This window comes from Triticum aestivum, chromosome 7D (genome assembly GCF_018294505.1).
Source record: "Triticum aestivum cultivar Chinese Spring chromosome 7D, IWGSC CS RefSeq v2.1, whole genome shotgun sequence".
Classification (NCBI taxonomy): domain Eukaryota; kingdom Viridiplantae; phylum Streptophyta; class Magnoliopsida; order Poales; family Poaceae; genus Triticum; species Triticum aestivum.
This window is the reverse complement of record NC_057814.1, coordinates 78,865,123-78,937,211: the sequence shown is the minus strand read 5'-3', so window position 1 is coordinate 78,937,211 and position 72,089 is coordinate 78,865,123. Positions and strand designations below refer to the sequence as shown.

At 43.2% G+C, this 72,089-nt stretch overlaps 1 protein-coding gene and 1 long non-coding RNA gene across 3 annotated transcripts; one reads left to right on the top strand and one right to left on the bottom strand.

Moving 5' to 3' along the window:
* Nucleotides 1-39,483: 39,483 nt before the first annotated feature.
* LOC123169879 (uncharacterized) lies at nt 39,484-47,536 on the bottom strand. Of its 2 annotated transcripts, none has more exons than XR_006484972.1 (3): nt 47,439-47,536; nt 47,270-47,370; nt 39,484-39,891 (listed from the first exon to the last, which is right to left on the bottom strand). It is a non-coding gene; the product is annotated as an uncharacterized lncRNA (long non-coding RNA). The 2 variants fall into 2 exon arrangements; XR_006484971.1 differs by having other exon boundaries at nt 47,298-47,370.
* Nucleotides 47,537-52,439: 4,903 nt separating this feature from the next.
* Nucleotides 52,440-53,134, top strand: LOC123164041 (uncharacterized). Its single transcript, XM_044581460.1, has 2 exons — nt 52,440-52,573; nt 52,704-53,134. Exons 1-2 carry the CDS (start codon nt 52,513-52,515, stop codon nt 53,018-53,020), a joined length of 378 nt encoding a protein of 125 aa, XP_044437395.1. The 5' UTR covers nt 52,440-52,512; the 3' UTR covers nt 53,021-53,134.
* The last annotated feature ends 18,955 nt before the right edge of the window (nt 53,135-72,089 follow it).

The window sequence follows — 72,089 nt, the reverse complement described above, 5'->3', positions numbered from 1 at the left end:
GACTTTACCAATACCAACAACAATGATTTTATTAGCACTCCGATTGCTCCTATTACCGATGCTTAATCTTGTGAAATTAATACTGCTTTGCTGAATCTTGTCATGAAAGATCAATTCACTGGCCTTCCTAGTGAAGATGCCGCTACCCATCTAAACAGCTTTGTTGATTTATGTGATATGCAAAAGAAGAAAGATGTGGATAATGATATTGTTAAATTGAAGCTATTTCCGTTTTCATGCTAAAACTTGGTTCTCTTCTTTGCCTAAAAATAGTATTGATTCATGGAATAAGTGCAAAGATGCTTTTATCTCTAAGTATTTTCCTCCCGCTAATATCATCTAACTTAGAAACGATATTATGAATTTTAAGCAACTTGATCATGAGCATGTTGCACAAGCTTGGGAGAGGATGAAATTAATGATACGTAATTGGCCTACACATGGTTTGAATTTATGGATGATTATACAAAATTTTATGCTGGATTGAATTTTGCTTCTAGAAATCTTTTAGATTCGGCCGCGGGAGGCACTTTTATGGAAATCACTTTAGGAGAAGCTACTAAACTCCTAGATAATACTATGGTTAATTATTCTCAATGGCACACCGAAAGATCTACTAGTAAAAAGGTTCATGCGATAGAAGAGATTAATGTCTTGAGTGGAAAGATGGATGAACTTATGAAATTGTTTGCTAATAAGAGTGTTTCTTCTGATCCTAATGATATGCCTTTGTCTACTTTGATTGAGAATAATAATGAATCTATGGATGTGAATTTTGTTGGTAGGAACAACTTTGGTAACAACGCGTATAGAGGAAACTTTAATTCTAGGCCGTTCCCTAGTAATTCCTCTAATAATTATGGTAATTCCTACAACAACTCTTATGGAAATTTTAATAAGATGCCCTCTGATTTTGAGACTAGTGTTAAAGAATTTATGAATTCGCAAAAGAATTTCAATGCTTTGCTTGAAGAAAAATTGCTTAAGATTGATGAGTTGGCTAGGAACGTGGATAGAATTTCTCTTGATGTTGATTCTTTGAAACTTAGATCTATTCCACCTAAGCATGATATCAATGAGTCTCTCAAAGCCATGAGAATTTCCATTGATGAGTGCAAAGAAAGAACCGCTAGGATGCGTGCTAAGAAAGATTGCTTTGTAAAAGCGTGTTCTTCTAGTTTTCATGATAATAATGATGAAGATCTAAAAGTGATTGGTGTGTCTCCTATTAAATCTTTGTTTTCCAATATGAATCTTGATAAAGATGGGACTGGAGATCAGTCAACTTTAGTTAGAAGGCGTCTCAACGATTCGGAGTTTTTAGATCTTGATGCAAAAATTGGTAAAAGTGGGATTGAAGAGGTCAAAACTTTACATAGCAATGGACCCACTATTTTGGATTTCAAGGAATTTAATTATGATAATTTCTCTTTGATAGATTGTATTTCCTTGTTGCAATCCGTGTTAAATTCTCCTCATGCTTATGATCAAAACAAAGCTTTCACTAAACATATCGTTGATGCTTTAATGCAATCTTATGAAGAAAAACTTGAATTAGAAGTTTCTATCCCTAGAAAACTTTATGATGAGTGGGAACCTACTATTAAAATTAAGATTAAAGATCATGAATGCTATGCTTTATGTGATTTAGGTGCTAGTGTTTCCACGATTCCAAAAACTTTGTGTGACATGCTAGGTTTCCGTGAATTTGATGATTGTTCTTTAAATTTGCATCTTGCGGATTCCAGCATTAAGAAACCTATGGGAAGAATTAATGATGTTATTATTATTGAAAATAGGAATTATGTGCCCGTAGATTTTATTGTTCTTGATATAGATTGCAATCCTACTTGTCCTATTATTCTTGGTAGACCTTTCCTTAGAAAGATTGGTGCAATTATTGATATGAAAGAAGGAAATATCATATTCCAATTTCCATTAAGGAAAGGCATGGAACACTTTCCTAGGAAGAAAATTAAATTACCTTATGAATCTATTATGAGAGCCACTTATGGATTGCCTACCAAAGATGATAATACCTAGATATATTCTTATTTTTATGCCTAGCTTGGGGCGTTAAACGATAGCGCTTGTTGGGAGGCAACCCAATTTTATTTTTGTTCCTTGCTTTTTATTCCTGTTTAGTAATAAATAAATCATCTATCCTCTGTTATGATTGTGTTTTTTGTGCTTTAATTACTATTTTTACCAAGTAAAGCCTTTAGGATCTTCTTGGATGCTTGTTGTTTGATCTTGCTGAAAAAAATAGAAAGTATGCGCTCACGAGAATAATTTTCATTTTTTTCCAGAGAGCTATAAAATACCAATTCCAACTGCAGTAGATCAATATACAAATTATTTAAGTCGTCCTAATTTGGTATAATTTTTGGAGGTACAGAAGTATTCGGAACCTACAGATTACTACAGACTATTTTGTTTTTGACAGATTCTGTTTTTCGTGTGTCGTTTGCTTATTTTGATGAATCTATGGCTAGTATCGGGGGGTATGAACCATAGAGAAGTTGGAATACAGTAGGTTTAACACCAATATAAATAAATAATGAGTTCATTATAGTACCTTAAAGTGGTGATTTGTTTTCTTATACTAATGGAACTCATGAGATTTTCTGTTGAGTTTTGTGTTGTGAAGTTTTCAAGTTTTTGGGTAAAGATTTGATGGATTTTGGAACAAGGAATGGCAAGAGCCTAAGCTTGGGGATGCCCAAGGAACCCCAAGGTAAAATCCAAGGACAACCAAAAGCCTAAGCTTGGGGATGCCCCGGAAGGCATCCCCTCTTTCGTCTTCGTCTATCGGTAACTTTACTTGAGGCTATATTTTTATTCACCACATGATATGTGTTTTGCTTGGAGCGTCTTGTATGTTTTGAGTATTTGCTTTTTGTTTACCACAATCATCCTTTATGTACACACCTTTTGGGAGAGACACACATGAATTGGAATTTATTAGAATACTCTATGTGCTTCACTTATATCTTTTGAGCTAGATAATTTTGCTCTAGTGCTTCACTTATAATTTTTAGAGCACGGTGGTGGTTTTATTTTGTAGAAATTATTGATCTCTCATGCTTCACTTATATTATTTTGTGAGACTTTTAGAACAGCATGGTAATTTGCTTTGGCTATAAAACTAGTCCTAATATGATAGGCATTCAAGATGGGTATGATAAAAACTTTCATATAGAGTGCATTGAATACTATGATTCTTGATAGATGTTTTGAGATATAAAGTTGGTAATGTTAGAGTCATGCTAGTTGGGAATTTGAAATTGAGAAATACTTGTGTTAAAGTTGGCAAGTCCCGTAGCATGCACGTATGGTAAACGTTGTGTGACAAATTTGAAGCATGGGGTGTTCTTTGAGTGCTTTCCTTATGAGTGGCGGCCGGGGACGAGCGATGGTCTTTTCCTGCCAATATATCCCTCTAGGGGCATGTGTAGTAGTACTTTGCTTCGAGGGTAAATAAACTTTTGCAATAAGTATATAAGTTCTTTATGACTAATGTGAGTCCACGGATCATACGCACTCTTGCCTTTCCGCAATTTGCTAGCCTCTACGGTACAGTGCATTGCCCTTTCTCACCTCGAGAGTTGGTGCAAACTTCGCCGGTGCATCCAAACCCCGTGATACGATACGCTCTATCACACATAAGCCTCCTTATATCTTCCTCAAAACAGCCACCATACCTACCTATTATGGCATTTCCATAGCCATTCCGAGATATATTGCCATGCAACTTTCCACCGTTCCGTTTATTATGACACACTCCATCATTGTCATATTGCTTTGCATGATCATTTAGTTGACATCGTATTTGTGGCAAAGCCACTTTCATAATTCTTTCATACATGTCGCTCTTGATTCATTGCATATTCCGGTACACCGCCGGAGGCATTCACATAGAGTCATATTTTTGCTCTAGTATCGAGTTGTAACATTGAGTTATGAGTAAATAAAAGTGTGATGATCATCATAACTAGAGCATTGTCCCATGTGAGGAAAAGAAAAAGAGGTCAAAGAATCCCAAATAAAAAAAGAGGCCAAAGAAGCCGAAACAAAAAATGAGAGAAAAAGAGAGAAGGGACAATGTTACTTGCATATACTAGTGGGAATTTTTCATTATACAACTTGGCTTGTATATTCCAATGATGGGCTTTCTCAAAATGCCCTAGGTCTTCGTGAGCAAGCAAGTTGGATGCACACCCACTTAGTTTCTTTTGATGAGCTTTCGTACACTTATAGCTCTAGTGCATCCGTTGCATGGCAATCCCTACTCCTCTAATTGACATCAATTGATGGGCATCTCCATAGCCCGTTGATTAGACACGTCAATGTGAGACTTTCTCCTTTTTTGTCTTCTCACATAACCCCCATCATCATATACTATTCCACCTATAGTGCTATATCCATGGCTTGCGCTCATGTATTGCGTAAGGGTTGAAAAGGCTGAAGCGCGTTAAAAAGTATGAACCAATTGCTCGGCTTGTCATCGGGGTTATGCATGAGGGGAACATTTTGTGTGACGAAAATGAAGCATGGACAAACTATATGATTTTGTAGGGATGAGCTTTCTTTGGCTATGTTATTTTGATAAGACATAATTGCTTGGTTGGCATGCTTGAAGTATTACTATTTTTATGTCAATATTAAACTTTTATCTTGAATCTTTTGGATCTGAACATTCATGCCACAATAAAGAGAATTACATTGAAAATTATGTTAGGGAGCATTCCACATCAAAAATTCTGTTTTTATCATTTACCTACTCGAGGACAAGCAGGAATTAAGCTTGGGGATGCTTGATACGTGTCCAACGTGTCTATAATTTTTGATTGTGACATGCTATTATATTATCTGTTTTGGATGTTTAATGGGCTTTATTATACCTTTTATATTATTTTTGGGACTAACATATTAACCGAAAGCCCATTGCAAATTGCTGTTTTTTGCCTATTTCAGTGTTTCGCAGAAAAAGGTATATCAAACGGAATCCAAACGGAATGAAACCTTCGCGAGGATCATTTTTGGAACAAAAGCAATCCAGGAGACTTGGAGTGGACGTCAAGGAAGCAGCGAGGCGGCCACGAGGTAGGAGGGTGCACCCGGGGGGGCCAGGCACGCCCCCCACCCTCATGGGCCCATCGCAGCTCCACCGACCTACTTCTTTCGCCTATATATACTCTTATACCCTGAAACCTTCAGGGAGAGCCACGAAACACCTTTTCCACCGCTGCAACCTTCTGTACCCGTGAGATCCCATCTTGGGGCCTTTTCCGATGATCTGCCGGAGGGGGATTCGATCACGGAGGGCTTCTACATCAACACCATAGCCTCTCCGATGATGTGTGAGTAGTTTACCACAGACCTTCGGGTCCATAGTTATTAGCTAGATGGCTTCCTCCCTCTCTTTGGATCTCAATACAAAGTTCTCCTCGATCTTCTTGGAGATCTATTCAATGTAACTCTTTTTGCAGTGTGTTTGGCGTTATCCGATGAATTGTGGGTTTATGAACTTGATTATCTATGAATATTATTTGATTCTTCTCTGAATTCTTATATGCATGATTTGATATCTTTGCAAGTCTCTTCGAATTATCAGTTTAGTTTGGCCTACTAGATTGATCTTTCTTGCAATGGGAGAAGTGCTTAGCTTTGGGTTCAATCTTGCGGTGTCCTTTCCCAGTGACAGCAGGGGCAGCAAGGCACATATTGTATTGTTGCCATCGAGGATAAAAAGATGGGGTTTATATCATATTGCTTGAGTTTATGCCTCTACATCATGTCATCTTGCCTAATGCGTTACACCGTTCTTATGAACTTAATACTCTAGATGCATGTTGGATAGCGGTCGATGTGTGGAGTAATAGTAGTAGATGCAGAATCGTTTCGGTCTACTTGACACGGACGTGATGCCTATATTCATGATCATTGCCTTAGATATCATCATAACTATGCGCTTTTCTATCAATTGCTCGGCAGTAATTTGTTCACCCACCGTAATACATGCTATCTTGAGAAAAGCCACTAGTGAAACCCTATGGCCCCCGGGTCTACTTTACATCATATAAGTTTCCAATCTACAATTCTAGTTTACTATCTATTGTGCAATCTTTATTTTCCAATCTATATCAAAATACCAAAAATATTTATCTTATTATCTCTATCAGATCTCACTTTCGTAAGTGACCGTGAAGGGATTAACAACCCCTTTGTCATGTTGGTTGCGAGGTTCTTGTTTGTTTGTGCAGGTACTAGGCGACTTGTGTGTAGTCTCCTACTGGATTGATACCTTGGTTTTCAAAAACTGAGGGAAATACTTACGCTACTTTGCTGCATCACCCTTTCCTCTTCAAGGGAAAACCAACGCATGCTCAAGAGGTAGCACCAACGACGGAGGTGGCTCGGCTCGCGAAGCTCAAGCGGTAGCAAGACAGGGAGGCACGGTAGTTGAAAGGGCTCATCATCCTCTCTGACACCTCCTCCTCCGACAAAGACCATGGCTCCTCGTCCGACGACTGGGACGATCCGCCACCAGCCGTCGACGCCTACAGCTGTGCCGGCGACCAGAAGGGCAAAGGGCCAATGAGGACGTGGTGAAGCTCCGCCATCTCCGTCTTTAATTTCGAGTTTTTAATAATCTAGTTTAACACAGCCCCAATTCCCTCTCTCCCTTAGTCCTCATTCCTCACGAGCTTGGAAAGGCTCACTTCTAGGTACTCCCAGAAGGGGCCCAGGGGATCTGCAGGCTTCTTTCTGAATATGTTTTGGGGAGGAAGAGGTGGGAGGAAGACGGTCCAGAGAGGTTTGGGAGGCACCGGAGAGGTCAATGGTAAGGGAGAGAGTGATATGGCGTCAAATATATAATTTACATCGCTAGAATTTTTCAAATCTCTCATGGAATGATTTATACAATGATCTCAAACAAGCACTTGCAGTGTCGCGGCCCTGGCAATCAACTGATGCAATCACCACGAAAACAACACACACACACCTTAAAGAAGAAGTACATGGACGATCCTCCAAGAATCACCATCAAATTAGAGACGGCGTCTCAAATGTGTCGCCAAAATCAAAAAGCAATTGTTAAAGCTTCTCGGCAAGAACACACAAATAACTTGATGCCAACGGATGATACCTCGGCTTCTAGTCTCTGTTTCACAAGCAAAAAAGTATAATTTGTCCCGTTACATCAGGCACAACCTCCTTTTATTGTGGTGCACGCAAGCACACGTAAAGTAGCTAAGACCAATTGGCACTAGTAGAAAACAGGGCTTTGGTTCGGGCCTGGCCAACCCATTAGTCCCGGTTCTTCACGAACCGGGACCCATGGGGGGCATTAGTCCCGGTTCATGAGCCTAGGGTGCCGGCCGGGGCCTCGTGGGCATTGGTCCCGGTTCGTCTGGATCCATTTGTCCCGGTTCTAGGCACGAACCGGGACCAATGGGCCGCACTCCTGGCCCACAGCCATTGGTACCGGTTCGTGCCTAGAACCGGTACAGAAGGGGGGGATTTAGTTCCGGTTCCTGCCACGAACCGGGACAAATAAGTTGCCTACATATACCCCATCGCCACAGCAGAGCACTCCACTGTGCTCTGTTTTTTTGCTGGCCGGCGAGGGGGAGGGCATTGGGTGCTCTAGCTCACCTCCTATGCACATGAGGTGTTCGATGAAATGCCCGAGCCACACTAGTTAAGCTTTCTCCTCTCGAAGCTCGACCTCGGAGCTCCATTTTTCCCAAGATTTGTCTAGGTTTAGCGGTCCGTCACGCCCCGTCCCTGTTTTCACCGCCGTCGATCACCCGCGCCTATCTCGTCGCCGGCACCACTGTGGTGAGCCTCTTGTTCTTATCTTCTTTCTGATTTTCCTACTTTAGATAGATACTTGTCTGATTTTCTTACTTTAGATAGATACTTGTCTGATTTTCTTACTTTTGACACACATAATTATATATAATGCACGCAGATGAACCGTCAATGGATGTACGGTGACAGACACACCTCCGAGTACATTAAGGGCGTGCATAATTTTCTCGAAGTGGCTGAGGCAAACAAGCAGAATGGTTTTATGTGTTGTCCATGCCCTAAATGTGGGAATACGAAGTCTTACTCTGACCGGAAAATCCTTCACACCCACCTGCTTTACAAGGGTTTCATGCCACACTATAATGTTTGGACGAGGCACGGAGAAATAGGGGTTATGATGGAAGACGGCAAAGAAGAAGAGGACGATGACAACTATGTGCCCCCTGAATACGGTGATGCTGCAACAGGGGGAGCCGCTGAAGATCAAGAGGAACCAGACGATGTGCCCGATGATGCTGCAACGGGGGAAGCTGCTGAAGATCAAGAGGAACCAGACGATGTGCCCGATGATGATGATCTTCACCGGGTCATTGTTGATGCAAGGACGCAATGCGAAAGTCAAAAGGAGAAGCAGAAGTTCGATCACATGTTAGAGGATCACAAAAAAGGGTTGTACCCCAATTGCGAAGATGGCAACACAAAGCTCGGTACCGTACTGGAATTGCTGCAGTGGAAGGCAGAGAATGCTGTGCCTGACAAAGGATTTGAGAAGCTACTGAAAATATTGATGAAGAAGCTTCCAAAGGATAACGAATTGCCCGGCAGTACGTACGTAGCAAAGAAGGTCATATGCCCTCTAGGATTGGAGGTGCAGAAGATACATGCATGCCCTAGTGACTGCATCCTCTACCGTGGTGCGTACGAGGATTTGAATGCATGCCCGGTATGCGGTGCATTGCGGTATAAGATCAGACGAGATGACCCTGGTGATGTTGACGGTGAGCCCCGCAGGAAGAGGGTTCCTGCGAAGGTGATGCGGTATGCTCCTATAATACCACGGTTGAAATGACTGTTCATAAACAAAGAGCATGCCAAGTTGATGCGATGGCACAGTGAGGACCGTAAGAAAGACGGGAAGTTGAGAGCACCCGCTGACGGGTTGCGGTGGAGAAAAATCGAGAGAGAGTACTGGGCTGAGTTTGCACGTGACCCAAGGAACGTATGGTTTGGTTTAAGCGTGGATGGCATTAATCCTTTTGGGGAGCAGAGCAGCAATCACAGCACCTGGCCCGTGACTCTATGTATGTATAACCTTCCTCCTTGGATGTGCATGAAGCGGAAGTTCATTATGATGCCAGTTCTCATCCAAGGCCCTAAGCAACCCGGCAACAACATTGATGTGTACCTAAGGCCATTAGTTGAAGAACTTTTACAGCTGTGTAATGGAAACGGTGTATGTACATGGGATGAGCACAAACAGGAGGAATTTAACATGCATGCGTTGTTGTTTGTAACCATCAACGATTGGCCCGCTCTCAGTAACCTTTCAGGATAGACAAACAAGGGATACCACGCATGCACGCACTGTTTAGCTGACACCGAAAGTATATACCTGGACAAATGCAGGAAGAATGTGTACCTGGTCCATCGTCGATTTCTTCCGACCAACCATCAATGTTGAAAGAAAGGCAAGCATTTCAAAGGCGAGGCAGATCATCGGAAGAAGCCCGCCATGCATACCGGTGATCACGTACTTGCTATGGTCAATGATTTACACGTAATCTTTGGAAAGGGTCCCGGCGGACTAGCTGTTCTGAATGACGCTGAGGGACGCGCACCCATGACGCAACTGCTTTCGGTTGCATTGAGGGGGCTTCTACCGATAAACGTCTGATTAGCCACTGTGAAGCTATGTGCATTGCTCAATGCAATCTCTCAAAAGGTGATCGATCCAGAAATCATACCAAGGCTAAGGAGTGATGTGGTGCAATGTCTTGTCAGTTTCGAGCTGGTGTTCCCACCATCCTTCTTCAATATCATGACGCACGTCCTAGTTCATCTAGTTGATGAGATTGTCATTCTGGGCCCCGTATTTCTATACAATATGTACCCCTTTGAGAGGTTCATGGGAGTCCTAAAGAAATATGTCCGTAACCGCGCTAGGCCAGAAGGAAGCATCTCCATGGGCCATCAAACAGAGGATGTCATTGGGTTTTGTGTTGACTTCATTCCTGGCCTTAAGAAGATAGGTCTCCCTAAAACGCGGTATGAGGGGAGACTAACTGGAAAAGGCACGCTTGGAGGGGACTCAATAATATGCAGGGATGGATATTCTTGGTCTCAAGCACACTACACAGTTCTACAGAACTCTACCATGGTGACCCCGTATGTCGATGAACACAAGAACAGTCTGCGCTCCAAACACCCGGAGCAGTGCGACGACTGGAATACATGTGAACACATCAGGACTTTCAGCAGTTGGTTGGAAACACGTCTCAGAGGTGACAACACTGTTTGTGATGAGCTGTACTCGTTGTCCAGGGGACCATCTAGGACTGTATTGACTTACAAAGGATACGAGATAAATGGGAATACATTTTACACGATCGCCCAAGATCAAAAGAGCACCAACCAAAACAGCGGTGTGCGCTTTGATGCAACAACCGAGACGGGAAAGGACACATATTATGGTTACATAGTGGACATATGGGAACTTGACTACGGACATGATTTTAAGGTCCCTTTGTTTAAGTGCCAATGGGTCAATCCGTCAGGAGGCGGGGTACAGGTAGACCCACAGTACGGAATGACAACAGTGGATCTGAACAATCTTGGGTACACTGACGAACCGTTCGTCCTAGACAATGATGTGGCACAGGTTATCTATGTGAAGGACATGTCTACCAAACCGAGAAAAATAAAAGATAAGGAAGCGAATACATCATACGATGAGCCAAAGCGCCACATAGTTCTTTCAGGAAAAAGGGACATCGTGGGAGTGGAGGGCAAGACAGACATGTCCGAAGATTATGAAAAGTTTCATGAAATTCCTCCCTTCAAAGTCAAGGCTGACCCAAGCATCCTGATAAATGATGAAGATTATACATGGTTACGGCGCAATAAGGAAAGGACACAAGCGAAGAAAAAGTGAAGACTTTCTCTCCACAACTATTATGATGATACCATGCCAACTTTCAACCTTTTCGTAGTTCATTTGAAATGCGTGTTGTAAAAGACAAGTTTCCGTATGAAATCCTGATACTTCGAAAGAGATTGTCCGTTTTGTACACAAAGTGCATCCAGTTTTTGCCGTAACCCTCTCAACTTTCTTGCACATGCTATGTGGATGAAATGATGATACCATGCCAACTTTCAACCTTTTCAGAGTTCATTTGAAATGCTTTTCAATTTCAGGGTCTTATAGCTCAAAATAATCAGTAAATGCATGAAAAATAACAAATGAAGTCAGAAAGGGTTGAAATTGAAGATGTGGCTTTTAATGGTGCATTTTGAACACACAAAAAGTCAGGAGCTCAAATAAATTTAAAAAATGAAATCCCTTTGTAACAGACGAGTTTCTGTATGAAATCCTGATACTTCGAAAGAGATTGTCCGTTTTGTGCACGAAGTGCATCCAGTTATTGCCGTAACCCTCTCAACTTTCTTGCACATGCTTTGTGGATGAAATGATGATACCATGCCAACTTTCAACCTTTTAAGAGTTCATTTGAAATGCTTTTCAGTTTCAGGGTCTTATAGCTCAAAATAATCAGTAAAAGCATGAAAAATAACAAATGAAGTCAGAAATGGTTGAAAATTGATGATGTGGATTTTAATGGTGCATTCTGAACACACAAAAGTCAGGAGTTCAAATAAGTTAAAAAATGAAATCCCTTTGTTACAGACGAGTTTCCGTATGAAATGCTGATACTTCGAAAGAGATTGTCCGTTTTGTACACGAAGTGCATCCAGTTTTTGCCGTAACCCTCTCAACTTTCTTGCACATGCTATGTGGATGAAATGATGATACCATGCCAACTTTCAACCTTTTCAGAGTTCATTTGAAATGCTTTTCAATTTCAGGGTTTTATAGCTCCAAAAAATCAGTAAATGCATGAAAAATAACAAATGAAGTCAGAAAGGGTTGAAAATTGATAATATGGCTTTGAATGGTGCATTTTGAACACTGAAGATAAACCTCTAGTATTATATAAAATTGATGCAACTAAAATTATCATAGTATTTTCTGTTCAAAATCATTAAAAGCAAAAAGAATTTTCATAAAGAACTTTTTTGTTACGAACTTTAATAGCAAAAAGAATTATCATAAAATATAATAAATAAGTAATTAGAAACAAAATAATATAAACTTTAATAAAATATATAAGTAGAAACAAAATAAAATAAAATAAAATAAACTTTAATAACATAAATAAAATTTATGAAACTAAAATTATCAAAGTATTTTCTGTTCAAAACATTATAAGCAACCTCTAGTATTATTGAAACTAAATTATATAAAATTGATGCAACTAAAATTATCAAAGTATTTTCTGTTCAAAATCATTAAAAGCAAAAGGAATTTTCATAAAGAACTTTTTTGTTAGAAACTTTAATAGCAAAAAGAATTATCATAAAGTAAAATAAATAAGTAATTAGAAACAAAATAAAATAAAATAAATAAGTTTTTTGTTGTAAGTAGAAACAAAACAAAATAAATAAAGCAAAAAAGAAAAAAAACAGGGAAAAAATATGCCACCTACTGGGCCACCACAGCCTGAATACGACTATAAACCCATCCATGGGCCAGGATTCAGGCCCGCAGAAGGCCCAGTAGGCCCATCAGGCATAAAAGTGACAATTAGGCCCGTAAGCCTCCAATGGAGAGGAGCTCGAGAGGGGTGCGGCAGTGGGGCTTATAAACCACTGCGCGCCCTTCTCAACTAGCGAGGTGGGACTAAACTCCCACCACACGCCGCTGTGCAAGGCCTTTGGTCCCGGTTGGTGGTACCAACCGAGACTAAAGGGGCCCATTGGTACCGGTTCGTGGCACCAACCGGTACCAATGCACCCCCTTTAGTCCCGGTTGGTGCTACCAACCGGTACCAAAGGCCTCTGCTTCCCGCCCTTTGGGCTGCTGAAAAGAGGCCTTTGGTCTCGGTTGGTGGCACCAACCGGTGCTAAAGGTTGCATTCGTCCCGGTTGCTGTCACGAACCGGGACCAATGCTTCGTCTATATAACTAGCACTTGTAAAAAATTTCATTCAGTTCGTCTTCCCCGCCCCGACGACGCCGGGCTGCCCCTTTGCACCTCGCCATCGCCGTCGTTGCCCCTGCCTCCGACGCCGTCCCGCGCCGCCCCGACGCCGTCTCGCGCCGCCCAGACGCCGTCGCCGCCCCGCGCCCCTGCCCCAACGCCGCCGGCCCTGCCTCCTCGTCGCCCGTCGCCGCGCCCCACACCGCTGCCGTCGCCGCGCCCTGCTTCCTCGTCGCCCATCGCCGCGCCCCTCACCGTCGCCCCCATGCCCTGCCTCCTCGTCGATCGCCGCCCCCTTGCGCAGTGAGCGCATATGAATTTTCCTAATTTAGATGTGTAGTTAATTTAGATGTGTAGTTTAGATGTGTAGTTAATTGAGTTGTTGTAATTTGTTCATAAATGAATATGCAAAAGTTAGAATTTTTTTCTGTTCATAGATTTTTTTTGGTGATATTATTGTTGAATATGCAAATGTTTGTATGTTCATATATATGCAAAGAATATGTCAATTTTTTTCATAGAATTTTTATGATTTTTTTCTCTTGTAATTTTGTTCATATAATTTTAATGATTTTTTTGTTCATAGAATTTTCTTTGTCAATTTATGTATATGTTCATATTGTGTATGTATAGGAAAATTGTGTATGATCGAAGTCATTTATGTATATGTTCATATTTAGAAGAAAAAGCAGGAGAGGAAAAAGGAAAATAAGAAGAGAAAGTGTTAATATAATTAGTTAGAAAAATAATAGAACTAGTTTATTTTTAATTATTAAGTACTACTTTATTTTATTTATAGTAAGTGCTTAGTATAGTTGAACTAGTTGATTTAATAAAACTACTTTATTTTACTATATATAGAAGTAGTTTATTTTTAGTAAGTACTACTTTATTTTATTTATAATAAGTGCTAAGTAGTTGAACTAGTTGATTTAGTAAAACTACTTTATTTTACTATAGAAGTAGTTTATTTTTAGTAAGTACTACTTTATTTTATTTATAGTAAGTGCTTAGTAGTTGAACTAGTTGATTTAATAAAACTACTTTATTTTACTATACAAGTAGTTTATTTTTAGCAAGAAAATTAATAGAACTAGTTTATTTTTTTACTTCAAGCAATTATTCCCGCATCGGCGTGGACAATGCCTATCCCGCATCCTCGTCGTCGACTCGACGGAGGAGGCCGACTTGATCAGAGGGGCCATGTCCGGGACTGGGCTCCGCCGGGCTGGTATTCGGAGGTGCTACCTTCCGGGGGCGTAGGTTGGTGAGGAGCCAGCCCGTTGTTGACCCGATCCTTGTTTGGTGGCGGTCGCGTGGGCCAGTGACGGTGCCGAGGCGTCCGGACACCGCGGAGGTGGTACATCACCGTGTCAGCGAGGAGGACGAGCACGTTCGTCGCTACAGGGTTGCGTTGGAGGGCAGGTTCAACAATACCTGGCAGGTTCTTCAGGGATCTCACTGGAGCTATGATCCTGTGATGGTTCCTTCTCTTTGGGTGTCCACCGCCCGCGCCGATACCCGTCGGGCGCTACGGTTCTAGCTGTATTAGGGATGCTATATGTATGATAGGATTCGAGGAGTATTAGTGATAATATTCGACGATGTACGGACACAAGAGATTTGGTTTTACGATTTGAATACTACTTTATTTTACGATTTGGTTTTGCTTATTGAATGCTCAAATTGGAAAAGTACTCCTACTTTGAATGCTAAAATTGGAGAGCACTATGCAAGGCGTATGCATTTGATTACTTGATAGCTTATAGGGTTTTTGTTTTTACAGAAATCTAGGAGCCCCCTCCATCATCCGCGCCGTCGTCCCCGTCACCGACCCCCCTCCGACCTCGAGGTGAGACCAGCCAAATCTCCATGTCAATATGAGTCCTATAATATGAGTCCTCGGGTTGACTTTAAGTCTGTCGAGTCTCCACCATATATGAGAGGACGAAGAATCCCAACTGTTGTCGTGGGGGTAGCTTCTCCTTCGTTCCCATGTGCTAGACAATTTGGTGTAATGCACTCGGGAACGAAAGGAGGAGCTACCATCACCGACGGTCGCAAATGTTAGAGAGAAATCAGTGAGGGAGAGTCTCCAACCATATATATATGAGAGGACAAAGAATCCTGACTGTTGTCGTGGGGGTAGCTTCTCCTTCATTCCCGTGTGCTAGACAACTTGGTGTAATGCACTCGAGGATGAAAGGAGGAGCTACCATCACCGACGGTCGAATATGTACACCATGTGAGATGAGTGTTTTCAACAAAAGACTCGACAGACCGATAGTCAACCCATGATGAATAATAATGATCTAACTTAGGTTTTTTAGTACATATATTTAATTGTAGACGTTTAATATTTGAATTATGAACATAGGAAATGTCGTACTCGGACGACGAAAGTCTCCCGGGGGAGTGCGACTGGTGCCACGACGACCGAGGTCTGTGCGACAGGCCTCACCTGGACGGAGATCGGCGCTTCAGCATTAAGCTGGAGGAGACCTTCGATGTTGAAACGGTACGCAACGACAACAAGTGTTATTTTTTCATAATTAAGCACGACTTCAACTATTTCAACGTGTACTTTTCATCTTTTACAATTCGACTAGCTTATCCCATGCCATGCAAGACGCTACGTCTTGGAGAGGATGGGTTTTGAAGACCATGAAAGTATGGAAACAAAGAAGATTCACCTAAGGACCCATCATGATATGGATTTTGAAGTAAATCTGTATAATTCTGAGAGCGTAACCCACTTTGGTTGCAAAAATTGGGAAGCATTTTGTAAGATGTATGGTTTTGATGAGGCTATGCTTGTCACCATGGATCTTGGTGATCCTGACATCGAGCAAGACAATATGGACATTTGGGTCCTTGTTGATACGCCTCCAATTCTATCGCTATGTGAGTTTCTCAAACATAGTTATTAGCTAATTTATATTATTCATTTCAAAATAGTTGACAACTTATTTTGATTGTTCAAACAATGTGCGGAACATGGTAGATAGAACCTACTACACCAATGGCTCTGAGTTAACTTATAAGGAGAAAACTCATCTGGTCGGATTTTGTACTGATCTTGAGAATTACAATATCTATTGTAAAACTCCTCCACATTATGGTCAATATGTGCCACTAGTGCACGTGTTTAACTACGGTAACTACTATGGAGATACCCTGGTAAGATTTTTTTACTATTACGACATCCGTGCATCTTTTGCATACTTCTAAAACTAGTACATCATTGCTAACTATGAAGTTATTACTATGTTTTTCAACAGATAATCCCAGAGGATTGTGTGCCTCATCTGATGTATCAGAGTGGTCGCCTTGATGTTTTGAACATACGTCCAGGTCATCGTACGAATCTGAACTGTCCATACCGGATTTATAAAAGAAGTGGAGACATGAAAATCAAGGAATGGAAAAAATGTATGGACAGTCGTAAGGAGGTTCTTGGAAGCAAAAGGAAGCGAAGCGCAAGAATTGGAGACATGATGATTTCCATTCTTCATAATGGAGAGTCAGAGTCTATATTGTTTTATGCTATTTTACCTTAAAGAGGGTATTTAGGTCCTACCTAATACTGATGATCATGTGCCTAGAACAATTAAGTAGGGTTGGTTCGATGACTATGAGGATGATGATCGTATGACTTGTTATTAATAAAGAGTAGAAGTTGTATGATGATGATTAGTAGGACTTATTATGATGATGATGCATGATGTGGGCATGAAGAGTTATTATATTTCAGTGGGTGAAATGAACATGGATTGGATTGAAGTGAAGGCAACAAGCATGTGGTGCATGTTGAAAGTAGTACTAATCCAAACTTGATCAAGTTAGGATTAATATTACTTTCGACATGCACCACATGTTGCCTTCACTTCAATCTAAGCCATGTTTAGGCATAGCAGTAGCATTGGTAAACCAAGTACGAAAATAAGAGAGGACACTTCTCTCTGTTAGTTAGCTTACACACCCTAAATTACCCCCTAAACCACCCCCTTTCAGAAAAAAAAACAAAAACCTTAGCTCCTGCCACATGCTGACGCGCGGATGCCTATTGGTCCCGGTTAGTGCCATCAACCGGGACTAAAGGCCCTCCTTCCTGGGCTCGCTGCACCGGCCACGTGGAGGCCCATCTGTCCCGGTTTGTGTAAGAACCGGGACTAAAGGCCTAGGGCATTAGTAACGACCCTTTAGTCCCGGTTCAAAAACCGGGATCGAAGGGCCTTACGAACCGGGACAATAGGCCCTTTTTCTACTAGTGTGGTTACGTAAGTTGGTCGCCAAACAATTGGGACATATGTGGGGAGAAGGTTACAAAGGTGGTTCTGAGAATTGTCCGGGGAGAGGAGAGCCCAGAATGCATCAATGGCACAATATTGTTCCTAATCCCGAAGGTAACGAATCCCACAATCTTATCTCAGATTGCAAATGGACTGAAGCTTATTGCCTGATATAATATGTGAGGAGCAGTCAACATTTGTCCCCGGTAGGGTGAGTGCAGACAACATAATTTGTGCATATGAATGTCTGCATTTTATGAAAGGGATAATTAGATTTATGCCCCTAGGTGTGTCCCACTCGTCTGTTTTACCCCTAATTCCCAAAAGTCACCGGTTCTGTCCAAATCACTTTGCTCCTCTTATGCTTTTGCCCTTTGACCGTTTGACCGTCAGTTTGAAAACTTCATAACTAATTAATACTAAATCAGAAAAATGCAAATAAGATACCAAAATGTTCAGAAAAACATCACCTATATGTTAGTGTCATTTGCATTCATGAAAAAAGTGTTGGAAAGTGCCCATCCGAGTTTTAGCTCTTATGCTACCACCATGAATAGTAAAATCTAAAAAAGTTCAAAAAAATTCAAAAATAATTTGGTGGCAAAGAATGACAAATGTTTTAAGTGCCTGCCAAGTTTCATTAGGGAAGAACATTCGTGGGAGCCGCGGCAAAAAAACAATCAGCACTCCAAAATAGATTATTTTTTTGCCACGACTTCCATGAATGTCGTTCCCTAATGAAACTTGGCAAGCACTTACAACCCTTGTCGTTCTTTGCCACCATATTTTTTTGAATTTTTTTGAATTTTTTAGAGTTTACTATTCATGGTCGTATCAAAAGAGCTAAAACTCGGATGTGCTCTTTCCAACACTTTTTTCATGAATGCAAATGACACTGACATATAGGTGATGTTTTTCTGAACATTTTGGTATCTTATTTGCATTTTTTTGATTTTGTATGAATTAGTTATGAAGTTTTCAAACTGACGGTCAAACGGTCAAAGGGCAAAAGCATAAGAGGATCAAAGTGACTTGGACGGAACCGGTGACTTTTGGGAATTAGGGGTAAAACAGACGAGTGGGACACAACTAGGGGCATAAATCTAATTATCCCTTTATGAAACGGCCAAGGTCAAAAACAACTATTGTGTATTGCATTTGGATATGATGAAAGCATATGATAGATTAGAGTGGGCATATTTGAAAGCTATTATGGCTAAGCTTGGCTTTGCTCAATAGTAGATTGACACAGTTATGAGCATGGTTTCTTCAGTCTCCTTTTCCATTCTTTTAAATGGAGAGAAGCTTGACTCTTTCAAACGAACAAGAGGAATCCGGTAGGAGATCCAATTTCTCCTTACCTATTCTTGATTGCAGTAGAGGGCCTATCGTGCCTCCTGAAATCCCGTTCCCAGTCATCGTTAATGGAAGGTATCAAGGTGGCCCCCACGGCTCCCACCATTAACCACCTTTTATTTGCAGATGACTACATGTTGCTGTTGGAGAACGTAGTAATTTCAAAAAAAATCCTACGCACACGCAAGATCATGGTGATGCATAGCAACGAGAGGGGAGAGTGTTGTCCACGTACCCTCGTAGACCGAAAGCGGAAGCGTTAACACAACGCGGTTGATGTAGTCGTCCGTCTTCACGATCCGACCGATCAAGTACCGAACGCACGGCACCTCCGAGTTCAGCACACGTTCAGCTCGATGACGTCCCTCGAACTCCGATCCAGCCGAGTGTTGAGGGAGAGTTTTGTCCGCACGACGGCGTGGTGACGATGATGATGTTCTACCGACGCAGGGCTTCGCCTAAGCACCGCTACGATATTATCGAGGTGTAATATGGTGAAGGGGGGCACCACACACGGCTAAAAGATCGTTGATCAATTGTGTGTCTATGGGGTGCCCCCCTGCCCCCGTATATAAAGGAGCAAGGGGGAGGCGGCCGGCCTAGGAGGAGGGCGCGCCAAGGGGGGAGTCCTACTCCCACCGGGAGTAGGACTCCTCCTTTCCTTGTTGGAGCAGGAAAAGGGAAGGGAGAAGGAGAAAGAAGGAAGGGGGCGCCCCCCCCCCCTCCCTAGTCCAATTCGGACTAGTCCATGGGTTGGGGTGCGGCCACCCTTTGGGGCCTTTCTCTCCTTTTCCGTATGGCCATTAAGGCCCAATACGAATTCCCGTAACTCTCCGGTACTCTGAAAAATACCCGAATCACTCGGAACCTTTCCGATGTCCGAATATAGTCGTCCAATATATCGATCTTTACGTCTCGACCATTTCGAGACTCCTCGTCAAGTCCCTGATCTCATCCGGGACTCCGAACTCCTTCGGTGCATTAAAACATATAAACTCATAATATAACTGTCATCATAACGTTAAGCGTGCGGACCCTTCGGGTTCGAGAACTATTTAGACATGACCGAGACACCTCTCCGGTCAATAACCAATAGCGGAACCTGGATGCTCATATTGGCTCCCACATATTCTACGAAGATCTTTATCGGTCAAACCACATAACGACATACGGTGTTCCCTTTGTCATCGGTATGTTACTTGCCCGAGATTCGATCGTCGGTATCTCAATACCTAGTTCAATCTCGTTACTGGCAAGTCTCTTTACTCGTTCCGTAATACATCATCCCGCAACTAACTCATTAGTTATAATGCTTGCAAGGCTTATAGTGATGTGCATTACCGATTGGGCCCAGAGATACCTCTCCGACAATCGGAGTGACAAATCCTAATCTCGAAATACGCCAACCCAACAAGTACCTTTGGAGACACCTGTAGAGCACCTTTATAATCACCCAGTTCCGTTGTGACGTTTGGTAGCACACAAAGTGTTCCTCCGGTAAACGGGAGTTGCATAATCTCATAGTCATAGGAACATGTATAAGTCATGAAGAAAGCACTAGCAACATACTAAACGATCGAGTGCTAAGCTAACGGAATGGGTCAAGTCAATCACATCATTCTCCTAATGATGTGATCCCGTTAATCAAATGACAACTCATGTCTATGGCTAGGAAACATAACCATCTTTGATCAACGAGCTAGTCAAGTAGAGGCATACTAGTGACACTATGTTTGTCTATGTATTCACACATGTATCAAGTTTCCGGTTAATACAATTCTAGCATGAATAATAAACATTTACCATGATATAAGGAAATAAATAATAACTTTATTATTGCCTCTAGGGCATATTTCCTTCAGTCTCCCACTTGCACTAGAGTCAATAATCTAGTTCACATCGCCATGTGATTTAACATCAATAGTTCACATCACCATGTGATTAACACCCATAGTTCACATCGTCATGTGACCATCACCCAAAGGGTTTACTAGAGTCAGTAATCTAGTTCACATCGCAATGTGAATAACACCCAAAGAGTACTAAGGTGTGATCATGTTTTGATTGTGAGATAATTTTAGTCAACGGGTCTGTCACATTCAGATCCGTAAGTATTTTGCAAATTTCTATGTCTACAATGCTCTGCACGGAGCTACTCTAGCTAATTGCTCCCACTTTAAATATGTATCTAGACCAAGACTTAGGGTCATCTAGATTAGTGTCAAAACTTGCATCGACATAACCCTTTACGACGAACCTTTTGTCACTTCCATAATCGAGAAACATATCCTTATTCCACTAAGGATAATTTTGACCGCTGTCCAGTGATCTACTCCTAGATCACTATTGTACTCCCTTGCCAAAATCAGTGTAGGGTATACAATAGATCTGGTACACAGCATGGCATACTTTATAGAACCTATGGCCAAGGCATAGGGAATTACTTTCATTCTCTTTCTATCTTCTGCCGTGGTCGGGCTTTGAGTCTTACTCAATTTCACACCTTGTAACACAGGCAAGAACTCTTTCTTTGACTGTTCTATTTTGAACTACTTCAAAATCTTGTTAAGGTATGTACTCATTGAAAAAACTTATCAAGCGTCTTGATCTATCTCTATAGATCTTGATGCTCAATATGTAAGCAGCTTCACCGAGGTCTTTCTTTGAAAAAACTCCTTTCAAACACTCCTTTATGCTTTGCAGAATAATTCTACATTATTTCCGATCAACAATATGTCATTCACATATGTTGTAGTGCTCCCACTCACTTTCTTGTAAATACAGGCTTCACCGCAAGTCTGTATAAAACTATATCCTTTGATCAACTTATCAAAGCGTATATTCCAACTCCGAGATGCTTGCACCAGTCCATAGATGGATCGCTGGAGCTTGCATATTTTGTTAGAACTTTTAGGATTGACAAAACCTCCTGGTTGCATCATATACAACTCTTCTTTAATAAATCCATTAAGGAATGCAGTTTTATTTATCCATTTGCCATATTTCATAAAATGCGGCAATTGCTAACATAATTCAGACAGACTTAAGCATAGATACGAGTGAGAAACTCTCATCGTAGTCAACACCTTGAACTTGTCGAAAACCTTTTTGCGACAATTCTAGCTTTGTAGACAGTAACACTACTATCACTGTCTGTCTTCCTCTTGAAGATCCATTTAATCTCAATGGCTTGCCGATCATTGGGCAAGTCAATCAAAGTCCATACTTTGTTCTCATATATGGATCTCATCTCAGATTTCATGGCCTCAAGCCATTTCGCGGAATCTGGGCTCATCATCGCTTCCTCATAGTTCGTAGGTTCGTCATGGTCAAATAACATGACCTGCAGAACAGGATTACCGTACCACTCTGGTGTGGATCTCACTCTGGTTTACCTACGAGGCTTGGTAGTAACTTGATCTGAAGTTACATGATCATCATCATTAACTTCCTCACTAATTGGTGTAGGAGTCACATGAACAGATTTCTGTGATGAACTACTTTCCAATAAGGGAGCAGGTACAGTTAACTCATCAAGTTCTACTTTCCTCCCACTCACTTCTTTTGAGAGAAACTCCTTCTCTAGAAAGGATCCATTCTTAGCAACGAATGTCTTGCCTTCGGATCTGTGATAGAAGGTGTACCCAACCGTCTCCTTTGGGTATCCTATGAAGACACATTTCTCCGATTTGGGTTTGAGCTTATCAGGATGAAACCTTTTCACATAAGCATCGCAACCCCAAATTTTAAGAAACGACAACTTTGGTTTCTTGCCAAACCACAGTTCATAAGATGTCGTCTCAACGGATTTAGATGGTACCATATTTAACGTGAATGCGGCTGTCTCTAATGCATAACCCCAAAACGATAGTGGTAGATCAGTAAGAGACATCATATATCGCACCAGATCTAATAAAGTACGGTTACAATGTTCGGACACACCATTACACCGTGGTGTTCCAGGTGGCGTGAGTGTTGGAAATATGCCCTAGAGGCAATAATAAATTGTTATTATTGTATTTCTTTGTTCATGATAATTGTCTATTGTTCATGCTATAATTGTATTATCCGGAAATCGTAATACATGTGTGAATACATAGACCACAACGTGTCCCTAGTAAGCCTCTAGTTGACTAGCTCGTTGATCAACAGATAGTCACGGTTTCCTGACTATGGACATTGGATGTCATTGATAACGGGATCACATAATTAGGAGAATGATGTGATGGACAGGACCCAATCCTAAGCATAGCATAAAAGATCGTGTAGTTTTGTTTGCTAGAGCTTTTCCAATGTCAAGTATTTTTCCTTAGACCATGAGATCGTGCAACTCCCGGATACCGTAGGAGTGCTTTGGGTGTGCCAAACGTCACAACGTAACTGGGTGACTATAAAGGTGCACTACGGGTATCTCCGAAAGTGTCTGTTGGGTTGGCACGGATCGAGACTGGGATTTGTCACTCCATGTGACGGAGAGGTATCTCTGGGCCCACTCGGTAATGCATCATCATAATGAGCTCGATGTGACTAAGGCGTTGGTCATGGGATCATGCATTGCGGTACGAGTAAAGAGACTTGCCGGTAACGAGATTGAACAAGGTATTGGGATACCGACGATCGAATCTCGGGCAAGTAACATACCGATTGACAAAGGGAATTGCATACGGGATTGATTTAATCCTCGACACCGTGGTTCATCCGATGAGATCATCGTGGAACATGTGGGAGCCAACATGGGTATCCAGATCCCGCTATTGGTTATTGACCGGAGAGGCGTCTCGGTCATGTCTGCATGTCTCCCGAACCCGTAGGGTCTACACACTTAAGGTTCGGTGACGCTAGGGTTGTAGAGATATGTGTATGCGGAAACCCGAAAGTTGTTCGGAGTCCCGGATGAGATCCCGGACGTCACGAGAGGTTCCAGAATGGTCCGGAGGTGAAGAATTATATATAGGAAGTCAAGTTTCGGCCACCGGGAAAGTTTCGGGGGTTACCAGTATTGTACCGGGACCACCGGAAGGGTCCCGGGGGTCCACCGGGTGGGGCCACCTATCCCGAAGGGCCCCATGGGCTGAAGTGGGAAGGGAACCAGCCCCTAGTGGCCTGGGCGCCCCCCATGGGCCTTTTCCCCATGCGCCTAGGGTTGGGAACCCTAGGGTGGGGGGCTTCCCACTTGGCTTTGGGGGCAAGGCACCCCCTTGGCCGCCGCCCCCCACCCTAGATGGGTTTGGCCGGCGCCCCCCCCCCCTCCCAAGGGGGCCTATATAAAGGGGGGGAGGGAGGGCAGGACATCACAGCCTTGGGCGCCTCCCTCCTCCCCTGCAACACCTCTCTCTCTCGTATAAGCTCGGCGAAGCCCTGCCGACATCCCGCTGCATCCACCACCACGCCGTCGTGCTGCTGGATCTCCATCAACCTCTCCTTCCCCCTTGCTGGATCAAGAAGGAGGAGACGTCGCTGCACCGTACGTGTGTTGAACGCGGAGGTGCCGTCCGTTCGGCACTTGGTCATCGGTGATTTGGATCACGGCGAGTACGACTCCGTCATCCACGTTCATTGGAACGCTTCCGCTCACGATCTACAAGGGTATGTAGATGCACTCCTTTCCCCTCATTGCTAGTATACTCCATAGATGCATCTTGGTGAGCGTAGGAAAATTTTAAAATTATGCTACGATTCCCAACAGTGGGATCAGAGCCAGGCCTATGCGTAGTTACTATGCACGAGTAGAACACAAAGCAGTTGTGGGCGTTGAGTTTGCCAATTCTTCTTGCCGCTACTAGTCTTTTCTTGTTTCGGCGGCATTGTAGGATGAAGCGGCCCAGACCGACCTTACACGTACGCTTACGTGAGACAGGTTCCACCGATTGACATGCACTAGTTGCATAAGGTGGCTAGCGGGTGTCTGTCTCTCCTACTTTAGTCGGAACGGATTCGATGAAAAGGGTCCTTATGAAGGGTAAATAGAAATTGGCAAATCACGTTGTGGTCTTACGTAGGTAAGAAACATTCTTGCTAGAAACCTAGAAACCACGTAAAAAACTTGCAACAACAATTAGAGGATGTCTAACTTGTTTTTGCAGCAAGTGCTATGTGATGTGATATGGCCAGAAGATGTGATGAATGATATATGTGATGTATGAGATTGATCATATTCTTGTAATAGGAATCACGACTTGCATGTCGATGAGTATGACAACCGGCAGGAGCCATAGGAGTTGTCTTTATTATTTTGTATGACCTGCGTGTCATTGAATAACGCCATGTAATTTACTTTACTTTGTTGCTAAACGCGTTAGCCATAGAAGTAGAAGTAATCGTTGGCGTGACGACTTCATGAAGACACAATGATGGAGATCATGATGATGGAGATCACGGTGTCATGCCAGTGACGAAGATGATCATGGTGCCCCGAAGATGGAGATCAAAGGAGCATAATGATATTGGCCATATCATGTCACTATTTGATTGCATGTGATGTTTATCATGTTTTTGCGTCTTATTTGCTTAGAACGATGGTAGTAAGTAAGATGATCCCTTATGATAATTTCAAGAAAAGTGTTCCCCCTAACTGTGCACCGGTGCGAAGGTTCGTTGTTTCGAAACACCACGTGATGATCGGGTGTGATAGATTCTAACGTTCGAATACAACGGGTGTTGACGAGCCTAGCATGTACAGACATGGCCTCGGAACACACGCAATACACTTAGGTTGACTTTTGACGAGCCTACCATGTACAGACATGGCCTCGCAAACACGGAGGACCGAAAGGTCGAGCATGAGTCGTATAGAAGATACGATCAACATGGAGATGTTCACCGATCTTGACTAGTCCGTCTCACGTGATGATCGGACACGGCCTAGTTGACTCGGATCATGTTTCACTTAGATGACTAGAGGGATGTCTATCTGAGTGGGAGTTCATTAAATAATTCGATTATATGAACTTAATTATCATGAACTTAGTCTAAAATCTTTACACTATGTCTTGTAGATCAAATGGCCAACGTTGTCCTCAATTCAACGCGTTCCTAGAGAAAACCAAGCTGAAAGATGATGGCAGCAACTATACGGACTGGGTCCGGAACCTGAGGATCATCCTCATAGTAGCCAAGAAAGATTATGTCTTAGAAGCACCGCTAGGTGAAGCACCAATCCCTGAGAACCAAGACGTTATGAACGCTTGGCAGCAGCGTGCTGATGATTACTCCCTCGTTCAGTGCAGCATGCTTTACAGCTTAGAACCGGGTCTCCAAAAGCGTTTTGAGAAACATGGAGCATATGAGATGTTCGAGGAGCTGAAATTGGTTTTCCAAGCTCATGCCCGGGTCGAGAGATATGATGTCTCCGACAAGTTCTTCAGCTGTAAAATGGAGGAGAATAGTTTTGTTAGTGAGCACATACTCAGAATGTCTGGGTTGCACAACCGCTTGTCTCAGCTGGGAGTTAATCTCCTGGATGACGCGGTCATTGACAGAATCCTTCAGTCGCTTCCACCAAGCTACAAGAGCTTTGTGCTGAACTTCAATATGCAAGGGATGGAAAAGAACATTCCTGAGGTATATTCGATGCTGAAATCAGCGGAGGTGGAGATCAGAAAAGAACATCAAGTGTTGATGGTGAATAAAACCACTAAGTTCAAGAAGGGCAAGGGTAAGAAAAACTTCAAGAAGGACGGCAAGGGAGTTGCCACGCCCGGTAAACCAGTTACTGGGAAGAAGTCAAAGAATGGACCCAAGCCCGAGACTGAGTGCTTTTATTGCAAGGGAAGTGGTCACTGGAAGCGGAACTACCCCAAATACTTAGCGCACAAGAAGAAGGCCGGCAACACCAAAGGTCTGTGTGATATACATGTAATTGATGTGTACCTTACCAGTACTCATAGTAGCTCCTGGGTATTTGATACCGGTGCGGTTGCTCATATTTGTAACTCAAAACAGGAACTACGGAATAAATGGAGACTGGCGAAGGACGAGGTGACGATGCGCGTCGGGAATGGTTCCAAGGTCGATGTGATCGCCGTCGGCACGCTACCTCTGCATCTACCCACGGGATTAGTTTTACACCTCAATAATTGTTATTTAGTGCCAGCTTTGAGCATGAACATTGTATCTGGATCTCGTTTAATTCGAGATGGCTACTCATTTAAATCCGAGAATAATGGTTGTTCTATTTATTTGAGAGATATGTTTTATGGTCATGCCCCGCTGGTCAATGGTTTATTTTTGATGAATCTCGAACGTGATGTTACACATGTTCATAGTGTGAATACCAAAAGATGTAAAGTTGATAACGATAGTCCCACATACTTGTGGCACTGCCGCCTTGGTCACATTGGTGTCAAGCGCATGAAGAAGCTCCATGCAGATGGACTTTTGGAGTCTCTTGATTACGAATCATTTGACACGTGCGAACCATGCCTCATGGGTAAGATGACCAAGACTCCGTTCTCCAGAACAATGGAGCGAGCAACCAACTTATTGGAAATCATACATACCGATGTGCGTGGTCCAATGAGTGTTGAGGCTCGCGGAGGATATCGTTATGTTCTCACTCTCACTGATGATTTAAGTAGATATGGGTATGTCTACCTAATGAAACACAAGTCTGAAACCTTTGAAAAGTTCAAGGAATTTCAGAGTGAAGTTGAGAATCAACATGACAGGAAAATAAAATTCTTACGATCAGATCGTGGTGGAGAATATTTAAGTCGCGAATTTGGTACACACTTAAGGAAATGTGGAATAGTTTCACAACTCACGCCGCCTGGAACACCTTAGAGAAATGGTGTGTCCGAACGTCATAATCACACTCTATTGGATATGGTGCGATCTATGATGTCTCTTACCGATTTACCGCTTTCATTTTGGGGCTATGCTTTAGAGACTGTCACATTCACTTTAAATAGGGCTCCGTCGAAATCCGTTGAGACGACACCGTATGAATTGTGGTTTGGGAAGAAACCTAAGCTGTCGTTTCTGAAAGTTTGGGGATGCGATGCTTATGTCAAGAAACTTCAACCTGAAAAGCTCGAACCCAAGTCGGAAAAATGCGTCTTCATAGGATACCCTAAGGAAACTGTTGGGTATACCTTCTACCTCAGATCCGAAGGCAAGATCTTCGTTGCCAAGAACGGGTCCTTTCTGGAGAAGGAGTTTCTCTCGAAAGAATTGAGTGGGAGGAAAGTGGAACTTGATGAGGTGATAGTCACCCCTTCCGTACCGGAAAGTAGCGCAGCGCGGGAAAATGTTCCTGTGGTGCCTACACCGACTGGGGAGGAAGTTAATGATGATGATCATGAAACTTCGGATCAAGTTACTGAACTTCGTAGGTCCACAAGGACACGTTCCGCACCAGAGTGGTACGGCAACCCTGTCCTGGAAATCATGTTGTTAGACAACGGTGAACCTTCGAACTATGAAAAAGCGATGGCGGGCCCGGGTTCCGACAAATGGCTAGAAGCCATGAAATCCGAGATAGGATCCATGTATGAAAACGAAGTATGGACTTTGACTGACTTGCCCGATGATCGGCGAGCCATAGAAAACAAATGGATCTTTAAGAAGAAGACAGACGCGGATGGTAATGTGACCATCTATAAGGCTCGATTTGTCGCTAAGGGTTATCGACAAGTTCAAGGGGTTGACTACGATGAGACTTTCTCACCCGTAGCGAAGCTGAAGTCCGTCCGAATCATGTTAGCAATTGCCGCATACTATGATTATGAGATATGGCAGATGGACGTCAAAACGGCATTCCTTAACGGCTTCCTTAAGGAAGAGTTGTATATGATGCAGCCGGAAGGTTTTGTCGATCCTAAGAATGCTAACAAATTATGCAAGCTCCAGCGCTCAATCTATGGGCTGGTGCAAGCATCTCGGAGTTGGAACATTCGCTTTGATGAGATGATCAAAGCGTTTGGGTTTACACAGACTTATGGAGAAGCCTGTGTTTACAAGAAAGTGAGTGGGAGCTCTGTAGCATTTCTCATATTATATGTGGATGACATATTATTGATGGGAAATGATATAGAATTCTTGGAAAGTATAAAGGCCTATTTGAATAAGTGTTTTTCAATGAAGGACCTTGGAGAAGCTGCTTATATATTAGGCATCAAGATCTATAGAGATAGATCAAGACGCCTCATTGGTCTTTCACAGAGTACATACCTTGACAAGATATTGAAGAAGTTCAATATGGATCAGTCCAAGAAGGGGTTCTTGCCTGTATTGCAAGGTGTGCAATTGAGCACGGCTCAATGCCCGACCACGGCAGAAGATATAGAAAAGATGAGTGTCATCCCCTATGCCTCGGCCATAGGGTCTATTATGTATGCCATGCTGTGTACCAGACCTGATGTAAACCTTGCCGTAAGTTTGGTAGGAAGGTACCAAAGTAATCCCGGCATGGAACACTGGACAGCGGTCAAGAATATCCTGAAGTACCTGAAGAGGACTAAGGATATGTTTCTCGTTTATGGAGGTGACGAAGAGCTTGTCGTAAAGGGTTACGTCGACGCTAGCTTCGACACAGATCTGGATGACTCGAAGTCACAAAGCGGATACGTGTATATTTTGAATGGAGGAGCAGTAAGCTGGTGCAGTTGCAAGCAAAGCGTCGTGGCGGGATCTACATGTGAAGCGGAGTACATGGCAGCCTCGGAGGCAGCACAGGAAGCAGTCTGGATGAAGGAGTTCATTACCGACCTAGGGGTGATTCCCAATGCGTCGGGCCCGATGACTCTCTTCTGTGACAACACTGGAGCTATTGCCCTGGCGAAGGAGCCCAGGTTTCACAGGAAGACCAGGCATATCAAGCGTCGCTTCAACTCCATTCGTGAAAGTGTTCAAAATGGAGACATAGATATTTGTAAAGTACATACGGACCTGAAGGTAGCAGATCCGTTGACTAAACCTCTCCCTAGGGCAAAACATGATCAACACCAGGACGCAATGGGTGTTCGATTCATCACAATGTAACTAGATTATTGACTCTAGTGCAAGTGGGAGACTGTTGGAAATATGCCCTAGAGGCAATAATAAATGGTTATTATTATATTTCTTTGTTCATGATAATTGTCTATTGTTCATGCTATAATTGTATTATCCGGAAATCGTAATACATGTGTGAATACATAGACCACAACGTGTCCCTAGTAAGCCTCTAGTTGACTAGCTCGTTGATCAACAGATAGTCATGGTTTCCTGACTATGGACATTGGATGTCATTGATAATGGGATCACATCATTAGGAGAATGATGTGATGGACAGGACCCAATCCTAAGCATAGCATAAAAGATCGTGAAGTTTTGTTTGCTAGAGCTTTTCCAATGTCAAGTATTTTTTCCTTAGACCATGAGATCGTGCAACTTCCGGATACCGTAGGAGTGCTTTGGGTGTGCCAAACGTCACAACGTAACTGGGTGACTATAAAGGTGCACTACGGGTATCTCCGAAAGTGTCTGTTGGGTTGGCACGGATCGAGACTGGGATTTGTCACTCCGTGTGACGGAGAGGTATCTCTGGGCCCACTCGGTAATGCATCATCATAATGAGCTCAATGTGACTAAGGCGTTGGTCACGGGATCATGCATTGCGGTACGAGTAAAGAGACTTGCCGGTAACGAGATTGAACAAGGTATTGGGATACCGACGATCGAATCTCGGGCAAGTAACATACCGGTTGACAAAGGGAATTGCATACGGGATTGATTGAATCCTCGACACCGTGGTTCATCCGATGAGATCATCGTGGAACATGTGGGAGCCAACATGGCTATCCAGATCCCGCTGTTGGTTATTGACCGGAGAGGCGTCTCGGTCATGTCTGCATGTCTCCCGAACCCGTAGGGTCTACACACTTAAGGTTCGGTGACGCTAGGGTTGTAGAGATATGTGTATGCGGAAACCCGAAAGTTGTTCGGAGTCCCGGATGAGATCCCGGACGTCACGAGAGGTTCCAGAATGGTCCGGAGGTGAAGAATTATATATAGGAAGTCAAGTTTCGGCCACCGGGAAAGTTTCGGGGGTTACCGGTATTGTACCGGGACCACCGGAAGGGTCCCGGGGGTCCACCGGGTGGGGCCACCTATCCCGGAGGGCCCCATGGGCTGAAGTGGGAAGGGAACCAGCCCCTAGTGAGCTGGGCGCCCCCCATGGGCCTTTTCCCCATGCGCCGAGGGTTGGGAACCCTAGGGTGGGGGGCTTCCCACTTGCCTTTGGGGGCAAGGCACCCCCTTGGCCGCCGCCCCCCACCCTAGATGGGTTTGGCCGGCGCCCCCCCTCCCAAGGGGGCCTATATAAAGGGGGGGAGGGAGGGCAGGACATCACAGCCTTGGGCGCTTCCCTCCTCCCCTGCAACACCTCTCTCTCTCGTATAAGCTCGGCGAAGCCCTGCCGACATCCCGCTGCATCCACCACCACGCCGTCGTGCTGCTGGATCTCCATCAACCTCTCCTTCCCCCTTGCTGGATCAAGAAGGAGGAGACGTCGCTGCACCATACGTGTGTTGAACGCGGAGGTGCCGTCCGTTCGGCACTTGGTCATCGGTGATTTGGATCACGGCGAGTACGACTCCGTCATCCACGTTCATTGGAACGCTTCCGCTCGCGATCTACAAGGGTATGTAGATGCACTCCTTTCCCCTCGTTGCTAGTAAACTCCATAGATGCATCTTGGTGAGCGTAGGAAAATTTTAAAATTATGCTACGATTCCCAACAGTGAGTAGTGAAACTATTTCACATTGTTTTAACTGAAGGCCAAACTCGTAACTCAAATACTCTTCTCCACGATCAGATCGTAGAAACTTTATTTTCTTGTTACGATGATTTTCCGCTTCACTCTGAAATTACATGAACTTTTCAAATGTTTCAGACTTCTGTTTCATTAAGTAGATATACCCATATCTGCTCAAATCATCTGTGAAGGTCAGAAAATAATGATACCTGCTACGAGCCTCAATATTCATCGGACCACATACATCTGTATGTATGATTTCCAACAAATCTGTTGCTCTCTCCATAGTTCCGGAGAACGGCGTTTTAGTCATCTTGCCCATGAGGCACGGTTCGCAAGCATCAAGTGATTCATAATCAAGTGATTCCAAAATCCCATCAGTATGGAGTTTCTTCATGCGCTTTACACCAATATGACCTAAACGGTAGTGCCACAAATAAGTTGCACTATCATTATTAACTTTGCATCTTTTGGCTTCATTATTATGAATATGTGTATCACTATGATCGAGATCCAACAAACCATTTTATTGGGTGTATGACCATAGAAGGTTTTATTCATGTAAACAGAACAACAATTATTCTTTAATTTAAATGAATAACGTATTGCAACAAACATGATCAAATCATATTCATGCTCAACGCAAACACCAAATAACACTTATTTAGTTTCAACACTAATCCCGAAAGTATTGGGAGTGTGCGATGATGATCGTATCAATCTTGGAACTACTTCCAACACACATCGTCACCTCGCCTTTTACTAGTCTCTATTTATTCTGCAACTCCCGTTTCGAGTTACTACTCTTAGCAACTGAACCAGTATCAAATACCAAGGGGTTGCTATAAACACTAGTAAAGTACACATCAATAACATGTATATCCAATATACCTTTGTTCACTTTGCCATCCTTCTTATCCACCAAATAGTTGGGATAGTTCCGCTTCCAGTGACCAGTCCCTTTGTAGTAGAAGCACTTAGTCTCAGGCTTAGGACCAGACTTAGCCTTCTTCACTTGAGCAGCAACTTGCTTGCCGTTCTTCCCTTTGCCCTTTTCTTGAAACTAGTGGTCTTGTCAACCACCAACACTTGATGTTTTTCTTGATTTCTACCTTCGTCGATTTCAGCATCACGAAGAGCTCGGGAATTACTTTCGTCATCCCTTGCATACTATAGTTCATCACGAAGTTCTACTAACTTGGTGATGGTGACTAGAGAATTCTGTCAATCACTATTTTATCTGGAAGATTAACTCCCACTTGATTCAAGCGATTGTAGTACCCAGACAATCTGAGCACATGCTCACTGCTTGAGCTATTCTCCTCCATTTTTCAGCTATAGAACTTGTTGGAGACTTCATATCTCTCAACTCGGGTATTTTCTTGAAATATTAACTTCAACTCCTGGAACATCTCATATGGTCCATGACGTTCAAAACGTTTTTGAAGTCCCGATTCTAAGCCGTTAAGCATGGTGCACTAAACTATCAAGTAGTCATCATATTGAGCTAGCCAAACGTTCATAACGTCTGCATCTGCTCCTGTAATAGGTCTGTCACCTAGCAGTGCATCAAGGACATAATTCTTCTGTGCAGCAATGAGGATAATCCTCAGATCACGGATCCAATCCGCATCTTTGCTACTAACATCTTGCAACATAATTTTTCTCTAGGAACATATAAAAAATAAACACAGGGAAGCAACAACGCGAGCTATTGATCTACAACATAATTTGCAAAATACTATCAGGACTAAGTTCATGATAAATTCAAGTTCAATTAATCATATTACTTAAGAACTCCCACTTAGATAGACATCCCTCTAATCCTCTAAGTGATCACGTGATCCATATCAACTAAACCATGTCCGATCATCACGTGAGATGGAGTAGTTTTAATGGTGAACATCACTATGTTGATCATATCTACTATATGATTCACGCTCGACCTTTCGGTCTCCGTGTTCCGAGGCCATATCTGCATATGCTAGGCTCGTCAAGTTTAACCTGAGTATTCCGCGTGTGCAACTGTTTTGCACCCGTTGTATTTGAACGTAGAGCCTATCACACCCGATCATCACGTGGTGTCTCAGCACGAAGAACTTTCGCAACGGTGCATACTCAGGGAGAACACTTTTATCTTGAAATTTTAGTGAGAGATCATCTTATAATGCTACCGTCAATCAAAGCAAGATAAGATGCATAAAAGATAAACATCACATGCAATCAATATAAGTGATATGATATGGCCATCATCATCTTGTGCTTGTGATCTCCATCTTCGAAGCACCGTCATGATCACCATCGTCACCGGCGCGACACCTTGATCTCCATCATAGCATCGTTGTCGTCTCGCCAACTATTGCTTTTACGACTATCGCTACCGCTTAGTGATAAAGTAAAACAATTACATGGCGATTGCATTTCATACAATAAAGCGACAACCATATGGCTCCTGCCAGTTGCCAATAACTCGGTTACAAAACATGATCATCTCATACAATAAAATATAGCATCATGTCTTGACCATATCACATCACAACATACCCTGCAAAAACAAGTTAGACGTCCTCTACTTTGTTGTTGCAAGTTTTACGTGGCTGCTACGGGCTTAGCAAGAACCGTTCTTACCTACGCATCAAAACCACAACGATAGTTTGTCAAGTTGGTGTTGTTTTAACCTTCGCAAGGACCGGGCGTAGCCACACTCAGTTCAACTAAAGTGAGAGAGACAGACATCCGCCAGTCACCTTTAAGCAACGAGTGCTCGCAACGGTGAAACCAGTCTCGCGTAAGCGTACGCGTAATGTCGGTCCAGGCCGCTTCATCTCACAATACCGCTGAACCAAAGTATGACATGCTGGTAAGCAGTATGACTTATATCGCCCACAACTCACTTGTGTTCAACTCGTGCATAACATCAACGCATAAAACCAGGCTCGGATGCCACTGTTGGAGAACGTAGTAATTTCAAAAAAATTCCTACGCACACGCAAGATCATGGTGATGCATAGCAACGAGAGGGGAGAGTGTTGTCCACGTACCCTCATAGACCGAAAGCGGAAGCGTTAACACAACGCGGTTGATGTAGTCGTACGTCTTCACGATCCGACCGATCAGGTACCGAACGCACGGCACCTCCGAGTTCAGCACACGTTCAGCTCGATGACATCCCTCGAACTCCGATCCAGCCGAGTGTTGAGGGAGAGTTTTGTCAGCACGACGGCGTGGTGACGATGATGATGTTCTACCGACGCAGGGCTTCACCTAAGCACCGCTACGATATTATCGAGGTGTAATATGATGGAGGGGGGCACCGCACACGGCTAAAAGATCGTTGATCAATTGTGTGTCTATGGGGTGCCCCCCTGCCCCCGTATATAAAGGAGCAAGGGGGGAGGCGGCCGACCTAGGAGGAGGGCGCGCCAAGGGGGGAGTCCTACTCCCACCGGGAGTAGGACTCCTCCTTTCCTTGTTGGAGTAGGAAAAGGGAAGGGAGAAGGAGAAAGAAGGAAGGGGGCGCCCCCCCTCCCTAGTCCAATTCGGACTAGTCCATGGGGAGGGGTGCGGCCACCCTTTGGGGCCTTTCTCTCCTTTCCCGTATGGCCCATTAAGGCCCAATACGAATTCCCGTAACTCTCCGGTACTCCGAAAAATACCCGAATCACTTGGAACCTTTCCGATGTCCGAATATAGTCGTCCAATATATCGATCTTTACGTCTCGATCATTTCAAGACTCCTCGTCAAGTCCCTGATCTCATCCGGGACTCCGAACTCCTTCGGTACATCAAAACATATAAACTCATAATATAACTGTCATCGTAACGTTAAGCGTGCGGACCCTTCGGGTTCGAGAACTATGTAGACATGACCGAGACACCTCTCCGGTCAATAACCAATAGCGGAACCTGGATGCTCATATTGGCTCCCACATATTCTACGAAGATCTTTATCGGTCAAACCGCATAACAACATACGTTGTTCCCTTTGTCATCGGTATGTTACTTGCCCGAGATTCGATCGTCGGTATCTCAATACCTAGTTCAATCTCGTTACCGGCAAGTCTTTTTACTCGTTCCGTAATACATCATCCCGCAACTAACTCATTAGTTATAATGCTTGCAAGGCTTATAGTGATGTGCATTACCGAGTGGGCCCAGAGATACCTCTCCGACAATCGGAGTGACAAATCCTAATCTCGAAATACGCCAACCCAACAAGTACCTTTGGAGACACCTGTAGAGCACCTTTATAATCACCCAGTTACGTTGTGACGTTTGGTAGCACACAAAGTGTTTCTCCGGTAAACGGGAGTTGCATAATCTCATAGTCATAGGAACATGTATAAGTCATGAAGAAAGCAATAGCAACATACTAAACGATCGAGTGCTAAGCTAACGGAATGGGTCAAGTCAATCACATCATTCTCCTAATGATGTGATCCCGTTAATCAAATGACAACTCATGTCTATGGCTAGGAAACATAACCATCTTTGATCAACGAGCTAGTCAAGTAGAGGCATACTAGTGACACTCTGTTTGTCTATGTATTCACACATGTATCAAGTTTCCGGTTAATACAATTCTAGCATGAATAATAAACATTTATCATGATATAAGGAAATAAATAATAACTTTATTATTGCCTCTAGGGCATATTTCCTTCAGTTGCTATTCAAGGCCAATGGTGAGTGGGCAGTTGCAGTGTCAAACACGCCAGATACTTATTTCAATGCATCAGGACAGAGAATAAACCATGATAAATCTTCTATATTTTTCAGCAAGGGTTGTTCGGGTATGGTTAGTGATGTTGTCAAGAATTCTTTGCAGGTCCATAGTGAATCTTTGAGCGGCCGTTATTTGGGGATGCCCACATATTTGGGCCACTCGAAGAATGGGGCGTTTATTGAGAGACCGAGTGTGGGAAAAGATAAGATGATGGATGGAGAAGTTATTGTCGGCATCTGGGAAAGCGGTGTTGATCAAATCAGTGGCGCATGCCATCCCAGTTTATTCCATGATTTGTTTCAGACTACCAAGAGGTCTTTGTGAGAATGCCACACAATTATTAGGCAATTTTGGTGGGGTAGCAAGCAAGGTAGAAACAAAACGAGTTGGGTGGCTTGGGATATCATGATTAGACCAAAACATATGGGAGGTTTGGGATTTCGTGATTTGGAAAATCTTTAACTTGGCACTTATGTCTAGACAATCATGGCGAACAATGACCGAGCCTACATCCCTAAGTGCTAGAATCCTCAAGGCAGCATATTTCCTGGGATGTTCATTATTGGAGGCTGAACTAGGGTCGCACCCTTCTCAAATATTGCGTGCGGTGCTTGAAGGCCGTGACATATTGGCTCGGGGACTAGTTTGAAGAGTGGGGGATGGGGAGACTACCGACATATGGATGCACAACTGGATACCCAGAGACAATTTCAAATGACTGATTATGTCCCAAGTGCCGAACCCACTAGGCAAAGTAGCGCATCTCATCGGTGCTACCACAGCTACATGGAATGAGGTGCTAGTTCGACCACTTTTCACACCGTTTGATGCAGCAGAAATCTTAAGGATACTATTGTGTACGAGGAGAATAGAGGAGTTCTGGGCATGACATGAGAGCCACGGCAACTTCACTATGCGATCAGCTTAGTGCATGATCATGAGAACTAAGTTGAGTAGAGAGGATTGGCTTCATGAGAGTGGAGGTACATCGAACATTGGTGCGGAGAGCAAACTATGGAATTCTATATGGCATATCCAAGTACCCTCTAAGCTTCGAGTTTCTGTCTGGCGCCTTGCAAGATAATCTATACCCACTAGAGAACTACTCAATCACTAGAATATGGCGACGACAGAAACCTACCCGCGCTAGAACACCTAGTCGAGCAAATATGTGCTAACCAGGATGGAAATGCAAAGATTTGGATCTTTGCCCTACACGAAATATTGCAGAGTGAGGACTTTGTCCGTATGGTGGTGTCCCTGTGGGCAATTTGGGGACCAAGAAGGAAGGCTATTCATGAGGACATATTTCAGAGTTCGCACTCAGTCCATGGCTTCATCACGGCTTGCCTGGCCGAGCTCCATGTCCTTAGCAGTCGACCTTCAAGAACACCGGTTCCTGCAGGTATTCTCACTAGCTACCCCCCGACGTGGGTTGTGCAAAAATTAATCTGGATGCAATCGTGTCAAGCAATGGCAGGTTTGGGGCGGTGGGAGTGATTTGCGGAGACCATGATGGAGCCTTTCTTGGGCGCTTCGACCATTGTTTTCAGGTACATATCAGATCCAAACTACACTTGAAACGCTTGCTATCGAAGAAGCAATGGCCCTATTGGATGATCTTTATATTCAGCGGATTCACGTGGCCTCAAATTGTAAGGTGGTTGTCGACGACATCAAGCAGAGGAACTCGCGAGTTACATAGCAATAATCCATGAGATTATAGACCATTCTTCGGCTTTTAATTTCTGTAAAATTGTTCTTGAGTTTACGAGCTCAGAATTTAGGGAAGTATGCACTCTCTCTAGGTGGTGCTGGCCATCATCCGAGAGATCTTCGATCCGTCCATGTAAACATTGTGAAAATTTAATAAAGGCTTCAAGAGATTCTCTCAAAACAACATACTATTTTATTTTTCATTTATTTTCATTTCTCATTTTTTACCTTTGTTTATATTTCGAATAAAATAAAATATATACATTTCAAATTATAACTTATATTTTTTAAAAGGTCACCACCTATTAAATTTTTCATGTAATGTAAAAACTTGTTCGCATAATTTTTGAAAAATGCTCATATGACTTAAACGGTATTCATAACATTTTGAAATGTTCACGCGTTTAAAAAAAATATACCTTTTCCATTTCAAAAAAGTTCATACAATATAAAAAGTTGTTTCACATAATTTAATAATATATTTCATTCCATTAAAAAAATCATGACATTTAGAAAAATGTTTGTAACACTTAAAAAATGTCTGTACATTTCAAAAAAGTTCATGCAAGTTAAAAAAACAATTTGTGTTCAAAACAATTCACCATGTGTTTAAAAAGTGTTCAATCTGCATTTGAAAAATATTCAACAAGTATTCTGATAAGTGTTCGACATGTATTTGGAAAATATTCAGTGTATATATGAAAAATATTCAATCCGTATTTGAAAAAATAGGAGCAAAATAAAAAGGAGAAAGGAAAAATACTAATAGGGAAATAAAGGTCCGAAAAGAACAAACCAAAAGAACACCAACAAAACCAATATAGAAAAATGCTGACAAAGAAAAGAAAAATAAAAGCCAGCAGGAGATTTCCTAAAACCGACGGAAGGTTAGCCGAAATAGTCCATGGAAGTTCCAAAACCGCACGTCTTGGGTCGACCCACGAGCAGGACAGACAGAGACGAGAGCTTCTCTTGTCTGACAGAGTGCGATGGCGAGTTATAAACGTGCCCGTGAGCGTACCTCTGAAAGACATAAACCTAAGTAAATTTGTGGAAACGAGAATGTTGGGCCCAAATAGTAAATCACAAGTTTACTAAATTGACGACCGGGTAAATTGTATTGCGTGCTATTAGATTCACTTCATCTCTTTGGCGGATCCGGATCCTCTAACATGGGAAGGGAAGTCAGGTAATCTACAGTACCCTGACTTCCCTTCACTAGATTTCTGTAATTTGCAGCCTAACACAATGATTTAAGAACAGTGATTACCTATAATAAAATGCAAACAACAGTAATTTTTTAACAGTACACGTTCTCTGACTTTCCTTCCCCATTTTACACATAGATGATACTGTAGTTTTTTTTTGACAACCGATGATACTGTAGCTCTCTAACTTGCCTTGTGCAAGTCAGAGGGTCTGGCTCCCAAAATCTTATTTTCTCTTTGGCCAGTTAAAGCAGAAACTCGTTTAATTCTCAAAAAAGAAGAAGCAGAAACTTGTTATTTTTTTTCCTTTATTGTGCATTCTCTTCTTATTCTTTAGGGCTACAACAAGACATAAGCTCACCAAAATGCAGAACAAAACAGAACACACAATTCTTGAAGGGGAAGCATGTTGAGTTGTGGCTAAGCACGCTGCACGCTGTGCTCTTGTACATGTATTTATACAAGTGGATACACTGATAAGCGAATAGCACCATGGTGCACTACTGGAGAAAAAGAAAAGAATGATAAGCTCGGTCTAGCGAGTGTAATCAATCCTCCATGCCTACAAAATTCTGCAATGACCTCGGAACAGGGGGTACTTCAACATCCATGACACCCTCTAGCATGCGAACGACTTGCCCCATCATTGGCCTGTGATCCTCATCATCTTGGATGCACCAGCATGCGATCTTGCAAGCTCTGCTCAGCTGCTCGACATCGGCATAGCCATCCAGCCAACTATCCAGCAGGCACATGACATCTCCTTCGGCCACCTTGACTGCAGCAAAGATGGGAAAGTAAGTGAACCTCCCTTCCTTAATTTTCTCTGCATTCCTTCTGTCAGCACTAGCGCCCTGACAGGAGCCGCCAAGCAACAGAAGAGACGTACTGATGTTCAGAAGAAGACAGCATCAGTGGGCGGGTGATTCAAATAGGTGTTGGGCCGTAGGTGTGGCGTGTGCGAGTGGGCCGTGGGCCAAACCTTGTAATGTGAACGACCCAGCTTATATAAGCGGGCGAGCTACTGTAGCAAGTCATCGATTTGAAATGAAAGAATTCGAACCCCCTCTTTCTCTCTTATCCTCTCTGCTGTCGTCTCCTACCTGCTGACCTCGTCCTCCTTCTCCAGCACCGACCCCGATCCGCTTCTCCTCGCCGTCGGTGAACCCAGCCGCCCCTAGGGCGTGACAATCTGTTATCAGAGCCGCCGCTCCGCTCGCGCTCAATTTTTTTCTTGAATCGTACCCGGCAAATCTGAGGCGACGGTCGCGGATCCCCTCGGGTTGATCTGCATAAATCCTGACCTGAGGTGGGTTGATTCGGGAACGCGCCGCGACCACGACGACATTCAAGCCGAACCCGCAGTCGCGCTTCCTCGCGGACGAGATGGAGGCGCTGCAGGAGCGGCTGCTGCAGGAATTCGCCGACCTGCGCGCGGCGCAGAGCAAGTTCACCATCGTCGACAGCATCAGCGCTCAGCTCGAGGCCCTCGACGCCAAGCTCACCGAACAGTCCGCCCGCATCGACCAGGTCCAGATGAAGGTGAATCTCTCATGTGACGCTCTGGGGAGGGTCCAGCAGGAGTAGGCGCACGCCGCGCAGCTGGGGAAGCAGCCGATGCCCCCAGCCTATGGAGAGAGTTCGTCCCCGACCGCGCCTGAGGTCTCCAACGGCATACTGGGCGCCATGCCGATTGCTCCTCCGCGCATGCCGCTGTGTTTGCCTCAGGTACATAACCCGCCACAGATAGATCTCACTGCACTGCATGGGGGCGAGGATCAGACTAACAGAAGGCAGTGGATGCCCAAAATGGATTTTCCTCGGTTTGATGACACTGATGTCAGGATTTGGCTCGACAAGTGTGAAGCATTTTTTCGATTGTACCACATTCCAGACAATTTCCGAGTTACGTCTGCATCTCTGTACTTAACTGATAACGCTGTACACTGGTATCAGGCGTTCAAGCAACAGAGTGCATTTCATACTTGGGAACAGTTTTGTGTTGCTGTTCTAAGGAATTCGATGTTAACATTCACAGGGAAAGGATGAAGGAGTTGATGTTGCTTAAACAGAAGGGCACCGTGGAGGAATACAAACAACAATTTCAGCAGCTAGTTTACCACATCAGGCTATATGAACCCACCATCAGCAGTACTTTCCTAGTTACTAGGTTTGTGATGGGTTTGAAAGAGGAGTTGCGTTCAGCAGTGGAGATGCAACTTCCGGCAACTGTTCAGTTAGCTGCCATGTATGCTGCAGTGCAGGAAGGACTGTTGGAACAGCAGAAAAACTTCAAGCCCACTTATCAGAAACACACAGTTTCCAGGACAGATGCAAAGCAGAGTTTCGTTCCTGGAGAGCTATGGAAGGCCAAATAACTCAAAGAGTACAGGCGAGCAAATGGTCTCTGCTATGGATGTGGTGAAAAATATGTTCCTGGACATACTTGCAAGCAACCAGGTGCACCTACAGCTCAACTGAAAGCAGCAGAGATGATTGACCCACATGAACCCATTTCTGATGCAGTTCTGGATGCATTAGTGGATGACTACCAAGGGGAATGTGCCACCATCTCTGCAACAACCCTGTCGGGGGCCTCTCATCCCAAAACTATTCAACTCAGAGCTCTGATAGGAAATCAGGTGGTGCTGATCTTACTAGATTCTGGCAGCACTCACACTTTTGTTGATCAGGCTCTGCTTGACAGGATTTCTGTACCTGCTCAAAAACTACAAACACCTATGCAAGTGAAAGTAGCAAATGGGAATGTGGTGGAGTGCAACAAATTTGTGCCTAATCTCACCTGGTGGATACAAGGGCATAGTTTCTCTAGTGCTATGCAGGCCTTTCCTTTTAGGAGGGTATGACATCATACTTGGAATGGACTGGTTAGAGCAATGGGGAGTTATGTAGTGTCACTGGGCAGAAAAATGGATCTAGTTTCAGTACCAGCAGCAAACAGTTAAATTGCAAGGAGTGCTCCAGCTAAACAGGAGCCCATCAAAGAAGTCTCTATTGATCATGTGAGGAAGTGGGAGAAAGGAAATGATATATGGGAAACTGCTATGCTCAATCACATTATGGTTAGTCCACAAACAGAAATACCTCCAGAAGTACAAGAAGTACTGAAAGCAAACAGAGCTGCCTTCCATGATCCTAAAGTACTCCCTCCCCATAGAGACTTTGACCATGAAATTCACATGGTGCCTCGTGCAGTTCCTGTAAATTGTAGACCTTACAGGTACTCACCTCAACAGAAGGATGAAATTGAGAGGCAAGTGGCTGAAATGTTGCAAGCAGGACTCATAGCAACTAGTTTAAGTCCTTTTGCAGCTCCTGTGTTGTTGGTTAAAAAGAAAGATGGCACTTGGAGATTTTGTGTGGATTACAAAAGACTGGATGCAAACACTGTCAAGAACAAATTTCCACTCCCTGTCATTGATGAGTTGCTGGATGAATTAGGGGGAGCCAAGTGGTTTTCCAAACTGGATCTCAAATCAGGATATCACCAAATTCGAATGGCTGAAGCAGATGAGTTCAAAACAGCTTTCAAAACACATAATGGACAGTATCAGTTCAGAGTTGTGCCATTTGGATTGTCAACTGCCCCAGCCACCTTTCAGTGCTTCATGAACTTTATTTTCAAGGGCCCCAACAGAAAGTTTGTACTGATTTTCATGGATGATATCTTGGTTTTCAGTGGAACTTTAGAAGAGCACATCACTCACCTGCAGTCAGTGTTTGACATATTGAAAGAGCATCAGTTGTTTGTCAAGGAGAGTAAATGCTCTTTTGCTCAGCAGTCCATGGAATACCTAGGGCATATTATCTCTGATAAGGGAGTAAGCACTGACCCTGCAAAAACTGTTGTTATGCTGGATTGGCCAACTCCCACAAATGTCACTGAGTTAAGAGGTTTTCTGGGTCTCACTGGATACTACAGAAAATTTGTGCAGAACTATGGTCTCTTAGCAAAACCTCTCACACTGCTGCTAAAGAAGCAAACATTTCAGTGGTCTACTGCAGCTGATACAGCATTTCAACTGCTCAAGAAAGCCATGGCCTCCACACCTGTGCTAGCATTACCTGACTTCAACAAGACATTCACTATTGAAATAGATGCTTGCAATACTGGAGTGGGAGCAGTGCTCACTCAGGAAGGTCATCCCATAGCTTACTACAGCAAAGCACTGGGAGTGAACAGCCAGAAAGTTTCTATTTATGAGAAAGAATTCTTAGCTATCATGATGGCCATTGATAGGTGGAGATCCTACTTGTCCAGAGCCCCATTTGTGATTAAAACAGATCACCAAAGCTTGTGCCACCTAGGGGATCAGAATCTTACATCTGATCTGCAGAGGAAAACTATGACCAAGTTAGTAGGGTTGGATTTCTCAATTCAGTATAAAAGAGGTGTGGAGAATACAGCTGCTGATGCACTATCCAGAGTGGCCCATTTGTTTGCAACACAAGCTGTATCCACCAGTAAACCTGTGTGGGTACAAGAGATATTGAACTCATATACTGTAGATCCTGTTGCCCAGGAAATGATCACAAAAATGGCAGTTGATCCTGAAGCTTGTCCTGGTTTTCAGCTACTGGAAGGTTTGATCAAACAGGAAGGAAAATTATGGGTGGGAGCTAATACTGGGTTGCAAACCAAACTCATACAAGCTTTCCACTCCTCTCCAATTGGTGGTCACTCTGGTATGTTATCTACTTACCACAAAGTAAAGCAACTGTTTAGTTGACCTGGTCTCAAAAGAGATGTGGAGAATTTTCTCAAACAGTGCAACATCTGCCAGCAAGCAAAACATGAATTGTGCAGAGTGCCTGGGTTGTTACAGCCCTTGCCCATTCCTGATGGTCCTTGGCAGGCCATTAGCATGGACTTTATCGAAGGATTGCCTAAATCTGAGGGGTTTAATGCAATCTTGGTGGTGGTGGACCGTTTTACTAAAGTCAGTCATTTCTTACCTCTGAAGCACCCTTTCACTACAGCTTCAGTAGCAAAAATATTCCTCAACACAGTGGTCAGATTACATGGCATTCCTCTGTTTATTGTGTCTGATCGAGATAAGATTTTCACCAGTGCATTTTGGAAGGAACTGTTCAGGATTTGGGGCACTGAATTGCAAATGAGCACAACATATCACCCCCAAACGGATGGTCAAACAGAAAGGGTCAACCAGTGTCTTGAGATGTATCTCAGATGTGTTGTTCATGATGCACCAACCAAGTGGGCCTCATGGTTACCTCAGGCAGAATTTTGGTATAACACTACTTACCATTCTGCTTTGGGCTGCACTCCCTACAAAGCTCTCTATGGATTTGATCCACATGTGGGACAGCTATATAGCCAGACCAGGTCTCTCAATGCTGAAGTGCAGGGTTGGATGCCTGCACATACAGAACACACTACAGTTATGAAGGAACAGTTAGCCAGAGCCCAGAGCAGATACAAGCACTTTGCTGACAAAAAGAGAACTGACAGGCAATTTTCAGAGGGCGAGATGGTTTACTTGAGGCTGCAACCATATGTACAATCCTCAGTGGTCAATCGTCCTTGTCACAAGTTGGCTATGAAGTACTTTGGCCCTTTCAAGATACTGACCAAAGTAGGACAAGCTGCATACAGATTGGAGTTACCACGGGGCAGCCTGGTACATCCAGTGTTCCATGTTTCACAACTGAAGGAAAACATACCCGACCAATCTCCAGTTTTCTCTACCCTACCGGCACCTTTGGACTTGTCTGATCCAGAAATTCAGCCAGAAGAGATCCTCGAGCATCGTTTGGTCAAAAAGGGCAACGCTACTCACCTGTGGATGCGTTTGGATGTCGGGATATCCCTCTATGGGACAGGGATAGCCGTTTTTATATGGATAGCAGTCGTTTGGTTCATGGGCGAGTATGGATAGGGATGGCCGGATGCTCGGAATATTCGTCCAAAATCAGGCTCCGCGTGTCCGCGAAAATCTGGCGGATATGGGCATCCCGACCGCGTCGCGTGAACACAACCTTATCTATTTTCCCCTTTCCATCTCTCTTCTCTCCCGTGGCAGCAAATCGAAGCCCGGCAACGACGGTGGGTGTGCATCGGCGGCGGGAGATCGAAGCTCGACGAAGACGGTGAGTGCGCACCTTATCTTGCCGGCCCTGCTTCTCTCCGTGAGCAGAGGTCATGGCGGCGGCGGAAAACAGCTGGGTGCCGCGCGGCCGTCGTAGCCCTGCAGATGGCGGATCCGCCCTGCTTCAATCCGGCCAGTGCGCGTATTGTGCGCTCCGTGCGCGGGTGCTGCGCGTGCTGCACCAGCCCTGCTTCTCTCCGGCAGGTGCGTGTGCTCTGCGCCCCGTGCGCGGGAGCTGCGCGTGCATCGCCGGCCATGCTAGCTGCCTGCTACGCGTGCAGCACTGGCCTTGCTAGCTGCTAGCTGCGCAGCGCCGGCCGCAGCAGCTCAGGTCAAAGGCGACAGGGAAGTCGGGGACTACTACATCTCCTTCCTATCCATTATTCATCCTTCGAACCAAACAAAACTTAGGCTAATCTTATCCACCCAACCAAACAGAAAAAATGACTACCCATATCCAGCTGGATAGGGATACCCATAACCACCCTAACATGTCCCTCTAACCAAACACATCCTGTAAGTGCTGATCAAATGGACAAAGTGTACAGCAGCAGATGCGACCTGGGAGGACTACCAAGTTCTCCGCGCGCGCTACCCAGCCGCACCAGCTTGGGGACAAGCTGGCTCTCCAGGGGAGGGTAGTGTCAGCACTAGCACCCTGACAGGAGCCGCCAAGCAACAGAAGAGACGTACTGATGTTCAGAAGAAGACGACATCAGTGGGCGGGTGATTCAAATAGGTGTTGGGCCGTAGGTGTGGTGTGTGCGAGTGGGCCGTGGGCCAAACCTTGTAATGTGAACGACCCAGCTTATATAAGCGGGCGAGCTACTGTAGCAAGTCATCGATTTGAAATGAAAGAATTCGAACCCCCTTTTTCTCTCTTATCCTCTTTGCTGTCGTCTCCTACCTGCCGACCTCGTCCTCCTTCTCCAGCACCGACCCCGATCCGCTTCTCCTCGCCGTCGGTGAACCCAGCCGCCCCTAGGGCGTGACACCTTCGCCCTGATATAATCTCAAGAAGCGTCATTCCGTAGCTGTAAACATCAGATTTGGGTGTGATGGGAAGCCCCGAGATCCACTCCGGTGCAAGGTATCCGATGGTTCCCCGCATTGTTGTCAGGGCCTTGCTGGAATCTCGACCAAGAAGCTTCGCCATACCGAAGTCTGCAATCTTAGGACAGAAATGTGCATCAAGGAGCACATTGTCCGGCTTCATGTCGCAGTGTATAATGCAGTCCTTGCATTCCTCGTGCAGATAAGGCAAGCCTCTTGCAGTCCCAAGTGCTATACGGTACCGGAGCTCCCAGATTAGCTTTACAGAAGTCCTTGAAAACAGATGGGAACTCAAAGATCCGTTCTCCATGTACTCGTATATCAGCAACCTCTTACTTCCCTCGCCACAAAAACCATATAAACGAACAAGATTGATGTGCTGGATGATTCCAGTTGTTTGCACTTCTGCTCGGAATTGCTTCTCCCCTTGTCTGATGTCTTTAAGCTTTTTGACGGCCACCACCGAGGAACCTTGCAATGTCCCCTTGAAAACACAGCCGAAGCCTCCTTCTCCAAGTTTCTCCGAGAAATTTCTAGTTGCTCTCTTTATCTGAGTATCCGAGAAGATCGTGAGGCCGCTATTGGAATTCACTGGTGTATCCGCCGTACAAAACTTCTGTTTTCCCATTACCCGCAAAAGAACCAGACCAATAAGGATGACTGCTAACACAACTGCCATCAGTAGAACAACAGTTTCAATCGTCATCGTACTACTCTCTGGAGGCTGGAGCAGATCACCAAGACCACAACGCAGAGCCAGAGTACCCTACTACCGAATTACAGTACACATGCTAGGTAGAACTGCCAGAGTACCCTAGTAATACGCCAATACCAAGGGTTAAAGACGACATGATCCTCAACGGACGCCAAGATTAAAGAGGGCTATAAGGTGACGATTTAATGACCATATGCCAAACGTGGAATCTAAACCACATGGAGGAAATGGGCATTTGAAACCCAACATGAAAGTACCATATTTTGAGAGTTAGGGTCTAGCTACCAATCAGAAATTGGCCTGGAAGGAGAGTATCTGTTGGCTGTTGCACGTGCAAAGCTACAACTGGAGACAAGACCTGATCAAGTAGAGAAGGAGTATTACTTAGACTGAGAGACAATATAATGAAAACACGAGCTTGCTTACCTTAGTAAGAGATCATCACAGCCAATTGAATGTTCTAGCCATCCCAAAGTCCCAACAGCGTACTGCAACCAAATAGGAGAGGAAACCATGGCTAAGACCAAGAGGTCTAGCATTCCAAGTCAACGATGTTGACATGCTTTTAAGGCCGAAAATATGTGGAATTTATAACCTCGTGGTGTCATAATCATACTGGAAAATGTTTGGATTGCCTCGCTCTAGGACAAGGGAAATCTCCTCATCTTCTACTTGCAGATGTTGACATTGGCCAAACTTGCTCGCTGGACCACGGAGAGGTCGACCAGGCAAGCTGGTTCTTTTGGATCCAGACATTTGGTTCGACAAACAGCAAGTGATAACGATAGTATTGGTGGAAACTATGCTTGGGAAACACTATGGTTGGGACTTTGAAAGCCACTAAAAAATATATATATAAACAGTAAGTAATTAACTTTCTTCCTTGTTTTTTTACTTTATTCCGGTAATTCAAGTTTGAGCCCGAGCTCATCTACACCTGATGAACATTAAATTCAAAATAAAAAAGTACAAATAAAAAAATGTGAATTCTTTTGGCATCCAAGATGCTTGAATGTGTGATGTGTGTGCGGAAAATAGATATCACGCCATGTAAGAGTTAAATACTGAAGTGCACCAACTATGCTTCTGTAACTGGTATTATCTTCCTGATGCAGGAGCTCTCCATCTGTCAAAGACAATGATTCTGAACTGGATAAAGAGGTTGGTGAAGGTTTGCAATGTTGCATGCCCACTCTAGTTAACAAATCAGTTGCATATTTCTCCTGTGACAGCTGAATGCCATCTCTGATTTTCTTAACTTCAATACCTAGGAAGAAATGCAAATCACCTAGGTCTTTCAAGGCAAACTCTAAGCCCAAATCTTTAGCAATCCTGGCACTGCCTTATCTGATGAACTAGTTACAATGATGTTATCAACATATATGAGAACAAAGATGGAAGTTTGCATCTTATTGTAAATAAATAATGAAGTATCAACCCAGGAGGTTGTTTCATGTACACTTCTTTTTCTAGAACACCATGAAAAAACGCGTTTTGTATATCTATCTGTCTGAGACCGCATCCCCTGGAAACAACAATAGATAATACAAGACGAATTGTAGCATCTTTGAGAACAGGACTAAAAGTGTCCTCGTAGTCAATTCCATATCTCGACTTAAAACCTTTTGCTACTAGCCTGGCTTTATAGCAATCAATGGTACCATCTGATTTCCTTCTAGTCCTGTAAACCCATTTGTAGTCAATTAATTTTTTACCTTCACGTCGAGGAACTAGATGCCACGTTTTATTTTTCTGCAACGCTAAAAATTCCTCCTCCATGGCCTTTTTCCACCGAGCATCACTGAAAGCTTCATTCAAAGTGTGAGGTTCACCTGACAAACTGGCTAGACCAAACTTAGAAATATTTTTGTAATTTATACCGTTTAACTCCCCTCTGAAGCCGTGGGTGTGGTGGTGTAACAGTGGCAACAGGGAACTCTGGCGTAGAGAATCCGGGTGGACCAATAGGGAAGCCTGTAGCCACAGAGGATCCAGGCGGTGCGGCAACCTGCAAGCCCGTACGTGATCCTGATGAAGAACCGCCAGGCACATCTCCTGGCGCAGGCGACTGATGTCTACTACACAACTTTTATTTTTGTCAGAGCTCTTTTGGATCCAGACATTTGGTTCGACAAATAGCAAGTGATAACGACAGTATTGGTGGAAACTATCCTTGGGAAACAGTATGGTTGGGACTTTGAAAGCCACTGAAAAATCTACAAAGAGTAAGCAATTAACTTTCTTCCGGTAATTCAAGTCTGAGCCCGAGCTCATCTACACCCAATGAAAGATAAATTCAAAATTAAAGAAATCAAATTCTGAATTTTTGAGGCATCCAAGATGCTTGAATGCGTGATGTGCGTGCAAAAATTCATGATGTTTGGACATTAGAGGCGGTCGCGGAAAAAATGACAAAATTTGGCTATGAAAGAAACTTAAAAGTACACTGCTTAGGTTCGATTTTTTTCCTAGAGCTCTTCGGATGTCCAAACATCACGAAAATTTGCACACTCCCTGTGCACTCGATTATATGTTTAGTAGGCTAACCATGTAAACCTTTCAACTGAGCTGGGACGTGCGCATCCTTGCCATGAACATCATGTTGCCGCTCATGCCCACCAGAATAAGGAGTTGCGCAATCACCACCCGAATAAACGTATATGCCAAAGGCCTTTTCTATGCCGTCGGCATAGCTCAAGACCGTCGGCATAGATCGAGCTATGTTGATGGCCTGGGAAAAACCGCCGGCACACTTCCATGTATGCCGACGGTTGCCATCGGCATACATCGATCTATGCCGACAACAACCATAGGCATAGATAGGCCGCCAGCATAGAGGTGACCCTGGCGGCCCACGGATTGAGGCGGGCTGACATCCTCAAATCAATGCCGACGGCCCTGACAGCGAGCTTATTTTTTTCCAACGGTGGAACGATGTCGACGGCTGTACGGAGGCCATCGCATAGGTAGCTACGCCGACGGTCAGGCCAGAGTACAACGACGGCAGCCGTCGGCATAGACCTTTGCCAACGGTTTCGGGCCTATGCCGACGGCTCGGCGTAGCCTGTCATTCCGGTAGTGAGTAAAATCCGATATCAAATTCTCTCTTGCGGGAACACATAAAATGTAGTCCAAGGACTTTGGAGATGTGCCTGTTGTGTCCATCGCACATGCCTCTTCAACAAAACCTTCTAGCTTCAAACATCTCCAGATTTTGGCTGCCCTCGCCCCTCGGGCAGGTGAACAATGTGTGCATGATATCCTCACATCCACCCGCACACATAGGGCAGTTGCTGGACGTTGCAATGTGGCGATTTGCGAAAACTACCAAGCACGGTAAGAAGCCGTGTAGGACTTTCCACGCATGGATCTTGATCTTGGCCGGGACTTTGGAGCCCCATAGTTTTGCCCAATAGGATATTCCTAAGATGGTTCCCCTTCCGACCGTCGTACCATCGGGCAAACTGATGATCCCACTCCACATAGAGTATGTTGATCTCACCGAAAACATGTGATTCTTTGCAAACCTCCAGGCTACAAAGTCTTTATCATTCCATGTGTGGTGCCAGCGGAATCGACAAGATCCTTTGAGCATTACCAGGCCAAAACACATCATTAATCAAAATATGATCCCATAGACCGGTGACAGGATCATCAATCATCAAGTCCTAGACTTTAGATAGTAGGGTTGCTCCTCGAGGTGCGATCACGCATCCGTTTGCACCAATGTCTATCCGCGGATCTGACCAAATGTTCACCCGAGAACTTTCCCCTATACGCCAAACTGCAGCTCTCCTGAAAGTTTTGATACCCTAAAAAAATGATTTGCCATGTATACAAGCTTCTGCTCTTCAACATAGCATCCAGTAATCTCCCATCCGGATAGTATTTGGCCCTCAAGATTTGTGCACAAAGAGAGTCGGGGTTCTCTAGTAACCTCCATACCTGCTTAGCAAGCAAAGCAAGGTTGAAGCTATGCAAATCCATGAACCCCAACCCACCTGTATTCTTTGGGACATAGAGTTTCCACCAAGCTGCTCAATGCATACGCTTGTGATTGTCATCATCACCCCACAAGTATTTTTATATTGCGCCCGTCATTCCTTTGCATTTTTTTTAATTTTGAACAAACATCACAGACACCGACATGGCCTGGGCAACAACCTTTATAAGCATTTCTTTCCCTAATGTGGAGCGCAGCTTCTCTTTCCATCCATTCACCAACTGATTGATCCGATCGATAAGTACTCGAACAAATCGCTCATGCATATCCCCACTATGGCTGGCAAGCCTAGATATTTATCATTAAGAGCTATTGTATTGATACTCAAATTCTAGCAAGCCAAAACTTTCTCATGCATTGGGGCGTTCGGACTGAAATATATGCTTGACTTAGCATCACTAACCAGTTCTCGTCCACTGGGAAATGTGGAGTTTGATGGACAAAAAACAATCTCTACTCCTAACGTCTCACTTGGTAGGATAGCATGTTTTTTTTGTACCCACTTTCGTCTGGTTTTTCGTCTGGTTTTTTCGTTAGGTTTTTTTCGTCTGGTTTTTTCTCACTTGGCACCGTCAAAAGAACGAGAGAAAATTTATTCTCACAAAACTATAATGATCACAAGACGGTGGCGAAGAACATGGAGGTCTTGAAGATCCAAGGTCCCCTCACTTTTAAGTGCCAAGATGGCAATTGGAGGTGACGGGATCTAAAAATTTTAGATGACGGCGGCGACACTAGAAACCCTACAGTTGTTAGCAAAATGCAACAAATAGGTTTCCTTGCGTTGCTCCTAGCGCTTTTTTCTTCCTTCGTGGCCCACCCCTAAGGCCCAAACTACATGTAGCTCCGATTTTTTTACAGGAGCAGCGGCCTAGACCATGTAGCTTTCTCTGCTCCTCAACACAAGCGCAGACACCCCTCATCAAAAGGAAAAAGAAGACATGCGCAGACGGGATCGAAGTTGGTCTAATGACCGGACGCCTAGAAGGGCAGATCCGACAGCCAAAAACGCAGACCGTCCTGAGGGCAGGAACGTTGTACTAATGGCTCTAATAAATGATCATATATTGGTGATATGATCATGTATCCATTAATTAAAGTATATGTACTTCATCTGTTTCTTTTTAGTCTGTATATAAGATTTGGTCAAAGTCAAATATCAAGATTTTCACAATATGAAATCAATATTGTTAGATGCATCATGGAATTAATTTTGATACTATATAGCTTTAGTTTTGTAGATGTTGATATTTTTTCCTACAAAGTTGGTCAAACTTTATAAAGTTTGACTTTAACCAAATCTTATATACAGAATAAAAAGAAACGGAGGGAGTACTTGTATATCTGGTGAATCATGAATTGAATGCTTCCCTCAAACAAAGAATCGAAATACTGATTGCACATTAACTTCCTCTGGCCCGTTCCGTTCGCCTATTAATAGCCCGGCATTTGCCATTGGCGAGGTAAATCAAAACAATCATACTACTAGAGATCAGCATGGAGATCAAGCCAGAAGTGATTCTCGTGGCCTGTTTGTTATTCGGCATCAGCAACAGAGGTATAGTGTTCGGCATACCAAAGCAATCACGAGGAACTAGCAAGCAATTGTGTGCTAATATTTACGATCAGATTATCTCTAGGTCCATATAGCCACTCTTTAATTTCCTTTTCATCGTGTGTTTAAGCAGGCAGTGCAGCAGGGTGCAGAACTTCAGATCTTGTTGTCACCTCGCACACCTACCCGGATCCGGGGGGAAGGCCAGTGCAATACAAGAAGCTGGTGAACAACTGCGATTGCACGCAGAAGAACGTGAAGCTGGCGTGCCCGAGGTTCAACTCTTCCATCGAGGTCTACCCGGACACAGCCATCAAGCCGGACGGCGACGGCAAGCTTTGCTCCCTCTATGCCGGCCGCCCAGTTGGGCCTAAGGAGAAGGCCTTCTTCGACATCCACTCAAGTACCCAGTTCAGCTTCCAGCCCGTCTCCACTACCATTGTATGTTAGGTACTGCGAATAAATGATGTCATGGCCATATCAGAAATATGCCTCCATAGCGACAAAAACGGTGTATTTCTGAATAAAGTTCTTAGTTCTTACCATCGTACTGTATTAAATTCAGATCTGCTACAAATCACCCAGTTTGCTCAAAAGGGCCACAATCAAGCATACACTGGAAGCAGCCAACAGTCACCCGATCCTGTCTTGTTTGCGGGATCTATACAAAGTACAGTAGATATGCCATTTGATGGGTTAGGAAACTAATTAAGAGTGTGTGGAAATAACTACTGACCATTAGTTACCTTGTATATCTGACTTCACGCCTGAATGCCACTAGGCCGTAAATAACCCATTTTCATCAAGGGTGAACTTGATTAGTAAAACTAGATTTTAAGAAAAAGTTTGGTGAATGGAATGGGCTAAACGAATCGATACCTATCAAGAGCAGTGTTACCAATAAAGATAGCTGTATGCATCGATTGATGCAGAGGCCGGGGGGTTAACCTCCTTTTCCAAAAAAAAGGAGCAGTGTTACCAGAATGATGAGCTGGCGGGTAACGGTGTATTTCTGAATAAAGTTCCTAGTTCTTACCATCGTACTGTATTAAATTCAGATCTGCTACAAATCACCCAGTTTGCTCAAAAAGGCCACAATCAAGCATACACTGGAAGCAGCCAAGAGTCATCGATCCTTTCTTCTTTGCGGGATCTATACAAAGTACAATAGATATGCTATTTGATGGGTTAGGAAACTAATTAAGAGTGTGTGGAAATAACTACTGCACCATGTGTTACCTTGTATATCTGACTTCACGCCTGAATGCCACTAGGCCGTAAATAACCCATTTTCATCAAGGGTGAACTTGATCAGTAAAACTAGATTTTAAGAAAATGTTGGGTGATTAGAATGGGCTAAACGAATCGATACCTATCAAGAGCAGTGTTACCAGAATGATGAGCTGGGTAACGTGCACCGAAATAAATGCAATCAGGCCATACGAGCAATACTAGTACAAATCTCTACAGGTCACCCTTCTCCAGAACAACAAGGGGTGTTCCAAAAGTGCAAACCTTAATATTGCAGATGTATCATTGCTATATACTCCTATTTGACATTGTAGGAAGTAAATGACCAGGATTTGCTTGATAATCAGCTGACATGAGGCAAACTCAGGGGAAAAAATGGCACCAATAAAGATGGCTTGAGTATTTTAGTATTCGCCGACTGAATATACAGATGATTGTTTAGCTATCTTTCGTCAGTAACTGATAGATTATCTGGCTACTGAGTTTCTTATACCAATAAGTCCCCGATTGGATTGCTGGATGTTTCCCACACCCATAAATGTTTACACCTGCATATTACTGGCCCCGAACGAAATACATTTTTTTAGGCACCCAAACGAAAGACATTTTTTTAGGGGTAAGACCAACTTTGTATTCATCAAAAGCCACATGAAGTGGGATACAGTTTATGTCATGGGGTTGGTCAAGCCACACATGATGCCCATGCGCTAGAGAAAGAGATAATCTAGCTAAACTTTGTGCTTTAACATTGACAGCACGACTCTCAAAAGTAAAATTACAACTAAAAACAGAAGATCTTAGTTTAATCTCTTGGATAATGGCACCGTATTTCCCTTGACTGCCCTTTCTTAAGTCCCCCACCACTTGTTTTGCATCCGAAGCAACTATGAATTGTTGGAGATCAACGTCTTCCGCGAGAGCCAATGCCTCTCTACATGCCATAACCTCTAGGCTTGCCGGATCGTGAACTCCAGTTACGACGAGGGATGAGCTTCCCAGATACGTGCCGATTGAATCTCTACAAACAGCTGCTGTCATTCCCCGTCTGCCTTGCTGAACACCTGTGTCCACATGTATTTGTGCAAAACCAGCAGAAGGAGCCTTCGGACGTGGGTTCGCAGCACCGGCGGGATGAGTGACACACGCTCTAGATTGCACCGGTTGGTTCTCATTAATGACTTTGAGCTCCTACATGAAATGAGTGATAGAGACATGCAGAGAATGATGGCTTTGAAAAATTCCTTCATGAATAGCCTTCCGTCTAGCCAACCAAATTGCTTATAGAGTAACAGCGAGTTTGACGAACATCGCATGCAATAATGAGTCCATTAAAGTGAATAACCAATTCTTCGCTCGAGGCTCGGTGGTGGCCACTAGTTCTTGAGCTAGATCGTCGTCGACTAGAGCCCAGGTACACCGCGACATAGTACACTCTAGCAAAGAGTGTCTTCAAGAGTCCGGTGCACCGCATAAACTGCATGAGCTTGACCCAGTCATGTGCCGATGTGCTCTGACATCCTTCATAGGTAACAAGTGTTTTGATAACTTACATAGGAACATTCGAATTTTTGCTGGTACCAGCGTTTTCCATAGAAATTTCCAGGAGCTTTCATAATTGCTCACACTAGAAGTACCCACCGAGCCCTCCAACCAAGCCTCCCTTCTTTGCTTGGTGGCTACTATGTAAGTTCCTATAGGCAGATATGACTGAGAAAGCGCCGTTTTTTCTCATAGTTCCAGCACCAAAAATCCGACAAGTTCCTGGTACAAAGTGGAATACCTAGGATCAGCAGAACATCCATGGGAAGAAATGTCTCCCCAACTAATTGTCTGTCTCAGGTTGCTGAAGTGGAATCAATAAGCTTAGATGCAAACATTGCCGGATCAGGAACTCTGTATCCATAAGGACGCATCATCTCGTCTCGAGGCAACCAATTATCGTCCAATACATGGCCTAAGACGTTCTTTACGTCAAACATGGGCTCCCTGACCGGGCCAACCCATTGGCGACACCATGTAGCGAGTGGTTATTATGTTTTTATTTGGTTTCAAAAAACAGAAAAAGAATTACTTTTTAAAAGTGAACAAGAGATTGTTTGAAGCAATTTTTTTTTGAACTTTTGTTTTCATGGAAAATTTAGAACATTTTTAAAATTCCCGAACATCTTTTGAAATATCCAAACTTATGATAAAACGCAAACATTTTTTGAAAATCTGAATATTTTTAAAATTATGAACATTTTTAGTAAAACACTAATGGTTAAAGAAGTTGTGTATATTTTAAAAAATTACAAGAACAGTCTATATAAAAAAGAAAGAAAAAATAAAACAATAAACAAAAGACCAGTGATAGGCGCCGGCCGAAACTTCAGCCGGTCGGCCCGCAGCCGTTCGATTAGGCCACTTCCTGCCGTTAATTTCCCCCACCTCACGCATCCAATTCGCGTCTCAACTCGCGTTGACCAACATCTTGAAACCATGGCGGACTCGCGCTCGTCCTTGGCTGCCTACGGCCTACGCTTGCCGGCCAACGGCGCCACCCACGCTCGTCGCTCCATCCGCCCGCGCTCGCCCCACATCCGCTGTCGCCCTTCGATAGGTCTCTGTCGTCGCTAGCAGCCCCTGCTACATCCGATGCAGCACGAAAAACATCGCCTGACATCGTAGCGCCGACGGCGTGGTCATCACAACCTAGGCCACCGGTTGCAGCATCCGAGCTGCCCGTGGAAGCAACTCTGGTGGCGTCGTGTGGTCGTCCAGCGCTCGTGCTGGTTCCAGCAAAAATCGGTGCCGGATGTAACAAACTATGCCGCTAGATGCAGCTCCTCCGCTACGACTCTCGAGTGGTTCCAGCAAAAAAAATTCCGGCCGTAACAAATTGACACACCGGTTGTAGCATTTTCTCCCTCTGGTTGTAGCTCCGCCGCGCCGACGGGTAGTAGCCGACGCTCGTGTTGGTTCCAATAAAAACGGATGTCGGATGTAGCAAAAAAGTTCCCTGGATGCAGCTGATTCCCAGCATGTAAGTTTTCTCCGATGTAGCAAAACGAAAGGTTGGTTCCAGCAAAAAAGATTGCTAGTTGTAGCAAGAAAAAAAAAAATCATGGCGGCAATGCCGTTCGCCGCCGAGGACAGCATCTTCCCGTTGCATCAAAAAAGCAAGCAGGTTCCAGCAAAAATCAAACCTGGTTCCAGCAAAAAACAAAATCGAAAATAATAGCAACTTATTCTCCGCCACCGCCGTCGTCGCCAACCACCAGCATCGACGGCTGAAGCAAAATCCCCCTGGTCGGGTTTCAGCACCGCACCTCGTCGGTTTCCAGCATTCCCGCTCTGGATGCGGGATGTGGTGATGTAGCAGCGTTGCGGTGGTGGTTGGTCTGCAGGTGGGCCGGCGCCGGGGAGGTCTGAAGACAGAAGAGGTGAGCTCAGTCGAGAGAACCAGCAGCTCCGAGGAAGACGAAAGAGGAACGACTAGATAAGGTCGCGCGACTTAGAGATAAGATAAGGAAAGAAAAAAAGGAAGCGGTGCGGGTGGGCCTGGGCTACGTGGCTTGTGTGCTCGAGCCCAACGTTCGCAGCGAGCGAGGCGGCCGGCCGAAAGTTTCGACCGGCTTGCCGTAGGGAAACGTTTCCCTAAACAAAAAGGGAAAACCGTGAAGAAAAAAGAGAAAAGGACGTTATGGGACTTGAACCTTCTACAGAGTTTCCAACATTAATTGTAAAAAAACACCCTGAAAAGAAGCTTTAGAAAGGTTACGAATTAAAGTTTCCAAACTTTACGCCTTATAAATGGGTGCAGAGGGAGTTATACCTTATATCTCAATCAAATCTGCACTTATCTGGTGAATCGAGAATTGAATGGTTGCCTCAAATAAAGAATCGAAATCCAGCTGGCACAGTAACTTCCTTTGGCCCGTTCGCCTATAAATAGCCCGTCATTTGCCATTAGCGTGATAAAACAACACAATCTGAAGATCGGGGCTTAGTACTAGACAATAGCATGGAGATCAAGCCAGCGGTGATCCTTGTGGCCTGTGTGTTATTCGGCATCAGCAACAGAGGTACGTTGTTCTGCGTAGCGAAGCAATCACCAAGAACTAGCAAAGCACTCTTTAATTTGTTTTTCATCGTGTGTTTAAGCAGGCAGTGCAGCGGGGTGCAGAACTTCAGATCTTGTTGTCACCACACGAAGGACTACCCAGATCCGGGAGGAAGGCTAGTGCAGTACGTGACACTGGCGAACAACTGCGGCTGCACGCAGAAGAACGTGAAGCTGGCGTGCGCGGGGTTCAGCTCTTCCATCGAGGTCTACCCGGACACCGCCATCAAGCCGGACGGCGACGGCAAGCTCTGCACCCTCTACGCCGGCCGCCCGGTTGGGCCTAAAGAGAAGGTCTTCTTCAACTACGAATCAAGTACCCGGTTCAGCTTCCAAGCTGTCTCCTCCACCATTGTATGTTAGATACTCGAATAAATGATATCATGGTCATATCGAAAATATGTTTGCATGGCGACAAAAAATGATATTTCTGAATAAAGTTCTTAGTTCTTACCATCATGCTCCCTCCGTCCGCAATTACTTGTCGGGGAAATGGATGTATCTAGACGTATTTTAGTTTTAAATACATCAATTTTTATTTTTATGCAACAAGTAATTTCGGACGGAGGGAGTATTAAATTTACGTTACAAATCACCCAGTTTGCTCAAAAAGGCCAGAATCAAGCATACATTGGAAGCAGCCAATAGTCGTTGATCCTTTCTTCTTTGTGGGATCTATACAAACAGTAGATATGCCATTTGATTGGTTAGGAAACTACTCCAATGTAAGTGTAGTGTCAAAAAAACGTGTTATATTATAGGACGAAGGGAGTAATTAAAATTGTGTGAAAATCTAGTCCATAGTTCACAAATAACCCATCCAAAACAATAAGCTACGCATATGGGGTACTCGCTGGGCTATGCCACATCAGATCGCTAGGAGACAAAAATGATTGGAGAAGCGATTGGGCAGCGGCTAGATAACGCCTCCCTCTACTTTTTCCTTCCTCGCAAAGCAAACGCGCGGGCCATGTTCTCCAGCTCCACACGCAACCACTCCTCTGCGTCGCCGTTGTTGTCGCCGCCGCCTCTACCGAGCACAAAGTTTAGTCCCACCTCGCCGAGTGAAGGGCAGCCACACTGGTTTATAAACCCAGTCACGGTTGCTCCTTCGAGCTCCTCTCCAAAGCAGGCTTCTGGGCCTAAAACTGCTGCGCTGCCCTGTGGGCCTGCTGGGCCTTGCGGGCCTGCATCCTGGCCCAACTACAGGTTGGATTTCTAGTCGTATGCAGGTCGTTGTGGCCCAGTAGGCGGGTTTTTTCTTTTCTTTTTTTTGCGTTATTTGTTTTCTTTTATTTCTGAGTTCTTTTTTGCTTTATTTAGATTTTGTTTGTGAATATTTTTGTTTTGCGTAAAAAAATTATAAACTTTCTATTAGTGCCAGTGGTTTTCATAAATATGAATAGTTTAAATTTGAATTATTTGAAATTTGTGTGAATCACTAGTTTGTGAATAACTTTACTTTGGAAATAGATTTTTCAGTGATTTTTTATGTTTAATATTAGTGATTTATCATTATATTCAATTTGGTAATACTTAGGTTATTTAAAAAATGAAGTGCCTTTGTAACAGATGAGTTTTCGTTCGAAACTCTGATACTTCGAAAGAGATTGTCCATTTCATATACGAAGTGCATCCAGTTTTTGCCGTGACCCTCTCAACTATTTAGCACATGCTATGTGGGTGAAATGATGATACCATGCCAACTTTCAACCTTTTCAGAGTTTATTTGTAGTGCTTTTCAATTTCAGGGTCCTTTAACTCAAAAAAATCAGTAAATGCATGAAAAATAGCAAATGAAGTCAGAAAGGGTTCAAAATTGATGACATGGCTTTGAATGGTGCATACTGAATGCACAAAAATTCTGGAGTTGTAATAATTTTAAGAAAATGAAATGCCTTTGTAACAGATGAGTTTTCGTCCAAAACTCTGATACTTCGAAAGAGGTTGTTCATTTTGTACACGAAGTGCATCCTTTTTTTGCCGTAACCCTCTCAATTTTTTGCATATGCTATGTGGGTGAAATGATGATACCATGCCAACTTTCAACCTTTTCAGAGTTCATTTATAGTGCTTTTCAATTTCAGGGTCATTTAGCTCAAAAAATCAGTAAATGCATGAAAAATAACAAATGAAAGAAATGGTTGAAAATTGATGACGTGGCTTTGAATGGTGCATACTGAACGCACAAAAAGTCTGGAGTTGAAATAAGTTTAAAAAAATGAAGTGCCTTTGTAACAGATGAGTTTTCGTTCGAAACCCTGATACTTCGAAAGAGATTGTCCATTTTGTACACGAAGTGCATCCTGTTTTTGCCATAACCTCTCAACTGTTTAGCACATGCTATGTGAGTGAAATGATCATACCATGCCAACTTTCAACCTTTTCGGAGTTCATTTGTAGTGCTTTTCAATTTTAGGGTTATTTAGCTAAAAAATTAGTAAATGCATGAAACATAGCAAATGAAGTCAGAAAGGGTTGAAATTGATGACGTGGCTTTGAATGGTGCATACTGAACGCACAAAAAGTCTGGAGTTGAAATAAGTTTAAAAAATAAAATGCCTTTGTAACTGATGAGTTTTCGTCCGAAACCCTGATACTTCGAAAGAGATTGTTCATTTTATATACAAAGTGCACCCTATTTTTGCCGTAACCCTCTCAACTTTTTTGCACATGCTATGTGGGTGAAATGATGGTACCATGCCAACTTTCAACCTTTTCGGAGTTCATTTGTAGTGCTTTTCAATTTCAGGGTCCTTTAGCTCATAAAAATCAGTAAATGCATGAAAAATAGCAAATAAAGTCCCACATAATGCATGAAATAATTTGTTTGGACATAATATTTCTTCGCGTTTCAAATGCCTAGACACATAAGTACCCTAACTATTACAAAGATTCCCTCCGGTTTGTCCGAAGTGGGACTTTCCAGATGACAGTGAAGCCGGTCACATCCCAAAGTGGGATCTTTGGGTGTGAAACTTTTTTTCCGCGTGTGTCCCTTTATGCCGTAACCATGGACTATCTTCATCATTTAACTGGATGCTAGGGTCAATATTCACTGTTAAGGGAGCAATTTCATGAAATTTTTCATAATCTTCTGACATGTCTGTCTTGCCATCCACTCCCACAATGTTTCTTTTCCCTGAAATAACTATGTGGCGCTTTGGCTCAACGTATGATGTATTCGCTTCCTTATCTTTTTATTTTTCTTGGCTTGGTAGACATGTCCTTCACATAGAAAACCTACGCCACATCATTGTCTAGGACGAATGGTTCGTCTGCGTACGCAAGATTGTTGAGATCCACTGTTGTCATTCCTTACTGCGGGTCTTCTGTCACCCCGCCTCGTGTCAGATTGACCCATTTGCACCGAAACAAAGGGACCTTCAAACCACGTCCATAGTCAAGTTCACATATCTCCTCTATGTAACCATAATATGTGTCCTTTCCCTTCTTGGTTGCTGCATCAAAGCGGACACCACTGTTTTGGTTGGTGCTCGTCTTATCTTGGGCGATCGTCTAAAATGTATTCCTATTTATCTCATACCCTTTGAAAGTTATTATATTCGAAGATGGTAACTGGGACATCAAGTACAGGTCATCTTCAACTGCGTTGTCATGCATGGCACGTGTCTGCAACCAACCGGCGAAATTCCCAGTTTGTTCACGTGTAATCCGGTCATCAGACTGCTCCGGGTGTTTGGAGCGTAGAATATTCTTGTGTTCCTCCATATACGGAGCCACCAAGGCAGAATTTTGTATAACTGTGTAGTGTGCTTGAGTGAGAGAATGCCCGTCCATACATATTATTATTTTCGGTCCTAGCGTGCCATTTCCATCCAGTCTGCCCTTATGCCGCGATTCAGGAACACCAATCGGCTTAAGGTCTGGAATAAAGTCAATACAAAACTATATGACCTCCTCATTTTCATGGCCCTTGGAGATGCTTCCTTCTGGCCTAGCACGGTTATGAACATATTTCTTTAAGACTCCCATGAACCTCTCAAAGGGGAACATATTGTGTGAAATACAGGACCGAGAACGGCAATCTCTTCGCGTAGGTGAACTAGGACGTGCGTCATGATGTTGAAGAAGGATGGTGGGAACACCAACTCGAAACTGACAAGACATTGCACCAAATCATTCTCTAACCTTGGTATGGTTTCTGGATTGATTACCTTATGAGAGATTGCATTGAGGAATGCACATAGCTTCACAATGGCTAATCGAACGTTTTCCAGTAGAAGCCCCCTCAATGCAACCGAAGCAGCTGCATCATAATCACATGGAAGTCATGAGACTTTAGATTCTGGAACTTTTTCTCCGCCATATTTATTATTCCCTTTATATTGGACGAGAAGCCAGATGGGACCTTCATACTGAGCAGGCATTCAAAGAAGATTTCCTTCTCTTCTTTGGTAAGAGCGTAGCTGGCATATTTTCCGTGCATACGTTGCTGGTCCTCCCATGCCTCAGGTGTATCTTTTGTCTTCCCATACACGCCCAAGAAGCCAAGCTGGGTCACGCAAAGATTCTTCGTCACGTGCATCACGTCGATTGCAGAGCGGACCTTTAGGTATTTCCAATAGGGTAGGTCCCAAAATATAGATTTCTTCTGAATAGATTGTCCGCCAGGACCCTTTCCAAAGATTACCTTCAAATCCTTGACCATATCATGTACATCATCACTAGTACGGTGGCGAGGCTCCGTCTGGTGATCTCCCTCACCTTTCAAATGCTTGCCTTTCTTTCTTACAGGATGCCCAAGTACACATTCTTCTTACAATTATCCAAATATATACTGTTGGTATCATCCAAACAGTGCGTGCATGCGTGGTATCCCTTGTTTGTCTGTCCTGAAAGGTTACTGAGAGCGGAACAATCATTGATGCTCACAAACAACAACACATGTAGGTCAAATTCCTCCTGTCTATGCTCATCCCACACACGTACACCTTTTCCATTCCACAGATGTAAGAGTTCTTCAACTAATGGCCTTAGGTACACATCAATGTCGTTGCCGGGTTGCTTAGGGCCTTGGATGAGCACTGGCATCATAATGAACTTCCGCTTCATGCACAACAAAGGAGGAAGGTTATATATACATAGAGTCACAGGCCAGGTGCTATGATTGCTGCTCAGCTCTGATACATCCATTTTGCATCATGCTTTTATATCAATATTTATTGCATTATGGGCTGTTATTACACGTTATGTCACAATACTTATGCCTATTCCCTCTTGTTTTACAAGGTTTACATGAAGAGGGAGAATGGCGGCAGCTGGAATTCTGGGCTGGAAAAAGAGCAAATATTAGAGACCTATTCTGCACAACTCCAAAAGTCCTGAAACTTCACGGAGGCAGTTTTTGGAATTAATAAAAATACTGGTGAAAGAATCAACAAGAGGGGGCCACCCACCATACACGAGGGTGGGGGGCGCGCCCTCTGCCTCGTGGGCCCCCTGGCAAGCCTCCGGTGCCCATCTTCTGCTATATGAAGTCTTTTACCCTGAAAAAAATCACAAGCAAGCTTTCGGGACGAAACACCGCTGCCACGAGGCGGAACCTTGGCGGAACCAATCTAGGGCTCCGGCGGAGCTGTTCTGCCGGGGAAACATCCCTCCGGGAGGGGGAAATCATCACCATCGTCATCATCATCGATCCTCTCATCGGGAGGGGGTCAATCTCCATCAACATCTTCACTGGCACCATCTCCTCTAAAACCCTAGTTCATCTCTTGTATCCAATCTTTGTCCCAAAGCCTCAGATTGGTACCTGCGGGTTGCTAGTAGTGTTGATTACTCCTTGTAGTTGATGCTAGTTGGTTTATTTGGTGGAAGATCATATGTTCAGATCCTTTATGCTTATTAATACCCCTCTGATTATGAACATGAATATGATTTGTGTGTAGTTACGTTTGTTCCTGAGGACATGGGAGAAGTCTTGCTATAAGCAGTCATGTGAATTTGGTATTCGCTCGATATTTTGATGAGATGTATGTTGTCTCTCCTCTAGTGGTGTTATGTGAACGTTGACTACATGACACTTCACCATTATTTGGGCCTAGAGGAAGGCATTGGGGAGTAATAAGTAGATGATGGGTTGCTAGAGTGACAGAAGCTTAAACCCTAGTTTATGCGTTGCTTCGTAAGGGGTTGATTTGGATCCATATGTTTCATGCTATGGTTAGGTTTACCTTAATTCTTCTTCTGCAGTTGCGGATGCTTGCAATAGGGGTTAATCATAAGTGGGATGCTTGTCCAAGGAAGGGCAGTACCCAAGCACCGGTCCACCCACATATCAAATTATCAAAGTAACGAACGCGAATCATATGAGCGTGATGAAAACTAGCTTGACGATAATTCCCATGTGTCCTCGGGAGCGTTTTCCTTTATATAAGAGTTTGTCCAGGCTTGTCCTTTGCTACAAAAAGGATTGGGCCATCTTGCTGCACCTTATTTACTTATATTACTTGTTACCCGTTACAAATTACCTTATCACAAAACTATCTGCTACCGATAATTTCAGTGCTCGCAGAGAATACCTTACTGAAAACCGCTTGTCATTTCCTTCTGCTCCTCGTTGGGTTCGACACTCTTACTTATCGAAATGACTACGATAGATCCCCTATACTTGTGGGTCATCAAGACTCTTTTCTGGCGCCGTTGCCGGGGAGTGAAGCGCCTTTGGTAGGTGGAATTTGGTAAGGAAAAATTTATATAGTGTGCTGAAATTTACTGTCACTTGTTACTATGGAACAGAATCCTTTGAGGGGATTGTTCGGGGTATCTTCACCCTGACCAGTAGAGCAAAGAGTCGCTCCTCAACCTGCGGAACCTACTGAAAATGTTTACTTTGAAATTCCTTCGGGTATGATAGAGAAACTGCTAGCTAATCCGTTCACAGGTGATGGAACATTACATCCCGATTTGCACCTAATCTATGTGGATGAAGTTTGTGGATTATTTAAGCTTGCAGGTATGCCCGAGGATGTTATCAAGAAGAAGGTCTTCCCTTTATCTTTGAAGGGAAAGGCATTGACATGGTTTAGGCTATGTGATGATATGGGATCATGGAACTACAACCGATTGAAATTGGAATTTCATCAGAAGTTTTATCCTATGCATCTTGTTCATCGTGATCGCAATTATATATATATAATTTTTGGCCTCGCGAAGGAGAAAGCATCTCTCAAGCTTGGGGGAGGCTTAAGTCAATGTTATATTCATGCCCCAATCATGAGCTCTCAAGAGAAATTATTATTCAAAATTTTTATGCTCGGCTTTCTCTCAACAATCGCTCAATGCTCGATACTTCTTGTACTGGCTCTTCTATGATGAAGACTATTGAATTCAAATTGGATTTATTGGAAAGAATTAAACGCAACTCTGAAGATTGGGATCTCGATGAAGGTAAGGAGTCAGGTATAACACCTAAGTTTGATTGTGTTAAATCTTTTATGGATACCGATGTTTTCCGTGAATTTAGCACTAAATATGGACTTGACTCTGAGATAATAGCTTCTTTCTGTGAATCCTTTGCTACTCATGTTGATCTCCCTAAGGAGAAGTGGTTTAAATATAATCTTCCCATTGAAGTAAAAGTAGTTGCACCTATTAAAGTTGAAGAAAAGACTATCACTTATAATGTTGATCCTATTGTTCCTACTGCTTATATTGAGAAACCACCTTTCCCTGTTAGAATAAAGGATCATGCTAAAGCTTCAACTGTGGTTCGTAAGAGTAACACTAGAACACCTACACCCCTGAGCAAATTAAAGTTGAACCTAGTATTGCTATGGTTAAAGATCTCTTGGCGATAATATTGATGGGCATGTTATTTACTTCTGTGATGAAGCTGCTAGAATTGCTAGACCTGATACTAAAAATAAACATAGACCTGTTGTAGGCATGCCTGTTATTTCTGTTAAAATAGGAGATCATTGTTATCATGGCTTATGTGATATGGGTGCTAGTGCAAGTGCAATACCTCATTCCTTATACAAAGAAATTATGCATGATATTGCACCTACTGAGATAGAGGAAATTGATGTTACAATTAAGCTTGCCAATAGAGACACTATTTCACCAGTTGGGATTGTTAGAGATGTTGAAGTCTTGTGTGGGAAAGTTAAATATCCTGTTGATTTTCTTGTTCTTGGTTCCCCACAAGATAACTTTTGTCCCATTATATTTGGTAGACCCTTCTTGAATACTGTTAATGCTAGGATAGACTGCAAAAAGGATGTTGTTACTATTGGTTTGGGGGATATGTCTCATGAGTTTAATTTTGCTAAATTTCGTAGACAACCCCATGATAAAGAATTGCCTAGTAAAGATGAAATTATTGGTCTTGCTTCTATTGCCGTGCCTCCTAATGATCCTTTAGAACAATATTTGCTCGACCATGAAAATGATATGTTTATGAATGAAAGAAGGGAAATAGATGAAGTATTCTTTAAACAGGGACCTATTTTGAAACACAACTTGCCTGTTGAAATCCTAGGGGATCCTCCTCCACCCAAGGGTGATCCCGTGTTTGAGCTTAAACCATTACCTGATACTCTTAAATATGCTTATCTTGATGAGAAAAAGATATATCCTGTTATTATTAGTGCTAACCTTTCAGAGCATGAAGAAAAGAAATTATTGAAAACTCTGAAGAAGCACCGTGCTGCTATTGGATATACTCTTGATGATCTTAAGGGCATTAGTCCCACTCTATGCCAGCACAAAATAAAATTGGAGAAAGACGCTAAACCGGTTGTTGATCACCAACGACGGTTAAATCCTAAGATGAAAGAAGTGGTAAGAAAGAAATACTAAAGCTTCTGGAGGCAGGTATAATTTATCCCGTTGCTGATAGTCAGTGGGTAAGTCCTGTCCATTGTGTCCCTAAGAAGGGAGGTATTACTGTTGTTCCTAATGATAAAGATGAATTGATCCCACAAAGAATTGTTACAGGTTATAGAATGGTAATTGATTTCGCAAATTAAATAAAGCTACTAAAAAGGATCATTACCCTTTACCTTTTATTGATCAAATGCTAGAAAGATTATCCAAACATACACATTTTTGCTTTCTAGATGGTTATTCTGGTTTCTCTCAAATACCTGTGTCAAAAGAGGATCAAGAAAAGACCACTTTTACTTGCCCTTTCGGTACCTTTGCTTATAGACGTATGCCTTTTGGTTTATGCAATGCACCTGCTACCTTTCAAAGATGTATGACTGCTATATTCTCTGACTTTTGTGAAAAGATTGTTGAGGTTTTCATGGATGATTTCTCCGTATATGGAACTTCTTTTGATGATTGCTTAAGCAACCTTGATCGAGTTTTGCAGAGATGTGAAGAAACTAATCTTGTCTTGAATTGGGAGAAGTGCCACTTTATGGTTAATGAAGGTATTGTCTTGGGGCATAAAATTTCTGAAAGAGGTATTGAAGTTGATAAAGCTAAAGTTGATGCTATTGAAAAGATGTCGTGTCCTAAGGACATTAAAGGTATAAGAAGTTTCCTTGGTCATGCCGGTTTTTATAGGAGGTTCATTAAGGACTTCTCTAAAATTTCTAGGCCTCTGACTAATCTCTTACAAAAAGATGTTCCTTTTGTCTTTGATGATGATTGTGTAGAAGCATTTGAAATACTTAAGAAAGCTTGATTTCTGCACCTATTGTTCAGCCACCTGATTGGAATTTACCCTTTGAAATTATGTGTGATGCTAGTGATTATGCTGTAGGTGCTGTTCTAGGACAAAGAGTTGATAAGAAATTAAATGTTATCCAATATGCTAGTAAAACTCTAGACAGTGCCCAGAGAAATTATGCTACTACTGAAAAAGAATTTTTAGCAGTTGTATTTGCTTGTGATAAGTTCAGACCTTATATTGTTGATTCTAAAGTAACTGTTCACACTGATCATGCTGCTATTAAATATCTTATGGAAAAGAAAGATGCTAAACCTAGACTTATTAGATGGGTTCTCCTTGCTACAAGAATTTGATTTGCATATTATTGATAGAAAGGGAGCTGAGAACCCCGTTGCAGACAACTTGTCTAGGTTAGAGAATGTTCTTGATGACCCACTACCTATTGATGATAGCTTTCCTGATGAACAATTAGCTGTCATAAATGCTTCTCGTACTGCTCCATGGTATGCTGATTATGCTAATTACATTGTTGCTAAATTTATACCACCTAGTTTCACATACCAGCAAAAGAAAAAGTTTTTCTATGATTTAAGACATTACTTCTGGGATGACCCACACCTTTATAAAGAAGGAGTAGATGGTGTTATTAGACGTTGTGTACCTGAGCATGAACAGGAACAGATCCTACGCAAGTGTCACTCCGAGGCTTATGGAGGACACCATGCTGGAGATAGAACTGCACATAAGGTATTGCAATCCGGTTTTTATTGGCCTACTCTCTTCAAAGATGCCCGTAAGTTTGTCTTGTCTTGTGATGAATGTCAAAGAATTGGTAATATTAGTAGACGTCAAGAAATGCCTATGAATTATTCACTTGTTATTGAACCATTTGATGTTTGGGGCTTTGATTATATGGGACCGTTTCCTTCCTCTAATGGGTATACACATATTTTAGTTGCTGTTGATTACGTTACTAAGTGGGTAGAAGCTATTCCAACTAGTAGTGCTGATCATAACACCTCTATTAAGATGCTTAAAGAAGTTATTTTTCCGAGGTTTGGAGTCCCTAGATATTTAATGACTGATGGTGGTTCACATTTTATTCATGGTGCTTTTCGTAAAATGCTTGCTAAGTATGATGTTAATCATGGAATTGCATCTCCATACCATCCACAGTCTAGTGGTCAAGTGGAACTTAGTAATAGAGAGCTCAAATTAATTTTGCAAAAGACTGTTAATAGATCTAGAAAGAATTGGTCCAAGAAACTTGATGATGCATTATGGGCCTATAGAACTGCATATAGAAATCCTATGGGTATGTCTCCGTATAAAATGGTTTATGCAAAAGCATGTCACTTACCTCTCGAACTAGAACACAAGGCATATTGGGCCATTAAAGAGCTCAATTATGATTTCAAACTTGCTGGTGAGAAGAGGCTATTTGACATTAGCTCACTTGATGAATGGAGGACTCAAGCCTATGAGAATGCCAAACTGTTTAGAGAAAAAGTTAAAAGATGGCATGACAAGGATACAAAAGCGTGAGTTTAATGTAGGTGATTATGTGTTGCTATTCAACTCTCGTTTAAGATTTTTTGCAGGAAAACTTCTCTCTAAATGGGAAGGGCCTTACGTTATCGAGGAGGTCTATCGTTCCGGTGCCATAAAAATCAACAACTTCGAAGGCACAAATCCAAAGGTGGTGAACGGTCAAAGAATCAAACATTATATCGCAGGTAATCCCATAAATGTTGAAACTAATGTTATTGAAACCATTACTCCGGAGGAATATATAAGGGACACTTTCCAGAATGTTCCAGACTCTGAAAAGGAATAGGTATGTGGTACGGTAAGTAAAACGACTCCAAAACAGTTCTAATAGCATTTTTCTCCGTTTTGGAATATTTAAGAAAATAGGAAAATAAGAAGTAGTCCGAAAGGGACACGAGGCATCCACGAGGGTGGAGGGCGCGCCCCCTTGCCTCGTGGGCACCTCATGTGCCCTTCGGACTCCGTTTTCTTGCACAATACTTCTTTTGGTCGGTAAAAATTCATTATATAATCTCCCGAAGGTTTTGACCACCGCACCACGCAAATATCTCTGTTTTTGTTTCGAGCTGTTTTCTGACAGATCTGGATCACCATGACGTCTCCAAGCGCCCCCAAGGACAAGTTCTTCGAGAAGGTCATCAACCCCTACCTCGCGGAAGTGCTGCAATATCCTCAAACCATTGAGATGCGTGAGGGGTTGCTGCACATCCGCGGTGTTGAGGGACCAAGGAGGACCAGAATCGTGGAGACAAGGCTCGAGGCAATGGAGCCACAAGTTTTCAAGTGCCAGGAGATGGTGGAACGTGGACTCGACGCCAATCATATAATGATCACGGAGTTCACCAACAACCACAAGCTGGATGCCAAGAACATTGGGGAGGCCATCTTCAAGCTTCACGAGAAAATTGAGCGCCTCCAAGCCCAGATCTATGACCTGCAAAACCAAACTTGTGAGTATGAATATAGATTCAAGAGGATGAGTTTGGCTGCAGATTTGAGGATCCCGGAGACTCGATCATCCTTTTACGATGGTGAGCCTATGCCTTGGAAGATGGACGACAAGCCTACATCATCAACAACTCCACCATCACCACCCCCAGGGAAAGAAACATAATCACATGGGTATGGGCACTCCCCTTGGCAACTGCCAAGCTTGGGGGAGGTGCCCCGGTATCGTATCACCATCACACTCCTATCTTTACCATTTTTCTTAGTTCGATCCTTTTATTAATATCATGATCTAGTAGAATAAAGTTTTAGTATGATCTAGTTTTGAGTTTTGCTTTATGATCCTTCTATGTAATCGAGTCCATGAGCTATATATAAGAAAGTTTAGTTTGAGTCAAGGGCTTGATTATCTTACTATGCTCTTGAGGGAATAAAAAAATAAAAGAAAAGAAAGAATAAAAAGAAATAATGAGATCATATTGATCTTATGGAGAGTAATGACTTCACATATAAAGAGTATGATGAATAAAAGTTGTTGAGAGTTGACAAACATAGTTTTGGTCATCGTTGCAATTAATAAGAAGTAATAAAGAAAGAGAGGTTTTCACATATAAATATACTATCTTGGACATCTTTTATGATTGTGAGCACTCATTAAAATATGACATGCTAAAGAGTTGATGTTGGACAAGGAAGACAACGTAATGGGTTATGTTTTCTTATATCCGAAATAAAGTATATTGTCATGGATCATCCAACATGTTGAGCTTGCCTTTCCCCCTCATGCTAGCCAAATTCTTTGCACCAAGTAGAGATACTACTTGTGCTTCCGAATATCCTTAAACCCAGTTTTGCCATGAGAGTCCACCATATCTACCTATGAATTGAGTAAGATCCTTCAAGTAAGTTGTCATTGTTGCATGCAATAAAAATTGCTCTCTAAATATGTATGATTTATTAGTGTGGAGAAAATAAGCTTTATACGATCTTGTGATGTGGAAGAAATAAAAGCGACGGACTGCATAATAAAGGTCCATATCACAAGTGGCAATATAAAGTGACGTTCTTTCGCATTAAGATTTTGTGCATCCAACCATAAAAGCACATGACAACCTCTGCTTCCCTCTGCGAAGGGCCTATCTTTTATTCTTGTCTTATACCTTATGCAAGAGTCATGGTGATCTTCACCTTTCCTTTTTACATTTTATCCTTTGGCAAGCACATTGTGTTGGAAAGATCCTGATATATATATCCAATTGGATGTAAGTTAGCATGAACTATTATTGTTGACATTACCCTTGAGGTAAAAGGTTGGGAGGCAGCACTATAAGCCCCTATCTTTCTCTGTGTCCGATTAAAACTCCATAACCATAAGTATTGCGTGAGTGTTAGCAATTGTGAAAGACTAAATGATAGTTGAGTATGTGGACTTGCTGAAAAGCTCTTATATTGACTCTTTCCGATGTTATGATAAATTGCAATTGCTTCAATGACTGAGATTATAGTTTGTTGGTTCTCAATGAAGTTTCTGATTCATACTTGACATTGTGAATAGATTGTTACTTTAGCATAAGAAATCATATGACAATATATATATATGTTGCTGTTATAAGAATGATCATGATGCCCTCATGTCTGTATTTTATTTTATCGACACCTCTATCTCTAAACATGTGGACATATTTTTCATTATCGGCTTCTGCTTGAGGACAAGCGAGGTCTAAGCTTGGGGGAGTTGATACGTCCATTTTGCATCATGCTTTTATATCGATATTTATTGCATTATGGGCTGTTATTACACATTATGTCGCAATACTTATGTCTATTCCCTCTTATTTTACAAGGTTTACATGAAGAGGGAGAATGCCAGCAGCTGGAATTCTGGGCTGGAAAAGGAGCAAATATTAGAGACCTATTCTGCACAACTCCAAAAGTCCTGAAACTTCACGGAGGAAGTTTTTGGAATTAATAAAAAAATACTGGAGAAAGAATCAACCAGAGGGGGGGCCACCCACCAT

What these genes read in the sequence shown, in the direction of transcription:
- LOC123164041 (XM_044581460.1), top strand. Translation starts at nt 52,513, where the DNA reads ATGGAGATCAAGCCAGAAGTGATTCTCGTGGCCTGTTTGTTATTCGGC. An exon ending in ATTCGGCATCAGCAACAGAG is followed by an intron (nt 52,574 to 52,703) that starts GTATAGTGTTCG and finishes GTGTTTAAGCAG; the next exon opens with GCAGTGCAGCAGGGTGCAGA.